Source organism: Notamacropus eugenii, chromosome 5 (assembly GCF_028372415.1).
Source record: "Notamacropus eugenii isolate mMacEug1 chromosome 5, mMacEug1.pri_v2, whole genome shotgun sequence".
NCBI lineage: Eukaryota > Metazoa > Chordata > Mammalia > Diprotodontia > Macropodidae > Notamacropus > Notamacropus eugenii.
In genome coordinates this window covers 3,177,745-3,249,833 of record NC_092876.1, presented here as the reverse complement: position 1 = coordinate 3,249,833, position 72,089 = coordinate 3,177,745, and the positions used below count along the sequence as shown (strand labels likewise).

Below are 72,089 nucleotides of genomic sequence, written 5' to 3'. Positions count from 1 at the left end.
CTCCCCATTTGTCCCCTCCACCCATTCCAAAACACTGAACATTCTAATTGCCCCTATCACCAATCTGCCCTCTCTTCTATCATCCCTCCCTTCCCTTGTCCCCATCTTCTCTTTTGTCCTGTAGGGCCAGATAACTTTCTATACTCCATTATCTGTATTTCTTATTTCCTAGCAGCAGGAACAGTATTCGACAGTTGTTTCTAAAACTTTGAGTTCCAACTTCTCTTCATCCCTCCCTCCCCACCCATTCCTTTTGGGAAGGCAAGCAATTCAATATAGGCCACATCTGTGTAGTTTTGCAAATGACTTCCATAATAGTCGTGTTGTGTAAGACTAACTATATTTCCCTCTATCCTATCCTGCCCCTCATTGCTTCTATTTTCTCTTTTGATGCTGTCCCTCCCCAAGAGTGTTGACTTAAAATTGCTCCCGCCTCCCATCGGATCCCTTCCATCATCCCGCTGACCCTGCTCATCCCCTTCTCCCCCACTTTCCTGTATTGTAAGATAGGTTTTCATACCAAAATGAGTGTGCATTTTATTCCTTCCTTTAGTCGAATGTGATGACAGTAAACTTCATATTTTTCTCTCACCTCCCCTCTTTTTCCCTCCAGTAAAAAGTCTTTTGCTTGCCTCTTTTATGAGACATAACTTGCCCCATTCCATTTCTCCCTTTCTCCTCCCGATATATTTCTCTCTCACTGCTTAATTTCATTTTTTAAAGATATGATCCCATCCTATTCAATTCACTCTGTTCTCTCTGTCTCTCTCTGTGTGTGTGCATGTGTGTGTGTGTGTGTGTGTGTGTGTGTGTGTGTGTGTGTGTGTGTGTAATCCCACCAACTGCCCGGATACTGAAAAGTTTCAAGAGTTACAAATATTGTCTTTCCATGTAGGAATGTAAACAGTTCAACTTTAGTAAGTCCCTTATGACTTCTCTTTGCTGTTTACCTTTTCATGCTTCTCTTTATTCTTGTGTTTGAAAGTCAAATTTTTTTTTCAGCTCTGGTCTTTTCATCAAGAATGCTTGAAAGTCCTCTATTTCATTGAAAGACCATTTTCCCCCTGAAGTATTATACTCAGTTTTTCTGGGTAGGTGATTCTTGGTTTTAGTCCTAGTTCCTTTGACTTCTGGAATATCATATTCCATGCCCTTTGATCCCTTAATGTAGAAGCTGCTAGATCTTGTGTTATCCTGATTGTATTTCCACAATACTTCAATTGTTTCTTTCTGGCTGCTTGTAATATTTTCTCCTTGACCTGGGAACTCTGGAATTTGGCCACAATGTTCCTAGGAGTTTCTCTTTTTGGATCTCTTTCAGGCAGCGATCGGTGGATTCTTTCAATATTTATTTTGCCCTCTGGTTCTAGAATATCAGGACAGTTTTCCTTGATAATTTCCTGAAAGATGATGTCTAGGCTCTTTTTTTGATCATGGCTTTCAGGTAGTCCCATAATTTTTAAATTGTCTCTCCTGGATCTGTTTTCCAGGTCAGTTGTTTTTCCAATGAGATATTTCACATTCTCTTCCATTTTTTCATTCTTTTGGTATTGTTTTGTGATTTCTTGGTTTCTCATAAAGTCATTAGCCTCCATCTGTTCCATTCTAATTTTGAAAGAACTATTTTCTTCAGTGAGCTTTGGAACCTCCTTTTCCATTTGGCTAATTCTGCTTTTTAAAGCATTCTTCTCCTCATTGGCTTTTTGAACCTCTTTTGCCAATTGAGTTAGCCTATTTTTCAAGGTGTTATTTTCTTCAGCATTTTTTGGGGTCTCCTTTAGCAAGGTGTTGACCTGCTTTTCATGCTTTTCTTGCATCTCTCTGATTTCTCTTCCCAGTTTTTCCTCCACCTCTCTAACTTGATTTTCAAAACCCTTTTTGAGCTCTTATATGGCCTGAGCCCACTGAATATTTATTTTGGGTGTTTGGGATACAGAAGCCTTGACTTTTATGTCTTTCCTTGATGGCAAGCCTTGTTCTTCCTCATCAGAAAGGATGGAGGAGACACCTGTTCACCAGGAAAGTAACCTTCTATGATCTTATTTTTTTCCCTTTTCTGGGCATTTTCCCAGCCAGTTACTTGACTTCTGAGTTTCCTTTCCACCCCCACCTCGCCTCCAGATCCGCCCAGCCAGCGCTTGGGGTCTGAGATTCAAATGCTGTTTCCCGGCATTAGGGCTTCAGCAGGACGGGGCTGCTATCCAGTGTGACATTAAGTTCAGCTGCTGGGGTGGGGCAGGGCCACCACACGGGGCTCAGTTCCCTCAGGGGGTGTATGTGGAGACCTTCAACAATGGATCCAAGCTCCTGCCTGCTTTGGGAGCCCCTGTCTGCTGCTGCCTCCACTGCTGCCTCCAGAGGGCAAAATAAGTATTCAAGGTATCCACATATCGCCGCCTGAAAGAGATCTAAAAAAGAGAAACTCCTAGGAATATTGTGGCCAAATTCCAGAGTTCCCAGGTCAAGGAGAAAATATTACAAGCAGCCAGAAAGAAACAATTGAAGTATTGTGGAAATACAATCAGGATAACACAAGATCTAGCAGCTTCTACATTAAGGGATCAAAGGGCATGGAATATGATATTCCAGAAGTCAAAGGAACTAGGACTAAAACCAAGAATCACCTACCCAGAAAAACTGAGTATAAAACTTCAGGGGGAAAAATGGTCTTTCAATGAAATAGAGGACTTTCAAGCATTCTTGATGAAAAGACCAGAGCTGAAAAAAAAATTTGACTTTCAAACACAAGAATAAAGAGAAGCATGAAAAGGTAAACAGCAAAGAGAAGTCATAAGGGACTTACTAAAGTTGAACTGTTTACATTCCTACATGGAAAGACAATATTTGTAACTCTTGAAACTTTTCAGTATCCGGGCAGTTGGTGGGATTACACACACACACACACACACACACACACACACACACACATGCACACACACAGAGAGAGACAGAGAGCACAGAGTGAATTGAATAGGATGGGATCATATCTTTAAAAAATGAAATTAAGCAGTGAGAGAGAAATATATCGGGAGGAGAAAGGGAGAAATGGAATGGGGCAAATTATCTCTCATAAAAAAAGGCAAGCAAAAGACTTTAGTGGAGGGAAAAAGAGGGGAGGTGAGAGAAAAATATGAAGTTTACTGTCATCACATTCGACTAAAGGAAGGAATAAAATGCACACTCATTTTGGTATGAAAACCTATCTTAAAATACAGGAAAGTGGGGGAGAAGGGGATAAGCAGGGTGGGGGGATGATGGAAGGGAGGGCAATGGGAGGAGGGAGCAATCTGAAGTCAACACTCTTGGGGAGGGACAGCATCAAAAGAGAAAATAGAAGCAATGGGGGGCAGGATAGGATTGAGGGAATTATAGTTAGTCTTACACAACACAACTATTATGGAAGTCATTTGCAAAACTTCACAGATGTGGCCTATATTGAATTGTTTGCCTTCCCAAAGGGAATGGGTGGGAAGGGAGGGATGAAGAGAAGTTGGAACTCAAAGTTTTAGGAGCAACTGTTGAGCACTGTTCTTGCTGCTAGGAAATAAGAAATACAAGTAATGGGGTATAGAAAGTTATCTGGCCCTACAGGACAAAGGAGAAGATGAGGACAAGGGAAGGGAGGGATGATAGAAGAGAGGGCAGATTGGTGATAGGGGCAATTAGAATGCTCAGTGTTTTGGAATGGGTGGAGGGGACAAATGGGGAGAAAATTTGGAACCCAAAATTTTGTGAAAATGAATGTTAAAAGTTAAATAAATGAATTAAAAAAATAAAAATTCTATAGGTGCAGTTGGCTACTGTAGCAGGAAGGGAGAAAACAGTTGTTCCTGGGGCAGACTGCATCCTTGGGCTAGGGAGAAACTGCCTGGGATAGTGTTTTGAGGCTAGGGAGAAATGTGATTTTAGAGAAAAACGTGATTTTAGAATTGGTGTCCAAGCACATACACTCAAGCATCCCATCATTCTCCCCTTAAACAGATGGCACTCAAAATCTTTTGAGATAAGAGATGAAGGTCTCAGCTTCTGAAACTGCTTCATGCTGACAGTGGATGTAGAGCTGTCCCTGCGTCACAGGGTCTCAGCATTGGAAGGGTTGAGTATGTAGCCAGTGTGATGCCAGTTCCAGAGGGTGATGGGTCATGGTCTTGGTACCCAGCCCTCACTATCATCTGCAAGTAGAGAGCACTGAACCTAGAAGAAACAAATCTGGCAAAGAGATTAAACAAACAAGTACCAAGGGCAAAATAAATATTGAAAGAATCCACTGATCACCTCTTGAAAGAGATCCCAAAAGAGAAACTCCTAGGAATACTGTGGCCAAATTCCAGAGTTCCCAGGTCAAGGAGAAAATATTGTAAGCAACCAGAAAGAAATAGTTTGACTATTATGGAAATACAATCAGGATAACACAGGACCTGGCAGCTTCTACATTAAGGGATCAAAGGGCTTGAAATATGATATTCTAGAAGTCAAAGGAACTGGGATAAAAACCATGAATCACCTACCCAGAAACATTGAATATAATACTAAAGGGGAAAAAAATGGTGATTCAGTGATATAGAGGACTTTCAAGCATTCATGATGAAAAAACCAGAACTGAATAGAAAATTTGACTTCCTTTATTTATTTATTTATTTTAAGTTTTCAACATTCATTTCCACAAATTTTTGAGTTCCCAGTTTTCTCCCCATTGCTCTCCTCCCCCCACCCAAAAACCCCTTGCATTCTGATTACCCCTTCCACCAATCTGCCCTCCCTTCTAACACCCCTCCGTTCCCTTATCCCTTTCTTCTCTCTTCTCTTGTAAGGCAAGATAAATTTCTATATCCCATTACCTTTATTTCTTATTTCCCAGTTGTACACAAAAACAATTCTAAACATTCATTCCTAAAACTTTGATTTCCAACTTCTCTTCCTTCTCCCATTCCTACTCATCCCCACTGAGAAGGCAAGCAATTCAATATAACCTATATGTGTGTAGTTTTGTAAATGACTTCCATAATAGTCGTTTTGTGCAAGATTAACTATATTTCCCTCCATCCCATCCTCCCTACCATTTCTTCTATTCTCTCTTTTGACCTTGTCCCTCCCCAAGTGTTTACTTCTAAAAAAAAGTGCTTACTTCTAATTGTTCCCTCCTCCCATTTGCCCTTTATTCCATCATCCCCCCCACCCTGCTTATCCCCTTCTCCCCTACTTTGCTGTCAGCACAATGGCTCTGTAGACCTTCAGTGTGGTAGTCAGTCTAATACTTCTTCTCTCCCAAACCTTTCTTTGGAACCTCTCAAACACTGAGTCAGCTCTGGCAATGCATGCATCAACCTCAGTGTCAATGTGTACATCCTTGTAAAGTACACTACCAAGGAAAGTGAACTTATCCACAGCATTTGAAAGTTCTCCATTTGTTGTAATTGATGGTTCCACATATGGATGTTGTGGTGGTGGCTGACGGAGCTTTGGTGTTAATTATTAGGCCAAAATTAGCACAGGCAGGAAGGAATTGATCCATACTTTGTTGCATCTCAGTTTCAGAGGCTGCACTGAGCGCACAATCATCTGCAAACAGAAAATCATGCACCAACACGCCCTCTGCTTTGGTCTTGGTTTGTAACCTTTTCAAATTGAAGAACTTACCATCAGGACAGTAGTTGACCTTGATGCCATGTTCATCTTCAGGCCTGCTCAGGTCCTGCTTCTCCCGGTGCCACATGGCCAAAGCTGGATTGTGCTTGCTCCACATCCAGTGGGAGAGACCTCCCCATTGGCCTTCCAGGTCACCCTGGGCTGGAAATCTCTTTCACTCCATTGTTCTGTGGCTTCTGTTGCTTTTAGAATTTGTTGAGAGTCATTCTTTACATATATTTCATGGGCTGTGGGGGAAGAGCTAGAATATGTGCATTTTTCAAATCCTCCATCTTGGCTCCACCCCTCAGAAAATTTGACTTTCAAACACAGGAATCAAGAGAAGCATGAAAAGGGAAACGGAAAGAGAAAACATAAAGGACTTTCTACAGTTGAACTGTTTACATCCCTACATGGAAAGATAATATTTGTAACTCTTGAGACTTTTTTCAGTACCTGGGTAGTTGGAAGGATTATACACACACACACACACACACACACACACACACACACACACACACACACACACACACACACGGAACACAGGGTGAACTGAATAAGTAGGGGTGATCCCTAAAAAAAATAAAATTAAATTGAGGGGTGAGAGAGAAATATATTGGGAGGAGAAAGGGAGAAATGGAATGGAGTAAATTATCAAGAAGGCAAGAAAAAACTTCTTCAGTGGAGAAGAAAAGGGAGAATGTGAGAGGGAAAAGGGAAGCTTACTCTCTTCACATTTGGCTTGAGGGAATGATATGCCCACTCAGTTTGGTATGAAAGTATGTCTTGCACTACAGAAGGGCAGGCGAGAAGGAGACAAGTGGGATGAGGGGGAGGATAGAAGGGAGAAGGGAGTAATCCAAAGTAAACACTTTTGGGGAGGGACAAGGTCAAAAGAGAGAATAGAATAAATTGGGGGCAGGGTTGTGTGTTCATCCTTCGTTGTCAAAGAAGACCATGCCATCAGAGAAATGATGATAAGACTTGCACTTGACTTTGTTTGAGTGAGAGAGGATTGTACAGATCACCAGCCTCACTTGTCCTCCAGAGCCATCTGAATTCAGTGACCAGATATTCATCAGGATGACTGGAGATGACCCAGGATGAGGCAATTGGGGTTAGGTGACTTGCCCAAGGTCACACAGCTAGTGAGTGTCAAATGTCTGTGGTGAGATTTGAACTCAGGTCCTCCTGACTCCTGCACTGGTTCTCTATCCATTGCACCACCTAACTGTCCCAGGGGCAGGATAGGATAGGATATAGTTAGTCTTACACAACATGACCATTATGGAAGTCTTTTGCAAAACTACACTTACACAGTCTATATTGAATTGCCTGCCTTCTCAGTAGGGATGGGTGGGGAGGGAGGGAGAGGAGTTGGAATTCAAAATATTAGGAATGAATGTTGAGAATTGTTTTTCATACAACTGGGAAATAAGAAATACAGGTAATGGGGTATAGAAACCTATTTTGCCCTACAAGAAATGAGAGAAGAAGGGGATAAGGGAAGGGAGGGGTGTGATAGAAGGGAGGGCATATTGAGGGAAGGGATAATCAGAATGTAAGGCATTATGGGGTGGGAGGAGGAGAGAGATGGGGAGAAAATTTGGTATTCAAAATTTTGTGTAAATACATATTGAAAACTAAAAATAAAATAAACATTAAAAAATAATAATAAAAATTAAAAAATAAAAACTTCATTAAAAAAATCAAAAAGGAAAAAAAAGAAAAGCAAGTGAGAGATGCAGATCTGCCAGTTAAGATGAGAAGGACTCTGGAAAAAGATCCCGTGGTGCCTAGTTCCCTTGTACTGGAGCATTCAAAGCTTTGTCTCTGTGGTTTCTCTTTATCAGATTTTCCCAATTTGCCTTAGTGCCAAATAGTATAACAAGTTCTGACCTATCTTAACTATCCACTTCGAAGTGACACATTTCACTTAAAATATGACTAGAATGCATTAACTACCTTTTGGTTGTGTCCTCTTACACAAACACTTTTTTTAGGGGAGGCAGGAAATGGTTAAATGCTAGTCAATCTGCCTCTCTAATATAAGGAGAAAAGTTTCCCTGCTTTCTTTCTTGTCTTTCTCTCCACCTTTAAAACCTGGCCAGGGTTAAAAGGTAAAAAGAGAGAGAGAATTTTACCAACAACTTTCCATAAATTTCCAAACTTTTTATGCTTTCCTTAAACTTTTGTGCCTTTCCTTCTGGTGCACACACCTTATTTCTTTCTATTTCTGATCTGACACTGCCTTAAGCAATCTTATGAACTAAACAGTAAAAGATTTGTCTCCCTCTTTCTCTCTTCTGTCCATTGGCTCCTCTAATGCTGTAATCAGAGACAGTGGAAGAGGAGGGAAAGAGATAACCACATTCCAAAGTCCAGATCCAGTGGGCTGGCTGCATTAACACACTCTCATTCATACAGACACAGAGAGAACATATACAGACAATGAAAGGAAGAATCCAAAAACTCAGAGAGGATTGTCAGAAATTCTCTGCACAAATCAGACACTTTTACTTGGCCCTCGACATCATAATGCAGACCAGGTAAAATGTTCTTTAAGGTCTTGGAGACCAAGTTTCTTAGGGGAAAATATCAAGGGGATTTGGCCCATCCTTTTGCCTGTGAGTCTTAGAGATAAACATAGAAGGGAAAGGGTACCAATAGCACCTGTAGTCTACCTTGCTTCCTATGGTCCTAAAGAGGGAGAAAGCCACATGAATCCTCAACCAAGGCATCCCTTGTCATGAGGAAATTGTGCCAGAGCCTGTTGAAGGCTCTATGCAAACCCCAATAAACCTTCTTAGGTATTTAAAGGGTAAACCTCAACTACGGGGCAAGGAGAGGGGGGAAGGCTTGGGAAGCTTAAAGGAAAAGAGAATGAGAGGAAGCTTACCCTTACTTGAAGAATGACTGAGATCTCAGACTGTGCCCCATGTTGGGCACCAGAAATATGATGTGGGTTGGAATGGGGGGATACCATGGGCAGGTCACCTGGAATGAATATATGGACTCAAGCATTCTTGAGGTCAAGGTGGTAAAGATTTATTATGATTTTCAGCAGGCAAAAGTTCTTAGGGAATCTGCAACCTTAGAGGGGTATAACTAAAGTTTATATAGAATATTCTACAGTATAACATGTGCTAAGTGTGATGACTAAGTGATTCAGCGTGGGATAATGGAGCGATTAGTTCTCAAAGGAACATGCACAGGTATTTTACTCAGAGTTCATCAGAAAAGAGCTTCAAAGACATCAATGGAGAGTCCTTGACTTCAAGGAGATTACTATCTGATGGAAAAAGATGGTCCCCAAAAGGAAGTTGAAAAGGGAGGGAGGGGGCAGAGGGAGCCACCATACATTAGAACACAGGAATCAGTCAGATGAATCTCAAATGAGGAGAATGAAGAGAATGAGGAGAACGAGGAGATGTGGGAGTCAGAGTCCATGACCCTACCCTTGGATTTGGGGGATGGATGAGAGAGGATTGAGAAGGAAAGAGTTCTGTTAGGATTGGGTTAGACAACAAATTATCAGTCAGTAAAAGGATGGCCTTAGAGTGTGAGGCCACACTCTGAATAAATGATACAATGAAGAATTGTGACTCAAGACTGGGAGGTGATGAGGATATATAGGTAACTGTACCATAAACTTGTAAAACAAAGCAAGGTTTATGCAGTTTGACAGGAGGGTAGGTCTTCCACTCAGGGAGAGTTCACACCATTCAGGGAGGGTGCAGTGTTTTTATGATGCCACAGAGGAGTGGGAGGGAATGGGGTAAATGTTGATTGAACAAGGTCCCTGTGGCTGGGGCTCCAGGTTTATCTGGGGCAACAACTCATTGACCCAGTTTCTGGCATAGGAGTTTTTGCATAACAGATTGGGGGGTAGGACTAGGAGCTGAGGAGGCCTCCTGGGACCCTCTGGAAGAGCTTAGGCCTGCAACCCCTAAATGGAGGTGGTGCCTGGGATCTGATGGGGAAGCAGCTTAGGAACTAAGGGGGGCCAGGCAGGAGCTGTGGTTCCTGCATCCAAAGTGGGGTCCTGGGAGCAGGAATTTCCTTATAGGGGGCCATGTGTGAAGACCTAGACCTGCAGCTGGGTTACAGAGAAAGATCCTCAAGGATCCTCAAGGGGGGGCTGTTCTGACCTTCCTTATCACCATAATAACTTTCTATAGTCAGAAATTTTTTCTGTTATTTGCTCATTTTCCCAGCCTTTGACTTGACTTTTTAGCTCTTTGTTAAGGTGGGCTCTGCTTCCAGTGTGGAGGGCTCACTATCTCAAGCATCATGGATTTTGTGCAGTTGTTTTCAGAGATATTTCTAAGGATGTGTAAGTTTTCAGTTCTTCCAAAGTGGTAAGATCTAAGGAGAGGTGTTTTCTATTTTGCTGGCCTGTGAGTGACCTCAAGCACTCTTTTCTGCCCTGGAACTGTGAGGAAGGTTCCCCCCTCCTCTGTGGCTGCAAGTTCTGCTATGCTAAATGTTCCTCCTCTGCCTGGAACTGATAACCAGGACTGTAACCCAGATCTGAATATAGGCAAAGCAACAGAGTCCTTGCCTCAGAGCTAACAAAGAGACCCTTGCAATTTTCTTCTGACCCCTTACCATCTGTGGGCTTAGAGCCACAGAAGCATCCACTACCCCTACTGTTTCAGTCTCTCCAAAGGCCTGCTGGGGTGAGGTTGTGATGGTGCTGCACTGGACTGTGCTCCACTCCCCTCCCCGTACCACAGATCCTTCCTACTGACCTTCTATGTTATCCCTAGTGTCTGTGAGCTGAGGGGTCCGGAACCTGCCACTGCTGCCAGGGATTCAGTCACCCTGAGGCTGCTCACTGAGGCCTGATCTGCACTGGTTCACCTTGCACTGGACCACATTCCTCTCTCACCCTGCTGCAAGAGACCTTCATTACCAACCTAAGTTGTCTTGGGCTGAAAATTTGTTTCACTCTGTCTTTTAATGGGTTCTGCTGCTCTAGAATCTGTTAATAGTCATTTTAAAAAGTATTTGAAGGGTTTTGGAGGAGAGCTTAGGCAAGTTCTTACCTTTACTCTGCCATCTTGGCTCCTGCCCCCTTTTCTCTCAGAGCCCTCAGGGCCCCTGCCAGTGGGATGAATCCCAGACTGGATTTTGTCTCCCAACCTTAGGCTTCCCCTCATCATTCCCTGATGGCATGATTCAAGAGTCCACCCCATCCCCAACTTTCCCTCCCTCTAATGTCAAGCAATCAATCTATTGTCTAGATATTGCGTATATGTTAGTTAAGGAGAAGGGATGCAGGGAGGGCAGAGGACTAATTGTAGGGAGAACTGTGACTCAGAAGTCATTGAGGCTCTGACTGGTCTCATTCCATCTGATCCCAAAGCCCTGTCTGCTTCTTGGGTCTCTACAGGAGGACAAGGGAGAGAAAGAGGGTCAGAAAAGGAGTAAGAGAGGGTGAGATCATCTTCATTTTTATACCATTTTATCAAAGTAAACTTATTCCCTGCACTCTCTCTCTCTCTACGTGTACTCCTTTTAACTTCCCCAATGGTCAGAAACTCTGAAGGTCTTTGTCTCCCAGATTTTTTTTATTTTTTTGACTAAGTAAAAGAGACCATTTCTTTTTTGCCTTATTTCTTTTATACCCTCAGTCAGAGACCCAGAAAAGACTGTAGCTTTAAAAGGCTAAAGTCTCCCCCTGCATCCAGGATCATCTCCAGTGGTCCTGATCTATATCTTGTCACTTGTCCCAAATGGCTCCAAAGGAAAGTGAGGCTGGTGACTTTGCACCACCCTCCCTCACTTAAATCCAACTCACTTGCAAGTCATGACACCACCTTCTTGATGTCATGGTCCTCTTGGAGAATGAAGGACAAATAAGAATGACCCAATAGTGATACACTTCTTGAGACTTAAAGGTATCACCTTCCTTTGTTGGGAACAGTTTAACCTTATTGAATAACTTAGGTCTTTTTTTAAAAAATTTATTTTTAACATAGTTTATAACAGATAAAGCAATTCAAACTTTTGATCAGGTGATATATCTTTTTAAAGCATTTACAATATGGACCACAAAAGAATTTTTTTTTTAAACATTAACCAACTGAGACACAGATAATATTTATGTTACTAACTTCACAAGCTCTTGACCTAATTGTCTCCAACTTAGGTCTTTTAAAAAAAAATCTTTCCTGTTTATCTTTTTATGCTTCTGTTGAGTCTTTTAATTGAAAATTGAATTTTCTGCTCTGCTCTGGTCCTTTCATCAAAAATGTTTGGAAATTCTCTATTTCGTTGAATATCCATTTCCCCTCCCCCAAAAGATTATGCTCAATTTTGCTGGGTGGTTGATTCTTGCTTGCAGTTCAAGCTCCTTTGCTCTCTGGAATATCACATTTCAAACCCTCTACTCCTTTAACATAGAAGCTGATAAATTCTGTGAAATTCTGAGTGTGACTCCATAATATCTGAATTGTTTCTAGCTGCTTTCAGTATTTTCTTCTTGACCTAGGAATTTTGGAATTTGGCTATAATGTTCCTGGAGTCCTTTATTTTGGGATCTCTTCCAGGAGGTGATCAATGGATTCCTTCAATTTCTATTTTGTCCTCTTGTCCTAGGATATCAGAGCAGTTTTCCTTAACAATCTCATGAAAAATTCTGTCCAGGGTCTTTTTTTTTATCATGGCTTTCAGGTAGTTCAATAATTCTTAAATTATCTCTCCTGGATCTCCTTTCCAGGTCAATTGTTTTTCCAAAGAGGTACTTTACATTTTCTTTTATTTTTTCTTTATTCCTTTGATTTGGTTTTATTGGTTTTTGATGTTTTATAAAGTCATGAGCTTTCACTTGTCCAATTCTCAATGAGTTTTTGTACCACCTTTTCCATTTGGTCAAGTCTTATTTTTAAGGAGCTGTTTTCTTTGGTGGATTTTTGTGCTTCTTTGACCAAACTGTTGACTCTTTTTTCATGATTTTCTTAAAACACTCTCATTTCTTTTTCTGTTTTTTCTTCTACTTCTCTTATTTGATTTTTAAAATCCTTTTTGAGCTCTTTTAGGAAGACTTTTGGGGCTTGAGGCCAATTCATATTTCTCTCTTTCACATGTAGGCATTTTGACACTGTTGTCCTCTTCTGAGTTTGTCTTTGGATCTTCCCTGTCATCACAGTAGCTTTCTATGGTCAGAGCTTTTTTTCTTGTTCATTTTCCAGCCTATATCATGATTTTTATAGTTGAGCTCTGCTCTTGGGATGCAGAAGGCACTGTCCCAAGCTTCTTGCTATATAGTCACTGGCTTGCTGTATCAGAGCCTTGGGGGGATGGTCCCTTGTCTGCTGTCCGTGGGCTCTGGGACTGGCAGCCTGCTGTGCCTAGGTCTTTTCCTAGTTTTGTCTGTTGCACTGTAGCCTCTGTGAGGGGTGGGGTGGCTCACCTGCTGTGCCAGGGACCATAGGGCCTAGAATGCTAATCTATGTTGGGGCCAGGGGCCACCTGCTGTCTTGCCCAGAGAATTCCTGCTTTGAGTTGGGATCTTCTTTTACCCGAGTGAGACAGACCTTTCCTGCAGTGTTTCACCCCATCCTTTTGTAGACTCCAGAATTCATTTAGAGGCTTGATTTAAAGTTGTTTCACAGGAAACTGGAGAAAGCTTAGGCAACTTCCTGTCTTTTCTCTACCATCTTGACTTCATCTAATGCATCATCTTCCTTTTTTAAACATGACCCCACTTGGTGTCTCTCTACCTCCATAGGTTTAATTCTCTTCCCTGAAGGCATGACCAGGCCCTTTGTCATTCCTATGGGACTTCACTTTCCATAAGTCCCTATAGGCCAATGTGCTTCCCAGGAAGAGAAAGGGAAAGACACCTGCCCCTCTGGTATCCTCTTCCCCAGCTTAGCCTGCCCAGGACCAAGGCCTGAACCAAGCAGGGAGCCTGGAGCCAGAGGGAATGGCCCCTGGGAGCTGTAGACTCCCAGTGCAGGTGAGTGCACTCTGTCCTCAGATTTGACCAATATCAAAGAGGCCATTTCCATAGACAAAGAGGATTATCATTGTGGCTCGCCATTTCTCTTACCTGGGGACCAATACTTTACAAAAATGGGCATGAAGTTGAATACAGTAACAACACTGCCTTGAGCTCTCCTTCTGTTTTGAACTGATTCACATCACTTTGGCATCATGTGCACTCCCTCCTCCAACCTTAGTTGCGGCCCTCTCACTTTTGTTTAAGTTCTCCTTCATTATAACTGACTGACAAGGACAAACACTTCAGTCTTTGGGATCACGTCTTTGCTTTCTTTATCCATGTCCAGCACATACTCTCAACCCTCCACTACACACACACACACACACACACACACACACACACACACACACACACCTTCTCCCTCCTTTTTTCTTTCTTTTGCCAAGCTGTCCCTTGTAGCAGCTGACGGCCCAGGAAAACCCTTCACACCTGAGTCTTGTCTGGATGGGCTTGGGGCAGAACCCTGAAGGCTTCCCTAGGTGTTGACCATTGCCATTTGTTGTCAGAGTAGAAACTGTCCTTCAGGTGCTGCTCATGTCCTTCTGCCTTGGGTCACATACAAGTCTTCCCAGATCTCTCTGAATCTCCTTCCTTTACCATTTCTTAGGTCAAGTCAATGAGCATTCAGAAAGGGAAGGGGCTCTGTGGGAGTGTAGAGGATATGCAAATTAGGGAAAAAATCTAGTCCTTGCCCTCAAGGAGTTTACAGTTTAATAAAGGAGAGAACAAGTCAGCAGCTGTGTCTACACAAGCTCTAGTGTAGAGTAGCACACAAGCGGGTCTGATGGGAGGCACTCTGAGAGGGAAGGTTCTAACAGTATGGGGACCAGAAAAATGAATTTTTAAGAAGGTGAGATTTTTAGCAAGGGCTTGAAGGAAGCCAGGAGTCTCAGGTGAGAAGGCACACTCCAAGCATGAGAGAAAGCCATTGGAAAGGCACACAGCAGACGAAGGTTTTCATCAAGGATTGACCAGGAGGTCAAGGTTTCTGGGTCAGAAGTGGGAGTAAAGTGTAAGATGGTAGCAAAGAAGGTCCAGGTTATTTATGTGACACCTATTATGTGAGAAGCACCTCAAAAAGAACATCTCCTTCACTCCTGTTGCAAGAATTATTTATTGTGCGAGCCCAAATAAGACATCACATGATGCAGCCAGGCAGATATATTGAAGTTTGTGTATCACTCAAATGGTGACCTCCCTCCTCCCCCATCCCCCTAACCCTCACCACTAGGGGACAGACAACAGTGTCCTTTATTTCTACAAATGACACATATATTTTCTCCTCCTAAGCAACCTAACCCAGAGAGTCAAAACTGGATTCTTAAAATTCAAAATTGGATGCTAAAAGCCTTAAAAGGCTGTTGGCATGGCTACTTGCATTAGGCCAAAGAAAACTGTATTTTTTTCATCAGTCAGTTGATTAGCATTTGTTAACCACTTAGTACTTGCCTGATTAGATAGGATGGAGAGAAGGGGCTAGTTAATGCAGAAACATTCAAAGTCCTGTTGGTTTTCTTTCCTTATTTGGGGAAGGGAGGTATTTAAGGAGACATTTCATATGTGTCAAAAAATCACCAGGCAAAAAGAAAAATCGAAGAATTATATTAACAGACAAAATGAAGTGAGTTATGTTCTCCCAAAAAATCCCTTTTCAACAATCATCACAACAATCCTGTGAGGTAGGTTCTATTATTAGCTTTATTGCACAGCTGAGGAAATAAAGGCAAAAAGTGTTTAAACTGACTTGCTCTGTATCACACAGCCAAACATGCGCTCTGAATACAATGGGTGAGAAAGATAGGTGACTCCTGCCATATATCCAACTATTCTCAGACCTGGACAATCTCTCCAATATGTGATTCTACATGCCTCTCATTCTCTTCCCTCTTGTTCTCCCAAGAGCCAAAGTTTTAGGGATATGTTTAGATCATTTATCTCCTAAAGAAGTTGGCAATTTCTATCTCATGAATTAGCTCCAATGCCAGGTAATAAAATATTACATTTTAAACGAAAGAATCTTCCTTTTAAATAAATGGAAGAATCCTCATAGTGACTAATTTCTATATGACTATCAAAATTCATGAATATCTGCCAATAAAAGCAATCATATTAAAGCCAAGACATAAAATGCTTTGGCTATGACTGATAACACTCAGAGTTACCTCAAGCTCTCATTCTAACAACAGATATCTCCTTCACTTGGATGGAAACAGTCTCATAACATTCAGTTTAGTCCAAATGGTGATTATGATCACTTAAGAATACTGTTCATATTTCCATCTAGATAATAATGTCAGACTTTTAGGAAATAAACTAGATTATTCTTTTTTCCTTGATTTTCTATTCAGTGATCCTAGGAAACCTTTTATTCCCAGAATACATTACTGAATGGCTTCTCACAAATTTTCCATTGATTTTTCTTAACAAAGTATTTATGTCAATTTTGATTAGGAAGAGGATTTGCTCCTATGCATCTGGTTACACAACCAATCATGTTGCCTAAACCCCTGATGTTACTTACTCTGTTCCACTCTTTATTGTGTGCTCCCCAAAGTCTATAAAAAAGGTGAAGGATCTTTTTGCTCAAGGTCTTTGGCTAGAAAGTGAGGAAGCTGTTGACCCATCTCATTCTCAGGATCATGACTTGTTAATAAAATGTTATGTTGCTCAGAGAAAATTTACTCAGTTTTTTGTTAAAATTTCACTCACTATCCAGCATTACCAATGAAAAAACCAGGTCAGCACACAAACTTTGAAGTGCAAAGATAGAACTGAAGAGATCTATAAAAAGGAAATACAAATAAAAACCATTAAGGAAAAATGAAGGATAAATTGTTCTTGTTCAGTCATTTCAGTCACATTCAAGTATCTGTGACTCCATTTGAGATTTTCTTAGTAAAGATACTGGAGTGGTTTGCCATTTCCTTCTCCAGCTTATTTTACAGATAAGGAAAATGCAGCAAACAGGGATAAGTGGCTTATCCAGCATCAAACAGCCAGTGAGTGTCTGAGGCCAAATCTGAACTCAGAAAGATGAGATTTCCTGACTTCAGGCACAGCACTCTACCACTGCACCATCTAGCTGTCCTTAAGGATAAATTGCTTATATTCTCATATGGGAAGATGATAAACAAATCTCCTTTGAACCATGATCAGGTGAAAAGTATAAGAAGACAAATGCTTAGTGTAGTTTTGAATATCTCAATGTTCTTAAAACATGGGAAGGGAAAGTCAGGAGAATACACTGGGCTGGGGACCAGGAAGATTAGGAAAAATGATGTCACATAATGGAGGTGTCTAAATTCAAATTTCTACAACAGAAGAGGATCTGGAGGGAGGAGAAACTGTCTCTTCTAAACTAGTCAAAAGAGGAACTACAGGGGACAGATGATAGAACACGCTACCTCTCTCCTAATAGATATAAAGGATTCAAAGTGAAGAATGGGACATATATTTTTTGGATAGACAAGGCTGGAATGTTGTTCCTCAATATTCATGTTTGTAACATTTTTTTTTCGTTTCCTTTCTGAATTAGAGGGCAAGCAAGAGAATTAAGGGGAATTTCTATTAATTGAAAAAAATAAAATTGATTTTTTAAAATCATAATAAAACATACTGACAACTTTCACAACTATAGAGAAGAGAATTCCTAATGTAAGATATTTATTTTTACTACATAAAATCTGAACGATTTGGGAAATAAATGAAGATAAAATAAGACAAAAATTATAGCTTAAAGATTTTATCAAATGTTACATCAAAATGGACAAAAAAGGTCAATTTTATCAAAAAATAGAGAAAATGCCTGCAAATTGGCAAAAAATGATAAAAAGGAAACTATCAATACTTTTTTTTATAAAATTCACAACCATGAAATAAAAGGCATGTGTGTCTGCATGTGACACAAACACACACACACACACATACATATAGATGATAGTCTATACCTAGGTTCTGCCAGATTGCTTGGTAGTTTTCCCACCATTTTGTAGTGATTAGTAAATCTAGTTTCAGCAGTTGAAGTCTTTGGATTTGTTCAACATAGGGTTATGAGACAGTTTCTGCTTTATGTAAGTAAACCATGGTATAGATGTTTATGTAAAGCAATTTTTTATGTAAAGTGAATTTGTCAAAGGATGTGGCAGGGAGGAAGGTAGGAAGAAGACTTTGAGCCCATGGAGGCAAGTGGCCTATAGACAATTCAAGGACATGTGAAGGCCTGGGACAAAGAAAGGAGAGCAAGAAGAGGAACATGGAGGCTGGAGTCAACCATGTAGGAATTTGGCTGGAACTGAGAACAACACATAGGGGGTAGACATGGACACAAAGAGGACCAGGGATACATAGGGACTGAGGATAGATATGAATGGATGGAAGACAGACACAAGGACTAGACATGGACTGGGTGGGGCAAAGGTCTCCTCTCTGTGCTAGAGATCTAGAGCCAAGCCCCTGAACCAAGCTGTTGTGGTGGTTTCTCTGAAAATCTATTCTGCTTTCATTTGAAGGGTCTTTTGAGGGTTCATTTTTTTTAGCTCTGTTTTACTCTTTGGTGGTACTGGGAGGCTGTGGATCAAGTCCAGGAACAGAAGCAGAGAGAGTACAGTACTGTAAAGTCAGTATAGGTGTTGTTTTGGAATGCAGATTTCTTTCAGAATTCTTTACGTAGAGTTGAATATGCATAATGAAAAATTACATAAAACAAGGATTGTCTGTCATTTTCTTTTGTATATTACACATGTAACCTGTACATACTCTCTGTTTTGAAGTAGTACAAGATAGTTTTAGTAACTACCACTTTCTATTACAATTTCAGATTTGATTCTGGTAAAGCTCCTTGGAATACTAGAAGAGGTTTCAGAAACAGACAAATGAACATACTTGAAAAAAAAACAACTTTTTTTTGTCTTGTTAAATTTTTATTTCCCAATTACACATAAATTTTTTTAACAATCATTTAAAATTTTTTTGAGTTCCAAATTCATTCCCTTACATCATCACTCCAACTATGAGAAGCCAAGTACTTTCATTTCAATTATACAAGGAGGTCATGCCAAATACCTTCTCATATATGTGGTTGTTTAGTTACTTTAGTTGTGTCCAACTCTTCATGACCTCTTTTGGGGTTTTCTTTGCAGAGTAACTTGCCATTTCCTTCTCCAACTAATTTTACAGATGAGGAAACTGAGGCAAACAAAGTTAAAGAACTTGCCCAGGGTCAAACAGCTAGGAAGTGTCTGAGGCTGGATTTGAACTCAGAAAGGTGAGTCTTTCAGACTCCAAGCCTGGTACTCTATCTATTGTGCTACCTAGCTGCCTGATTTCCATATCAGCCATGTTTTAAAAGAAAATACTAACAATAAAAATAAAGGAAGTGAAGTATTCCTCAACATGCATTTAGAATTCAACAGTCTACTCTCTGGACATGCATAGCATTTTTTTTTTCCATGACAGGTCCTTTGAAATTGTCTTAGATCACTGTCTGGATCAGGGTAGCTAAGTCTTTCACAGTTTCACATCAAAATCCAGCAAGAAGGGATAGAAAAATAAATTGCATTTAAGATCACTGAAGACAATATGAATACTTGGGAGTCTAATTGCCAAGAGAGATGTAAGGATTATATGAACACAATTACAAAACATTTTTCAATCCACACCCAGAGCAAGAACTATGGAATTAGAACACAGAATGAAGCAGAATATTTTCTCTTGTGGTATGCTCTGTTTTGTTTTGTTTTTTTTTTCATGGTTTCTCCCATTCATTTTAATTCTTCCATGCAACATGACTAATGTGAAAATATGTTTAATAAGAATGCATGTGTAGAACCCACATAAGATTGCATACCATCTCGGGAACGGAGGGGAGAGGGAGGGGAAGAAAATCTGAGACTTATGGAAGTGACTGTAGAAAACTGAAACAAATAAATTAATAGGAGGAAAAACAAAACAAAACATTTTCCACACAAATAAAAACATCGAAATAATTGGAGAAATATTAATTTCTCATGGGTAGGCTGAGCCAATATAATAAAAATAACAAATCTACCTAAATTAATCTACCTATTCAATGCCATACCAATCAAACTACCAAAGAATTACAGAGCTAGAAAAAATGGTAAAAGAATTCGTGTGAAAGAACAAAGGTCAAGAATATCAAGGGAATAAATGAAAGAAAAGATCTTAAGGAAGGCAGCCTCACATTTCCAGGTTTCAAACTGTGTTACAAAATAGTCATTATCAAAACAATCTGGTACTGACGAAGGAATAGTGTGGATCAGTGGGATAGATTACACAACACACAGTATTAAATGACCATAGTAATCTAGTGCTTGATAAAAGCAAAAATCTAAGTTTTTGGGATAAGAACTCAACATTTGACAAAAACTGCTGGGAAAGCTAGAAAGCAGTTTGGAGGAAACTAGGTATAGACCAGTATCTCACACTGTATACCAAGATAAGGTCAAAATGGATAAATGATTTAGACATAGTAATATCATAAGTAACTAGGGGAACATGGGGAAAATGTACTTGTCAGATCTATGGACAATGTGAGAGTTTAGAACCAAATAAAAAATAGAGATTACAAGAAGCAAAATAAATTTGGTTACAAGAAATCAAAACAGTATTGCACAAACAAAACCAATGCAGATGAAATCTGAAGGAAAACAAGAAAGAGAAAAACATTTTCTAAATAGTTACTAGTTGAAATAAATGAGATAAACATCTCATTTCTCAAACATATGGGGAACTAAGCCAAGCCTGTAAACACGTGAATGGACTTTGGATGAGAACATAGCTTTCTAGTTGGAAGAGATCACTGAGTCTGATCTCATGTTAGAGATGAGGACATTTCATGAAGCAGAAGTTGCTCCTCACCCAGAGGGAAACAGCTAGAGAACATGTGAAGCAGGATTTGAACCTGTCTCCCCAAACATCATCTGGTTCTCCATCCATTACAACATGCTGCTCTGAATATCAATTTGAATAAAAAGCAAAGTGATTCAACTATCCAGACCTTTGAGCTCACTGACCTTACTATAATACTTATGATCCTAGGGCAGTTGGGTGGTACAGTGGATAGAGCACCAGTGCAGGAGTCAGGAGGACCTGAGTTCAAATCTCACCTCAGAAACTTGTCACTCACTAGCTGAGTGACCTTGGGTAAGTCACTTAACCCCAACTGCCTCATCCTGGGTCATCTCCAGTCATCCTGATGAATATCTGGTCACTGGATTCAGATGGCTCTGGAGGAGAAGGGAGGCTGGTGACCTGCACAGCCCTCCCTCACTCAAAACAAAGTCAAGTGCAAGTCATGTCATCATTTCTCTGATGGCACGGTCTTCTTCAGCAAAGAAGGACGAACACACAACAACCTATGATCCTAGGGGGAAAACAGTGCTAGCTGGCATTTACATAGTGATCTAATGTGTGCAAAACAGCTGACAAATATGGTATCATTTCATCCTTTCATTAACCCTTAAAGGTGGATGCTATTCTTTTCTCCCTTCTACAGATGGGGAAAGTCAGATGGGAAAAGGTTAAGTGACCTTTCCAGGGTCACACAGCTAGAAAGTATCAGACACTAAATCTGAACTCAGATTTTCTGGATTCAGTGACAGCCCTGTGTCCATTGTACCACCAGGAGCTTAAAGAAATAATTACAAAAATAAATGTCCAACAGATACCAAAATATTTACACCAGGACTTTCTTTGCCTGCTAACATGAAAAAAGTGAGCATCAATTAACTGGGGAATGGCTGAAGAAGTTATGGCCTAGGAATGCCGTGGCATATTATAGAAGACTAATAAGAAATGTTGGGATTTCAGAGAAAAATTCATTTTTAGGGCTTTATGCACAGGATGAAATAAGGGATATCTTTAGTCTGAATCAATTTCAACATCGATTATATTAGTAAGGTTTTTCCTTTAATATGGATTATTTGATGTCTAGTAAGGGAAGAAGGTATATTAAAAGTTTTACCACATTCCAGATACTCATAAGGTTTCTCTCCAGTGTGGCTTCTCTTATGTGAAGCAAGAGTGGAGCTATATCTGAAAGCCTTTCCACAGTGATGACATTCATGAGATTTCTTTCCAGTGTGCATTCTATGATGATGAATAAGAAGGTAGTGCTATGTGGAAACTTTTCCGCAGTGCTATGTGGAAGCCTTTCCACACTGATTACATTCATAAGATTTCTCTCCACTGTGGATTCTCTGATGTTTAAGAAGAGTTGACCGTTGTGTGAAGGCCTTTCCACATTGATTACATTCGTGAGGTTTTTCTCCAGTGTGGATTCTCTGATGTAGAGCAAGACTGTTGCTATATCTGAAAATCTTTCCACAATGATTACATTCATAAGGTTTCTCTCCATTGTGGATTCGCTGATGTAGATGAAGATGGGAATTTCTATTGAAAGCCTTTCCACATTGCTTGCATTCATAAGGTTTCTCTCCAGTGTGGATTCTCTGATGATGAGTAAGAGTGGAACTACATCTGAAAGCCTTTCCACATTGCTTGCATTCATAAGGTTTCTCTCCAGTGTGGATTCTCTGATGATGAGTAAGATGGGAGTGCCTTGTGAAAGCCTTTCCACATTGATTACATTCATAAGGTTTCTCCCCAGTGTGGATTCTCTGATGATGAGTAAGACTGGACCTGAGTCTGAAAGATTTTCCACATTGCTTGCATTCATAAGGTTTCTCTCCACTGTGGATTCTCTGATGATATGTAAGACTGGATCGATCAGTGAAAGCTGTTCCACATTGATTACATTCATAAGGTTTCTCTCCACTGTGGATTCTCTGATGATATGTAAGACTGGATCGATCTGTGAAAGCTGTTCCACACTGATCACATTTATAAGGTTTCTCTCCACTGTGGATTCTCCGATGTTTAATAAGGGAAGAGTGAATACTAAAACATTTACCACATTCATGACATTCATGAGGTTTCTCTTCAGTGTGGATTGTGTGATGACCAGTAAGATGGGCCCTCCGTGAGAAAGCCTTTCCACACTGATTACATTCATAAGGTTTCTCTCCAGTGTGGATTCTCTTATGTACCACAAGATTGGAGTTCTTTCTGAAAGTTTTTCCACATTGATTACATTCATAAGGTTTCTCTCCACTGTGGATTTTTTGATGTTTAATAAGGGAAGAGTGTACAGTAAACACTTTACCACATTCATGACATTCATGAGGTTTCTCTTTAATGTGGACTGTGTGATGACTAGTAAGATAGGCCCTCCGTGTGAAAGCTTTTCCACACTGATGACATTCATAAGGTTTCTCTCCGGTATGGATTCTCTTATGTACAGCAAGACTGTTGTTATATTTGAAAGCCTTTCCACATTGACTGCATTCATAAGGTTTCTCTCCACTGTGAATTCTCTGATGTTTATGAAGACTAGAGTTTCTACTGAAAGCCTTTCCACACTGATTACATTCATAAGGTTTCTCTCCAGTGTGTGTTCTCTGATGTTTATTAAGACTGGAGTTGTAACTGTAAGTCTTTCCACATTTATTACATTCATAAGGTTTCTCTCCAGTGTGTGTTCTCTGATGTTTAGTAAGACTGGAGTTGTAGCTGTAAGTCTTTCCACATTTATTACATTCATAAGGTTTCTCTCCAGTGTGTGCTCTCTGATGTTTAGTAAGACTGGAGTTGTATCTAAAAGTTTTTCCACAATGATCACATTCATAAGGTTTCTCTCCAGTGTGGATTCTCTGATGTACAATAAGGGAATAGTGGTCCCTAAAAGCTTTACCACATTCATGACACTCATGAGGTTTCTCTTCATCGTGTATTCTCTTGTCTTTAGCAACACTAGAACTCTTTCTCAAAGCTTTTTCATGTCGATTGCAACCATAATATTCCTTTCCATTTGTAGCAAGACCAGCCCTGCATTCACTAACTTGAGAATAGTTGTTCCATGAGATCATTTTCAGAGTTGCACTAGTCTCCTTCACATCTAGTCTGTTCTCTGTATCTGATGGAAACAAACACACACATACACTATAAACATATCCTCTTCCTTCTGTTGGCAGAACATAAACTGCTTGACACGTAATTTTCCCAGTCAAAAATAAGTCTTTAAACTTAAATAGGTAGAATCAATTATTTGAAAATACTATTAAGTAGAACCAATAAGATGATTTAATGAAGATAATTTAATTAATTAACGAGTTCCACATGCAAACCCACTGGATGCTTGCAACAAACCTGAGACACAGGCATAATGAGCATTCCCATTATACTTTACAATTCAGGCCATGAACTCTGAATGGCGGATAGACCTGACCTAAATCTCAGCAACTGAGACTCCAACAGAAACTTGGTGACTGTGCTTTGTTCATTGCACTAGACAGATGTTTTCCCTATCTTTGTCAATGATTTTTTCAAATTGCATTCTGTGGATTTCAATTTTATTTTGTTGCGTTCCGGTCCTCTTTCTACTGCTCTGTATGTACTAGCTCTGATGCTGTATCACACAGTCATTCTTTGTAAACTCATGCAAACCCGAGAAAAAGATTTACTCTTTTCAGTTATAATAATTTTCTGAGTTATATTCACCTTCTCTTATAATCTATTAAATTCTACAGATATATGCCATTTGCTACAATACTCTAAATATTCACATTATTTCACTATTATAGCTTTTAGTATACTATAATTTTCCTGGTGATCAGGTTTAAAATTATATTTTGCTGCTGTAGCTGAGTCCCCATCATGATTGCCAATCCTGGTTTTAAAATTCATCTGAGGTATATTAAATTCTATTCTGGTCCATCACTTTTTTAGGATAACCATTATCTCTTTATTTTAAAATTTTTATCTTTGAATGCTTCTGTTCCCTAAATAAAAAAAGAAAAAACTAACAGTCTTTCAATAAACACAATTTTAAAAACCTATGCATTTTCCATGTCCAAAAGTAGTATTTCTGAATAGCATACTTCACTATTAGTACTTCAGTAATAATTCCCATTTAGGAAAGAAAGAATCCCTTGGGAATTGGTAATAACTGTCCAAGTGGTTTGAGTTCAAAATTCTTCACATACTTTAAGCTCAATTTTCTTACAAATGCATTTTTTCCTCTGGGAGAACAAGCATGTGTATAACTGTAGCACAAAATATTTTGTTAAAAGAGACAATCAGGGAAAAATATATTTTGCTAAAATGTGCCATATAAAATGACATAGCATCACAATTTTAAAGGAAAAGTTAAATGAATTACAATAGGAAATAAATGGTAAAGATATAAAACATGGGATTTCTACCAGGAATGCATGATTAGGAAAACTATCAGTGGAATTGGCCATATCAACAAAAAGTAAATAAAAAATCATATGCTTATCTCATTGGATACAGACAAATCTTTTGACAAAATACAACATTCATTCCTATTAACAATAGTAGAAAGCAAAGGAATAAATGGAGTTTTCCTTAAAATGATAAATAGTTTCTATCTAAAATCATCAGCAAGCATTATCTGTAACAGACATAAGCTAGAAGGCTTCCCAATAAGATCAGGGGTGAAGTGAGGATTTCCATTATCAACACTCTTATTCAATATTGTATTAGAAATGCTAGCTATAGCAATGAGAAGAAAAAGAAGCTAAAGGAATTACAATATACAATGAGGAAACAAAACTGTCTCTCTGCAGATGATATGATGATATACTTGAAAGAATCCTAGAGAATCAACAGAAAACTATTTGAATAATTAGCAACTTTAGCAAAGTTGCAGCATATAAAATAAACCCACATCAGTCAACAGCACTTCTATATATTACCTCCAAAGTATAACAGGAAGAAACAGAAAGAGAAATTCCATTTAAAGTAACTGAAGACAACATAAAATACCTGCTAAGTCAAACCCAGGAACTATATGAACACAATTATAAAACACTTTTCACACAAATAAAATCAGATGTAAAGAATTGGAGATAAATCAATTTCCTATGGGAATATCGAGCCAATATAATAAAAATAACAATTCTGCCTAATTTACTTATTTGGTTTCATATTGATCAAATTACCAAAAAGCATCTTATAAAAGCTAGAAAAAATAATAAAATTCATCTGGAAGAACACAAAATCAAGACTATTAAAGGAATCAATGAAAAAAATGTGAAGGAAGGTAGCTTAACAGTACTGCAAAGTGGTAATCATCAAAATAATCTGTTATTGGCTAAGAAACAGAGTGGTGTATTAGTAGAATAGATTAGGTACATAATACATGGTAATAAATGATCATAGTAATCTAGTTTGATAAATTCAAAGATCCAAGCTTAAAAGACAAGAAATCATTATTTGAAAACCAGAAAGCAATTTTGGAGAAACCAGGTAGAGACCAATATAATTAAAGCATAATCTTCTTGCTTTTTTCTTCAGTGGTTCCCCAAAATCATGATGAGACATACAAGGCTTTTGATGCTCAAGCAGCAAATAAACAGTTTTCTCAGGTTTCTCTGAAACTCAGTCTTTCCGCATCTCTTCTGAAACAATAAGGTTCTGTTGTCTTCTTCAATCATCATTTCCTCAGTCATTTGCTAACATATGGGCATTAACTTTGTTTCAATTTATTTTTTGCAACAACAAAAAACAGCATTTACGATATTTTGTGCCAATGTGCTTTTTTTCTCTTTCTTTGATCTCTTTAGTTTATAGGTCTACTTGAAGTTATTGTTCATTTAAAGGACATATCATTGAATGACTTTGGGTGCATAATTCCAAACTGCATTAGAGAATGACACTCTTCCATTTTTAATTGTGTGACTCTTTATATCAAAGGTGTTTCATATATATGTATATATATATATATATGTATATATATATATATATACATATATATGTTGGGTTCTCTTTTTTTCTCTTTTAAAAATTTATATTAAACTTAAATATGTAATAAGAAAAAGAAACGTTATAAACTTAAATATTAAAAGGTAAACACAAAACAAGAAAAGGAAAAAAAGCATTGAAATGTGCACAGAATGTAAGAGAGGATTCAAAATATAAAGCATTCCATTTCCATTTCAGGAAAGTCTATAGGATAAACACTGCTCGTGCTCAGAGTTGTCCATCTTTTATTTGTCTCCTTGTAAGGTTTCTTTTGTTCTCTATTGTGCACTTTTTATTTTGTTCTTTTCCTCCCTTTCCTCCATCCCTCCCCCAAGAAGGCTACAATTAATCACACATACACGTAAAAGATATATATGTATATGTATGTATGCATGGATATACATATATACACATACATATGCTTATATATCTATAATCATACTCATATAGAAACATATACATTTATATGCATCTATTTAAGCCATACTCTACTTATTTGTCCTGTTTCTCTGAGGGTGAATAAGCTCTTCCTTCATAAGTCTAAGTCTTTCCATATTTTTCTAAGTCTAGCAACCTGTCAGTAACTAGTCTAGTTATTTTAAATAGTCTAAAACAATACTGATCAATATAGCTAACATATAGTGTAGTTTCCCTGTTTTTCTCTTATGATTAAATCTATTTTAGTTTTAATTTTATCTAAGATCATGATTGCCTACTCTTGCTTTTTATCCCTAATAAATTCTACTCCTGTTCTTTATTTTATATTTATGTATATATCTTATTTTCTATCCCTCCCGACTCCTCTACTTCTACCTACTATCTTGTCCTCTTATTACTTAAGGATACTCCCATCCCCATTAATCTAAACCCCTTCTATTACCCTCCCCTTATCCTATTCCTTCACACTCCCCTCTAAAAATCTCTTATCTTCTCCCCACTCTCTATCCCCTTAGCCTTTTCTTTCTTTCTGAATCTAAAAAGTTTTTATACCCTTCTAGATATGTGTGTGTGCATATACACATACACACATCTATATTTCTATATACGTACATATCTCTGTATTGTTTCCTCTTAAACCCATTCCCGATGAAAGCAGGGCCCTCAAACTACCAGGCCTCCTCCCCCACCTAACTTGTGTGTCACTTCTTTCTCTCCCACCTCCTCTGCACAAGATAATTACTTTTTACTTTTTCCTAAACAGTTTTACTTTTTCGAATCACATCATACGCAGGTCTACCTCAATCTTTCTTCTGAACTATCCAATTGTAACTGTAATTTAAATGAGAAGATCTTTCCCATTCATTAATAGGCCCATGTGACCTGCTTAAATCACATGGAAGCCTAAGCCACATGTGGTGGGAGGAAATTGCTGAATGGGTGGAACAGGAAGAGGCAGAGCTAGAACAGAGCTGTGGGGAAATTGGTCAGAGTCTAGTCGTTGTTGCTGTTTGTCCTTCCTTCTCAAAGAGGACCATGACATCAAGACAATGACATGATTTGCAGTTGACTTGAATTTGAGGGAGGGAGGGCTGTGCAAGGTCACCAATCTCACTTTGTTCTCCTGAGCCATGTGGGTCCAGTGGCCTGATATTCATCAGGATGACTGGAAATGGCCCAGGATGCAACGTGAGAACCTCGTCCTTTTAGGCTAAGGTCTTATCACATTCTTACTTTGAATGAGATACACCCATTCAATGTATAGGCTAAGTTACTCAAGGGATGGCCCCTTTAATAAAAAAAAAAATCAAAATGGGAGGGGGAGAACCTCAGGGTTCTTGGATAAAACAGAAACAGTTACTATTTAGTAATAACATTCACTATGTGTTAGGTGGGTGGGGACTTGCTATCCAGTCTATGAGCTCCAGAGTGAATTGGGTTTAAGGCTTGGTATTTGAGCAAGAAATGTAGCCAGTAAACCCAGAGGGGAAAAAGGCAACTTTTGGCCATGGAATGTACCTTCCATGTACTTATTTGTGTAGAACATGAGAGGATAAGAGAGGGGAGGAGAGGGGAGGGAAGGGGAGGGGAGGAGAGGAGAGGGAAGGGAAGGTGTGGGGAGAGAGAAGGGGGGGAGGGAAAGGGAGGAGAGAGCTGCTACTCACTCACAGATTATGTTTGTCCTTCATTCTTGAAGAGGACCATGGCATCAAGATGATGACATGACTGGCACTTGACTTTGATTTTAGTGAGAGAGGACTGTGCAAGGTCACCAACCTCACTTTCTTCACCCCAGAGTCCAGTCAGAGCTGGGAAGGATGCAGGCAAGCAGGCAGCTGGCTAACCTGAGTGAAACAGCTTGTTGGTGATTTTGTTTAAGGGAGCTGGTTTGCGGGAAGCCTAGCAGGGGGAGGGCTTGGAGATGGAGTTGCCCTCTGCAGTGTAATTGTGTATAGATGTTTGTTACTATGATTGATTTGGCTTTCTGGTGTCTGAATAAATGTTTTAGTTCTGTCTTCCATGTGAACAGTCTGTTGTATTTCATGATTCAGAATTTCCCTGGGATATTCATAGCCACCATAGGTGCTGTGAATATCACACTGGTGCTACACCAATTACTAATAACAATCTTAAAACATACATTTCACATTTCCTAATATAAAAGGTAAAGTGTCTGTCCTTACTGAGTCCCTGTAATTAGTTTTTGATATGTACCATATATTTCTCTTGGATCTTATATGTCAAATCTTCTATTAAGTTCACATTTTTACTTTTTAACAAAATCCTGAAAAGTGTGACAGTTCATTAAATATCTTCTTTTCTTCATTCAAGATTATGCTTAACTTTGCTAGGTATGATATTTTTGGCAGCAACCTCAGTTCTTTTGCTCTTTGACACACACACACACACACACACACACACACACACACACACACATATATATATATATATATATATATATATAACGTTCCAAGACCTACTGTGACCTTTTATTGTTGCTGCTGCTAGGTCTTGTGCGATTCTAATTCTGGCACTGCCATATTTAAATTGGTTTTTTTCCTTGTTTCTCATAATATTTTATCCTTGAGCTGGGGATTTCAAAATTCCCTGGAGGGGATTCCTGTAGGTTTTCCTCAGACTCTCTTTCAGGTGATGACCAGTAGATTTTTTTTTTTTTTTACTTTCCTCTCTTGTTTTAATGATTCAGAACAATTTTCTTCAATTATTTCTGGTATTATTGTATCAAGATTCCTTTTTTTGATTGTAGCTTTCAGGTACTCCAGTTATTCTTATGTTTCCTCTTCTTTATCTGTCCTCCAAATCAGTTGCTTTTCTTATGAGATGTTTCACATTATCTTCTATTTTTTCATTCTCTATATTTTGCTTTTTTATTTCTTGGTGTCTTATAACTTCACTGGTTTCCCCTTGCCCAATTCTAATTTTCAAGGAATCATTTTCTTCCTTAAGATTCTGGATCTCCCTTTCTAATTGGTTGACTTTCTTTTCATAAACTTTTTGGTTTTCTTGAATTCTTAGGTTCTTCTTATTTTTCTTTTTCCTCCATCTAATTTGATTTTTAAAGTCTTTTTAAAGTTCTTCAATGAATTCGTTTGTGGCAGGTGATCAGGTAATGAATGGGGTTTTTTTGGCCTCTGTATCCTCCTCTGAAAATGAACCCCAGTCTTCTCTATTCCCATAGTAGCTTTCTATATAGTTAGATTCTTTCTCCTTTGTCTGTTCTTTTTTTTTTTAAATTTATTTTTTTATAATTATCTCTAGCCTTGGGCTATAGGGAATGGTAGCTCTGGCCTCAGATCCTCCTACAATTCTCCCCTCTACTTTGGAGCCAAACCCAAGACTTCATCCTCCTGTAAGTGTCCACAGCCAGCTGCAACCCCACCCCATTGCTTCTGCACTCACCAGCCACGTGCTGCTTCCTTCCTGCCCAGGGCAGCATAGCTGGGTCCTTATCAGTTCAGGTTCCCTTAGTCTCCCCTACCTCCCCACTCTGTCCTGGAGGTAAAAGTTCCTATGGCTGGGGCAGAGGCTACCTCCCAACCCAGTGAGCCTCAGAGTTGCTCCTTATTATTTCAGGGAACTAGCCTGAAGGTGTTTATACTTCACAGGGACCAAACTTTGGTCCAGGAAGTTTTCTTCAGATCTTCTGCAATTGTCCCAGGAGGACTAACGTTTTACTCCAACTCTTATTCATTTTTACTGCTTTATGTTCATCCTGAGGCATTATTTTATCTTGTTTATGGGAAAAAATCTGGAAAGTTTAGAATTTTCTGACCTAGTTTTTATGAGGGAATTTATTCCTTTTTAATTTATTTATTCCATTTGATTTATTTATAAATTATCTTTTTCTCCATCATCTCCTCTTATCATCTTTCCTCTTCGCCTCTGTTTCCATATTTAGAAGAATAAAAAGTAGGTGGGGGAAGGGAATGGGACCAGCACTAGCCATGTATATAATTCTATCCCAGTCCCAGATGATTAGATACAACGCTACCTTAAGAGCCGCTTATTTTTTTGTCTCATGGCCTAGGTGTCATCCACTCCTCATTATCTCTCATATACCCTCCCTCCCACAATCAATTCAAAGTTGTATTTACTCTACCTTTGTAATGTCTCTCTCCTTTCATGGTTGGGGGGCCCAATGACCTCACATCGGAGGTTTACAAGAACAGGCTTGTTGGCTTCACTCCCTCAAGTCTCTCCCCAGGCCACTCAATCCTCCAACCAGCTGTCAAAGTCATCTTTATAAGCGCTTGCCTGATCATGTTATTCCCACCACTAAAAACTGTGTGGTTCCCTATAGCTGAAATCAAAGATAAAAATCCTCTGCTGGGCTGTTAGCACCCTTCATCTTCTGCTCCTTTTCTACTTTTCTAGTCTTCTTTCACCTTGCTTCCCCTCCTGAGAGTCCATCCCCTCATTAATTATTGACCAATCAGGTTTGATTTTTCATTTGTCAGGGGCACCCCCTTTTCTAAAGTTGTTTAAATATTCAGTGATCTCCATGATTTTGTCTCTGATTACTGAAACACTGATCATTAATTTACTGAATGTTTGCTAGCCTGATAAATAAATTGATTATTAATTACCCAGAAACTCTGTCTTTTAGGCTTTTCATTTATCTCACCCCAAAACTTCAACAAAGACTTATAGTAGGATCACTGATTCATCAGTACAAGGGAACTGGAAGGCTATGGAATCCAAACTCCTCATTTTACAGATGAGGAAACTGAGGCTCAGAGGTTTAGTGACTTGCCCAAGATCTCATTGTGGAAAAGTATCTGAAAAAGAATTCTGAGTTAGGTCTTCCTCCCCCCAAGTCTAGTATTCTCTTTTTTTCAACATAAAGAAGCCTCTTGGGATAATAGACCACATACACTAGCTTTCACCTCACTTACCTGGACAGGAGTTCCTCTGGCCTTCTTGCTTAAAATAGGACATAAAATCTTCTCTGGGAACTGGAAGTCCTGGGCATGGGAAATAAATTAGACATGAGGATGGAGAGAAACTTGTAATTTAATCCTCATTAGGGAAAGGGAGATACAAACAAAGACCAGAAGGTGGTCCAAGGGCTATCCAAAGATGGGTTTCAGAGTATTTACTGCTGGGAAATTTGGGGGCAAAAGGGAAGGAAGATCATGCAATCAATTTGGAATCAGAAAATTCCAACTTTGTCTCTTTCATAGGTGGATGACCACATTCCATTTTTTTTTTTTCCAGAAATTAAAGGCAGCTGGTAGTGTAGAGGAAAAAGCACTGGACCTGGAGTCAGGAAGGCCTGAATTCTGATCTGGCCTCAGACACTTACTGGGTGTGTACCTCTGAAGTAAGTCACTTAATCCCTTATTCCCTGCATCTTTAGGGGCAGCTAGGTGGTGCAGTGGTTAGAGCACCAGTGCAGGACTCAGGAGGACCTGAGTTCAAATCTCACCTCAGACCCTTGACACTCACAAGCCACTTAACCCCAAATGCCTCATCTTGGGTCATCTCTAGTCATTCTGATGAATATCTGGTCACTGGATTCAGATGGCTCTGGAGGAGAAGGGAGGCTGGTGACCTGCACAGCCCTCCCTCACTCAAAACAAAGTCAAGTGCAAGTCACGTCATCATTTCTCTGATGGCATAGGCTTCTTCGGCAACGAAGGATGAACACACCACCACCCTGTATCTCTATTTGGATTTGGGGCACGTATGAAGGAAGAACAAGGATACACTTGGTATCCAAGAATTATAAGAGTAACACCAGGAGCAATGAGCTACAAATTATTCCCCATTAACAACAACAATAAACATTCTAAAGACAAAATGCTTCCCAAAGAGAAAGGGCAGCCTTGGGAAGAAGGGGGTTCCCTTCATTGCCCATGTTTAAGGAAAAGGACAGGTACAGGTTTTTAGAGATTTTGCCAACAAAATTCCCATGCACATAGAGGTTAAACTAGGTAATACCTGAGATTCATCCCAAGTCTCAGATTCAGGACCATTGGCTCTGTCCTTGACCTGAAGCTGCCTTGAGTTAGAAGGAGACAGCTTCTGGAGCCACAAAGGAAACTGTCACCTCCCTAGCCCACAACACAAAGACCTCTCATAGAAAAACCAGGTAACAGGAGGACCTTGTCTCTTGTACACAGAGGCTTTGGCCTTACTCAGAACTGATAAATGTCTAAAATTCTGCACACTAGCGAGGGAATGAAGACACTCCATTTGATGGTACATTCAGAGTTCCCAGAGGGAAGAGTGATTCTCATATCTCACCAGTCTCCGATCCCTTACCCAGGAAAAGCAGGTTCCGAGCATTCTCCAGCATGACCTTCTCATACAGCTTTTTCTGAGCAGGGTCCAATAGACCCCACTCCTCCAGGCTGAAGTCCACAGCCACATCCTTGAATGTCACCAGCTCCTAAAACATCAAGACCCATAGGACTTAGAGTTGAAACACACTCCAGAATTGATCCAGTCCAATGCTGATCAATTTACAGACAAACTGGAGCACAAAGAAGGGATTTGTCCAAAGGTCACACCCTTTATGAGATTCAGAACCAACACTTGGAATCATAGTCATGCAAAGTCAATGGAATATTGAGAAAAGCATTTTATATTTTCAGTTGGAATAAAGTTGAATATATCTTACTGTGAATTACTACTCTCTATGGAATCAGAGAAGTTGAGAAACTGTGTTCTAATAGAGAAATATGAGGAGCTATGGAGGAGAAAGACAGAAGGTAGTGTGAAATTTCTTCCTAATCAATACTGGCATAAATGCTATGTTAAGAAAACTATGAAGAATTTGTGAGAAGCTATCAAGTAATATGTATCCCAGGGAAAAATGTTTCCTATGATCAGTAAGTAGAGAATAAAGAAAAAGGAATAATAAATTTCCTAAAGGGCTTAAATAAATTATCCAGATGGAAATATGAAGAGTTTTCCTAAGGGATACTAATGAGAATCTGGCTTCAAGTGAATGATATGAGACTGTTTCCATCCAAGTGAAGGAGATATCTATTCTTGTAATGAGAACTTGAAGTTGTTCTGAGTATTATGAGTCATAGCCAAAACATTTTAAGTCTTGGCTTTACGATTGCTTTTATTTGTTAATGGCACATATTCATGAATTTTGATTGTCATATAGAAATGACTATTATGGAAAAAGGAAGATTCCTTCATTTATTCAAAATGTAATATTTTGTTACCTGACACTGGAGCTAATTTATGAGATAGAAATTGCCAGTTTCTTTAGGAGAAAAATGATCTAAACATTCCTAGAACTCTGGATCTTCAGAAAACAAAAGGCTTTCTGAATAAAAGGCAGACAGAGGAATCACATACAGAAGAAATCATCCAGATCTGAAAATACTCTGATACATGGCAAGGGTCACCCTTTTTTCCCCACTTGTTATGTGCACAACACATCTGGCCAATGCACGTGGTACTAGATGCTCTTCCATTTCAATCATGGTAATATTCATTTTATCAGAGATCCTACTGCTTTTGAGGACTATTTCTCCATCATCTGCATAAACTCGCCTACTTTTTTTTTATCATGTTGACTTATGCTCTATTTGTAAACAATATTTTATCTTTAACTTCATTTATTTCTATTAACTTCTGAACATTCTTAAATTTAATGAAGACTTCATAACTCATCCTTGGGAATGGTGAGGTTTCCATTAAGTCAACTGGGGAGACATAGTTGGTTTGCCTAGGACATTACTCTCTCTCAGAGAATGAATTCCCATTATAGAGACAGTGAATAAACAGTCTACAATGATGGGATATCTGTGTGAGTCTTTCGAAAGCCAACTGGAGAGACTTCTTGATCTTCTGCAAGGTCTATACTGGAACCCTAACAATCTACCCACTAATATCAGGCTATCGCAGATTTGGAGAATAGAGGCTTCTTTCATCCAGCTCCCCCCCAAAAATATAATAAGGTAGACAAGATGAAACCCCTAGGGACTCTCATTAAAGTGGTAATTGGTATGCTGGGGCAAATTCCACAGGAGCTGAGGTGAACACAGTAGAGTTTAGATTCAATCCCCTCAGTCCAAATGTTACTGAGTCCATTCCAGCTCAAAAACTACACAGGGCCTAAATATAGAGTGGATCAGTAAAGAGAGGGCTAGCAGTTGGGCCAGCAAGTATGACTTCATGTATCAGCTACTGCTTGAGGTATGTCTTAAAGGAGGAGTCCAGGTTGGAGGGAAATAGGAGGGAAGTTCTAGGCAAGGGGTCCAAGGAGTGCACAGACCCTCTGTTTATCACAGTGACCCAGGAAGCCTCCACATCTTTTCTGGACCCAAAGGGGGAATTGTGAGGAAAACTTTGATACACTTATTAATTTAATCAGTACTTATTAACTGTGACTTGATGAGTATCAGTGATTCTATTAGTGAGTTAGCACAACAGAATTAGGTTTATGCTTGTTACATATGAATAAGAGTTATATATGTTAAGACCAAAGAGCCTCTTACATCTCAGTGAATTCTATCATTATGAAAGGGATCACTGTAGGTTATAGGATAAAATCATGCAACTGTCTGTTATAGAAAAGTACATTACATTTAACTCTGAAGCCTGTTGTGTCAGCACCACTCCCTTAACAGCTGGTTTGTTGACCGAAACACTATATGACTGATTTCCTGAGAAAAAAACCTCTACTGAGGTGGCAGGTGGGATGCCTTTTATGAGAAAAACCTGCAGTTCATGACATGGAATGAATGACTTAGAAGCCTGCTGACAAAGTGGTCAGGATTCATGTGCACATCCCTCAGTCAGTCACAGTGTTTTCTGCTCTTCTGTTGTAAACCAATCGTGAAATAATACTGCAGCCTTCTATTTTCCATGTGCTCTCAATCTGTACAAATGATGGTCCCCCTCAAGCTGTAGGCATTCTCAGTCTTGAGGAAGGTCTTGGATCTGGACTGCTCCCTAAATAAGTCAATTATTGTTCATGCCTCAGTTGCCCTTTGCTGCTGATTGGAAATTTTGTGGCCCACATGACATTTGTGCCTGATGCCTTTTTGACAAGTATGGAATGTCTCCTTCAGGACTTTCTTTCCTCAAATTAGAAAAGAAAACCGGTATGACTTGGAAAATTTCTGTATTAAGTTGCCCCCTTCTCTTTATCCTAACTAGTAAGATAATAAACCAAAAAGAAGAAACTAATAATGTGCTTAACACATGCCAATTAACTAAATGACCAATGAAAAAGATGCAGTTTCCTTTAGCCCAGTGAAAATAGCTATGTGAAAGGCCCTTTAAGGCTTTAAGCATCCAATTTTGAAAAAAAAAATCTATTTTGTAACTATTTGTGCCAAAGGGTCCAACCTGATCTTACCCCAAACTGCTTTTGACTCTCTCTGGGTTTCAGGTAGCTCAGGAGGAGAAAATATACATGACTGTTGGGGATGGAAGCTCAATTCCATGTGGACAGTCTCGGGTGGGTAAAGGTGGGAACTTCTAAATCTTAGAGTTCTCATGAGGCCCCCCATGAGACACCAGGGAATCGAGGAGTGAGACCGAGCTATCTCGTGGATTTCCGCCTCTTCCCGTGAGAAACGTGATGGGAGAGAGCTCTCCCCGCCCTCGAGACTGTCCCGGATCTGGGCACACCTATTGTTATCTAACAGACACAGTATTCAGGTGCAAACTACATGGCCGGAGAGCTTAATTAGGGTCAGGAAAGCCTGAAGGCGCTCTTAGCGCTGAGGGGCCCTGACAGGACAGAAGGCTCTGTTTTTCCTCTCTTCGCTCTCCCCTCCCCCTCTCTCCCCACTTACACTTCTGCTTCCAATCTCTTACTGTAAGATCTTTGCCTCCTTGGGAGATTTCTCTCTCCCTCCTAAGGAAGAGCTCCCCCTGCACATGTAACCAGGACCCTGAATAAAGCCTAACCCTTGTTTGACTCCGGAAAGTCTCTTCTCTCATACGTTTATCCGGTTTGGCCAACCGAAGACCTGGGACAGGTAAGGTAAGACTTGGGTAGCCCTCAGGCCTCTAGGCCTGGCACATGACATCTGTGGAAATAAGGGACACTGGTGTCCATCCTCCACTGATGGTGTGAGCCACCCTTTGAGTGGATACGAAAACGGCGGAGTGCCTGCTGGCTGCATCCTGGGCTGCGTTCTTCAGGCTAAGGAATCAGATCATTCTTGCAACAGGAGCAAAGGAGATGGTGCTTCTAAGGCACCTGGCATATCGTTGGTGCCATGGAACCAGTCCAGACCATCTTTCCAGTCTTCTCTGATACAATGATTGCCAAAGTAAGTGAACTAATTCACAGCATTTGAAATCTGAATGCACTCACCTGGTGGTTAGAACAAGAGATACAAGGACATTCTCAAGGTCTCTCTCAAGAACTCTGGAATTGATTGTGTGACATGGGAAGACTAGCACAGGACTACTGAGCATGGCACGCCCACATCAGAGAAGGCGCTGTGCTCTATGAGCAAAGCAGAACTAAAACAGCTCAAAAGAGATGCAAGATGCACAGATTTGGAGAATCCACCCCAACTGTTCACAGACTATCTGTGTCCAGTCTGTGGTAGAGCCTTATGAGCTCACACTGGTCTGATCGGTCACAGTCAGACACACTGTACCTCGACTCTGACCTAGTGATGCCATTTTGAGCATGAAGAAGGACAACCAATGTTTCCACGTAGCACCTTCCCTTACAAAATGCTTGTTGACTTGATCTAAAAGATGGCAATGGGGAGAGACTGAAAGAGACCTGGGAAGACTGGTGTGACCTGAAGAGGAAAGAAATGAGCAGGAGGAGGCCAATATCAGCCCTGAGACAATACTGCCACAGTCCACAGCTGGGGAAGCCTTCAGGGCTCTGCTGCAGACCTGTCCAGACAAGACTCATTGTGAAGGGGTTTCCAGGATCTGCAGCTAGTACACAGGAGAGCTCGGCTACAAGAAACCAAAAGGAGGGGGAGAAGTGTGTGTGTGTGTGTGTCTGTCTGTGAGTGTGTGTCTGTGTGTGTATGTGTGTGTGAGTGTGTGTGTGTCTGTGTGTGTGTCTGTGTGTGCATGTGTATGTGTGTGTGTGAGTGTGTATGTGTCTGTGAGTGTGTGTGTCTGTGTGTGTGTGAGTGTGTGTGTGTGTATGTGTGTGTATGTGCATGTGTATGTGTGTGTGTGAGTGTGTGCGTGTGCGTGTGTGTGCGTGTGTTGGGGGGCAGGTCAGACCAGGCATGCACAAAGTCAGCAAACACACAGCGTCTATGGAATAAAAACTAATAAGTGAAGTGCTTGTCCTCCTCAGTCAGTGGTAATGAGACAGAACTTAAAAAAATAAAGGATGGCGCTGGAGATGCCAACATGCAAATGCACTCTGTAAAGAAACATCCATAAGGCAATGCCAGCTACACAAGCCATCTCGTCCTACGGAAATGGCCTTGAATGTGGATGAAGGATGGACGGCACTCACCTGGGCTGGGGCTCTGGGGCTCCCAGGGGCCATTCCCTCAGGCTCCAGGCTCCCTGCCTGGGTCAGGCCTTGGTGCTCTGCAGGCTGATCTGGGGAGAAGGATCCCAGAGGGGCAGGGGTCCTTCCTTCCTCTTCCTGGGCAGGAGGCTGGCCTGCACGGAGTCAGAGGGTGAGGTCCCACGGGAGTCACAAAGGCCCTGTGGCCTGAGGAGAGTCTACAGCCAACACCGGGGGAGGCACCCGGGAGGTCAGGCTGGGGAATGAAGATGGCCGTCCCTCTTACTCCCGTCTCATCCTGCTACAAATACCCAGGGTCAGAAGGGGCTGGGGATCCGGGGGGTGAGCCCCGTCAGCGCCTCAGGATCACAGACCTCCCCCCAGCTGCTCCCCCGTCCTCCCTGCACCCCCTCTCCCCAGCTAACACACACAGTATCCAGACAAGACTGACTGCTGGATCTAGGGAGGAGGAAGCTCGGGAAGGTGGGGGTGGGGAGGGCTCTGGGATCCGCCCCCCCCCCCCGAGGGCTCAGGCCGGGAACCCCCCAGGGAGACCGGGCAGGGGGAGCCAGAGGCGGGGAGCCCCAATTCAGCCCCTGAGGGCTCTGCCAGAAGAGGGGGCAGGGCAGCAGGAGGCCTGGGGCAGGGTCTGGCAGGAGGACATTCTAGCCCGGCTCCTGGCATGCACGTCAGGGGCACTGCGGGGACCGAGGGGCTCCGGGGGGGGGCACTGAGCCTGGGGGAGCAGGGGGCCGGGGTCCTGGGTCTGACTCTGGGACCCCCCGGGAGGGCGGCCCGGGGGCGCAGGGGGCCGGGCACGAGCCCTCGCGGAGGCTGCAGGCGGGGCTCCGGGGCCCCTCGGGAAAGGGGGTCCCGAGGTCATCCCGGGGGGAAGGGCGGGGGAGGGGGTGGCCCTAGCCCCGCCCACAGCCTCCGACCCAGCCTCCCTCAGAGCCCCGCAGCTCCTGCCACACGGGGGCACACGCCCACCCTCACGCCCCGCCCCCACGGCTCACCTAACAGAGTCCCCCAGGCCAAGGGCCAGCCGGGCCCACGGGGAAACTGCGCATGCTCAAGCAGGCCAGCGACCAGACGAGCCAGGAGGGAGCTTCCCCAAGGCCGGGCACAAGACCAAGGGGCGGGGCCGCTCCCTGAGTTGCCTGGAAGGACCGCTTCCGGTTGGAACGATTGGCCTTCTGGGAAATGTAGTCCAGGATGGCGCCCTGGCTAGCGTTCTCGGCGAACGGGCGGGGCGACACGCACGTGATGTCGGCTTCCGATTCCAATTGGCTGAGCCCAAGGCGGGACCTGGACTTTCACATCAAGAAGCCTGAACCATCTTCACCACTAAATATGAGGGCGAGGCCAAGGATGGGGCGGGGCGAGGGAGGCAGAGTGGGCGGGGAGAGGGCGGGACCTGGGGGCGGGGCGGGTCCAAGAGTCCTGGTTGGCCTTGGCTCAGTGCCCGGCCCCGCCCCCGATCTTGCAGACATCTATTCCCCGCCCCCTCCCCAAAGAGAGGGTTAGGGCTTTATTTTCACCACGTTCCTTCCACCTTGGCACCCCCGGATCCACTGGTGAAAGCTCAGGGGGCTCCCCCGACGGGGCATAAAAAGAGCCTGAAGGTCCCCCACAACTCACGTGAGAGTTCCCCTCGAGGGGCTCTTTTGAAGGCCTGGAAAGGCTTTCCACATGTTTGCTCCTCAAAACCGAGCCATGAAATGGGTGCTGCCGTTATACCCACTTTACAGAGGAGGAAACTGAGGCCGAGGGGGCTCAGTGTTCTGGATCCGGCTCCTGCCAGCCTGGGAGAGCCGGTGGTTAAATGTTCAGTGTGAACATGTACACCTCAGTATCAGCAAAGCTCCAAAGCAGCTCTTGATTTAGGGTTTGGTCAGTTGTCTAGGGGCAGCCAGGCTGACCAGGGGACTGCAGTGAGGACGATCTGAGTTCAAATTCCACCTCACACACTTAATGGCTGTGTGACAAGTCACTTCAGCTCCGTTGGCCTCAGTTTCCTCATCCGTGAAAAGGGAAAATAATAGCACCTACCTACCTTTACTATAGAATATTCTATGTAAACTTTACCTGTAGCCCCTTCAAACTGCAGACTCGCTAAGAACTCTTGCATGCTGTAAAGCTTAACAATAAATCTTTACCACCTTGACTTCAAGAATGCTTGAATCCACGAATTCATTACAGTCAACCTTCCCCGTACTCCTATCTTTGGGGGAGGGGAGTGTCTCTGAATTCCCCTCCCCGCCTTTTCAAGCCTCATTACTTGCTTTGGACCATTCTCAGAAAGAACTGTTCAAGGAGGTCATGCTGGAGAATGTCCAGAACCTTCCCTCCCTGGGTAAGGACCACTTATTCTAGTAACTCTGAGTCCATCATCAAAGGAATGTCTTCATTTCCTTCCTAGGGAGCAGAATTGGAGTATTTACCAACTACTCAGAAGACAAAAGGGCTGGTCCCTCCACAGGGTACTCCTGCTCGCTGGTTTTCCTACAAAAGGTCTACAAATTTTTTGATGGAAAGCCGGGACTTTCCTTTGTTGCTTCAACATTCTCTTCTATTTTATGTAGTTTCAGATAAAATAATCAAACCATTGTTGTAGAATTTCAGACTTGGAACTAGTCTTAGACATTCTATCTAGTCCAACTTCTACCTGGCCATGAATTTTGTCTGCAGAATCTCTAGAAGGTGCTTAGGCAGCCTTTCCTCAAGGTTGGGCAGGGAAGGTTGTCTCTTTGGGATGAGTACTCTTTAGAACAGTGTTCTTTTTTTTAATTTAACATTTTATTTTTCCCCATTTACAGGTAAAAAAACAATTTTCAACGTTCATTTTTAAAACAGTTTCAAATTTTTTCCTTCCCTCCCCATGCTCCTCATTTAGAAGTCAGGCAACCCTACACAGGTTGTACATGTATAGTCATTCAAAACATATTTCAGTATTAGGCAGTTGTAAAAGAAAACATAAACCAAAATAAAACCCCAAGAAAATGGAGAAAGTTTAAAAAGTATGCTCCAATTTGTATTCAGATCCCATCAGTTCTCCCTCTGGGGATGGTTAGTATTTTTTTCATCATAAGTCCTTCATAATGGTCTTGGACTGCTGCATGGCTGAGAATACCTAAGTCATTCAAGTTGATCATCTTACAATATTTCTGTTACAGTGAATAGTGTTCTCCTGGTTCTACTCATTTCACTTTGCCTCAGTTCATGTAAGTCTTTTCTAGGTTTTTCTGAGAGCATCCAGCTCAGGAGTGGGGAATCTGCTGCGTCTGGGCCACATGTGGCTTTCTAGGTCATTAAGTGACTGAATCCAAACCTCACTGAACAAATCCCCTTAATAAAAGGATCCTTTTATCCACATATGGCCTCGAGGACAGAGGTTCCCTACCCCTGACTAGCTCATCATTTCTTATAGCACAATAGTTGGTTGGTTGTTGTCCTTCATTCTCAAAGAAGACCACAATGACATCACTACGTTAAAGTCAAATTTCAGTGTGTCGACAGTGGCTGATCAGATCAATAAGAGCTCGGAATGCTCTACCACAGATTGGGCACCCAAAGTCCATGCGAAGATTTGGGGTAGATACTCTAAATTTGTGTCTTGTATTTCCTTTGAGCTGTTTCAATTCTGCTTTGCTCATAGAGCACAGCACCTTCTCTCATGTGAGCACATCATGCTGAGAGGTCCTGTGCCAGTGTCTCCCATGTCACACAATCGATTCCAAAGTTCTTGAGAGAGAGTTTGTATCACTTCTGACCACCATTTTAATGCTTTCCCTGTATGAGTTCTCCATAAAATAGCCTTTTTGGCAAGTGTACATTTTGCATTTGAACAATGTGGCCAGCCCACCAGAGCTGCACTCTCTGAAACAGAATTTGAATGTTTGGCAGCTCAGCTTGAGAAAGGAGCTCAATGTTGGAATGATAATTTAAATGGGAAGATCATTCCCATTCATTAATAGGCCCATGTGACCTTCCTGGGTCACATGGAAGTATGAGTCACATGGAGCCTGTGGTGGAAGGAGTTTGATGAATGGGTGAAACAGGAAGAGGTAGAGCTGGAGCAGAGCTGAGAGGAAGTTAGTCATAGGAGTAGTCAGAACTAGGAAGGATGCAGGCAGCTGGCAGGTGGCTAGTGTGAGTAAAAGAGCTTGTTTGTGATTTGTTTAATGGAACTGGTTTGTGGGAAGCCTAGCAGGGGGAAGGCTTGGGGCTGGTGTTGTCCTCTGCATTGTTATTGTATATAGATTTTTGTTACTATGATGGATTTGGTTTTCTGATGTCTGAAGAAATGCTTTGGTTCTGTCTTCCATGTGGAAAGTCTGTTTTATGTCATGATTCAGAATTACACCAGGATATTCGTGGCCGCTCTAGGCGCTGTGAATATTGTTCTGGTGCTACAAGCATCTTGTACCTTTTCCTACCAGGTGATTTTTGGACAATTCAAATGGAAATGATTCAGTTTCCTGGCATGGTGATGATTAACTAGGGCCACCTCCTCCGCTGATTGGGGATTTATATGATATATATGACAATAATTTGTCTTTGATCACTTCTCATTTCAATTTTTAAAGAACACACTTATTTTTAAAAATCAATAATTTTCAAATAAAACAGTATGTTTTACAACATACATTGCAGTTAGTTGAAGAAAATGAATTTCCTCTTTGGAATTGAGAAATGTCAGTAAATTTACCTTGGGACTTGAGACTCACTCTCTCTCCGACTGTGTTTCTTTTCCTGTCTCCCTCTGTCTTTTTAAGTTAAGCGATCCATATGCTTCACACAACTGATGTTACTATGAGAGTGATGATCCAAGGAATGATAGTCCTAAAAATCGCTAGTATTCCCAAACTTTTAATTCTGTTTAATTTATTTAATTTTTTATTTTTATGTTTTCATTTATTTATTTCATGTTTGCAAAGCATTTAACAAATATTGTTTAATTAAGTCCTCAGCTCAACTCCAAGAGGTAGCTACCCTTACTATCCCTATTCTATAGACGAGCAAACTCAGGCAGGATGAGGTGACATGACTGGCCCAGGGACATACAAGTAAAAAGTACCAGAGGCTGAATGGGAATTGTGGTTCCAAGCACAGCACTTCATGCACTTCATGCACCGTGTCACCTAGCCCCCTAAAAAAAGCATTACAGAAATCAGTGTCCAACTGGTACCAAAGCATTTAAGAAGCAAACAACAGTGAGTAGCAATCGATGGGGAAATGGCTGAAGAAATGACGGTCTGTGAACGCCATGAAATGTTGGGGAGGGATGACAGACATTAGGATTTCAGTGAAAAAACGTTACGTCTCAGGTTTTATGAACGGGGTAAAATTTGGGTATATTTAATGAGGTCTCTTGTTGAGAGGTCTAATGAGTCTGTGCTGCCATAGGAGGCCTTCCCTTGGTAATTAGGTTCCAAAGCTTTGTCGTTAACATGATTTCTCCAAAGTGCAGACAAGTAGGAGCTCTAGGGGAAGCTCTACCCACATCCATTGCCCTTATCCACCTTTATTCCAGTAGAAACAAGGTTATCTACTGATCACCCTCCTCCAGAAAAAAGCACAGACCCCTGAAGCACATTTCTCAGGCTTCTCTCCTTGGTGAATCCCATGATAGAAACCAAGAGATGATCTCTAGCTGAAAGCCTTCCCACACTGATTACATTCAAAAAGTTTCTCTCCACTGTAGATTCTCTGATGTGCAGCAAGACAGGAGCTCTTTCTGAAAGTTTTTCCATTCTAATTACATTCAAAAGGTTTCTCTCCAGTGTGGATTCTCTGATGGTTAATAAGGAGAGATCTGTAGCAGACAGTCTTCCCATATTCATGACATTCATAAAACTTCTCCCCAGCATGAAACTTATGAGATCTATCAAGGCCTTCCCACACTGAGGACATGCATATCTTTTCATTCCAGGGTGAAATTTAGGTTGGTAAGGAAGAGCTGAGTGATGGGATGAGGTTGTTTCACATTCATTATATTTATCAGGCTCCTTCCTAATGGGAATTTGGGAACTACAGTTCTGACTCAAGGTCTTCCCATCTTTATTACTCACACAAAGCTTTTCTCCAGTATCACTTTTCTGATGTCTCATAAGATCTGAACTACAGTTCCAGGCCATTTCCCGTTGACTACCTGGATACATTGGCATTTTAGGAGCCTTCTCATAGGACTGAAAAAGCTCTACATGTTCAATAAAACATTTGCTATATTCACTATCCTGAAGAGAGTTATTCCCAGAGGTCATGTTTTTACACTGATTTAGGATAGAAAGCTGTCTGAATCTCTTTCCAATTTCATCAAATTCACAGTTACTCTTTGGATTTTTACCTAACTTGATATTAGAGTCAAAGATTTCTCTCCCCTTGAAGTTCCAAGGACCATTACTCATAAATCTTTGCAGGTCACATTTTCCCAGAAAAATTCCAAGATTTCTAGTCACCTCATCTACTTTGAACCTGCTCTCTAAATCTGAAGAAAATAAAAAATCAAACATATATACACCAAAAGCTATACACACATAAGTATATGCAATGGCAATGGTTATTTGAGACTTATGTGGCTCATGACCTACTCATCACCAACCTAAATGCAACAAAACTTTGTGCCCTTCTGGAGCAGGAATTGGCAACAAATACACTGTATCATTCTAAGAAGAGACAGGCTGTGAAAGTGACAAAGGAAGTATATACCACATAGTGCTGGACCAATGAAAGACTCATTCATTCCAAGCTAAACATTCACATGCAACAAAAACCACAAGGTAAGATGGCTACCAGCCTTAATGTCAACAGATTACAGTGATTCTCCATGGGAGAATGGTTTGTTACTTACTTGGAGAGAAAGCTGAGCCAACTCAGGGTTTGTAGCATTCCAGCAGAAAAGAAGTGAGGAGCTGTGAGAATTGTTGTGCAGCACCACACTTACTCATCTGGGCCAGAACACTTATAAACATCCAGACTGGTTTGATGAAAATGATGGGGAAATGCAAAACCTAATAAAGAAAAAATGAAAACTCTACAGGACCTACCAGTCCCTGGGTTTGTTTTCATAGTTGTACCCCCAGGAATTGTATACCCTCTAGAATTATTTTAAATGGGGTATCTCTTACTATCTCTTTCTGCATGGTTTTATTGGTGATTTATAGGAATGCTGATGGTTTATAGGTCTTTCAGGTCTACTGGATATTGTATTGTCTATTAGTGTGCGCACGTTCCATGTGCTGATGGTGAGTGGAATCATCTTTGCAGATGTTTTTGTATATTTTGTATATTTTTTTATGTTTCGATCACATAGTGGGACTCCCCACCTGCTGTGGTAATCAGGCCAGGGTTGGGTAAGCAGACAATGTTTAGGGCACCTTTTCTAGCCCCCTTCCTCACACCAGGAGGTGAGCAGTGCGATCCTTAAAATGCTGCTCAAATAACTCAGGGGGCTACTGAGTCCCACTGCTGCTTCTAGTGAGAAACAACCTATGACCTGGGCTGCCTGTGTGCAGGGCTGTGACTACAGCTCCCAGTGTGTCCGCACCTGGTGCTTCATCACTTGCCTGTCACCACAGGACTTTGAGGCATAATAGTGAAATGGTATGGGTGATGTCTTTTGATTTGTGCATAAATTGGATTTAAATGAGGCAGAGTTGCATGAAGTCGTCAGTGTCACTCTCTCCTCCAGTGTCATCATAGTCCAGTAGCAGGACAGAATCAAGACGGCTGGTGATAGCTCAGCATGCTGTGGATGACCTTGGCATCTTTGGTGTCTAACCAAGCTCTAAGCGCTCCTCATTGCCTGCTTGATCTGCCTTCATGGTGGTTGGAACAAATTGTTGTCACTCACCCATTCTACCTGAGAAAGTCTTCACATGCTCGGGGTAGACACCCCTCTAACTCACCAATGGGTTTGAGACCCCTTGATTACCCTCAATCTGGTTTGGCCCATCTGCCAAAATGGTTTACCGGAGTGTGGCCACTACACATTCTCCAGCTTCTTGAAGCCACAGGTGAGAGTTGGGTGGAACAGGTGGGCAACAAAGACAGAAGGAGCCCTGAAAAGGGCTTGGCAGCCATCACACCAAAGGTACTGGTCCTCCCTGAACACACCCTACACCCTAGAGTGGGGGGAGAGATCCATTGGAAAGGACAGTGAGCAGAACCCAGAAACTGTGTGGCCCAGGGATGACCTTCCTGGGTCCTGCACCAGCAGAGTTGGCTTCCACAAGGCTGAGGTATCTCAGCTCCAAAGGAAGGCAGAGTGAGCTATGGCCCAGGGGAAGAAAGCAGAGACATAGCACCTCCAGGGGAAGGAGGTTTTACAAGTTTGGTTATAAGTTTGTGTCTAATATAGAAGTGATTTTTATCTGATAGACTATCTATTGGTTCACTGATTATGAAAAGTATAAAATCTCAACGGGAACACTATATTGAACTGACATCTTTGAGTCATCTTAGTCTCAAAAAACCTGAACTTTGACTCCCCATTGGCCTCCTTCTTTGACAAGAGCTGATTTTAGTAGATCTTGAGGGGCAGAAAATAAGAGATTGCTTCACATTTTCTTGAACTGGGAATTTGATGATGTTAATTCAAAAAGCATTCACACATCAATCAATAAACATTTTTACTACTATATGCCAGTTGTTATGCTAACTGCTGAGGATACAAAGAAAAATTAAACAATCCCTCCCAGTTGTATTTCTTTACAAGACTGCTGTTACTGTCTTCATTGTTCTACTGGTTCTGTTCACTTCACTTTGCATCAGTTCACACAGGTCTTCCCAGGTAATTTTTAAACTCCCTTTGTCATTTCTTACAGCATAATAACATGCTGTCACATTCTCATACTATAACATAGCTATTCCCCAATTGTTTGGTGTCTCCTCCATTTCCAGTTCTCTCCCACCACAAGAAGAGCTGGTAGAAACACATCTGTACATCTAGAGTATTTTTCCTTTTCCTATTATTTCCATGAGAGCCAGTGTAGCTTCAGCAAGGGCTGAGGAACAGTTGATATGGTGTTTGCTGCCCAACAAATCCAGGAGAAATGCTAAGATCAGAAAAGAGGTCTGTCCACAACATTTGTAGATGTGACCAAGGCCTTTGACACTGTAAGTCACAAGGGCTTATGGAAAGTTATGTCAAAATGTGGTTGCCTAGAGAAGTTCATCAGCATTGTATGTCAATTATATGTTAGCATGCTTGCCTGGGTTCTGGATAGTGGACAATGCTCTTGTGCCTTCTCAGTCACCAATGGAGTAAAACAGGGCTGTGTACTTGCTCCCATGCTTTTTAGCACGATGTTTTCAGCCATGTTGTCAAATGCTTTCAATGAGGATGATCGCAGCATCAAGGTCAACTACCGTACTGATGGTAAATTCAATTTGAAAAGACTACAAGCCAAGACCAAAGTGGAGGGAGAGTTGGTGCATGACTGTGCACTCAGTGCAGCCTCTGAAGCTGAGATGCAACAAAGTATGGATCAATTCTCCGTTGCCTGTGATAATTTTGGCTTAATAATTAACACCAAGAAAACACTGGTGTTCCATCACACCACCACACCATCCATTCATGGAACAATCGGTTACAACAAATGGAGAAGTTTTGAATGCTGTGGATAAGTTCATTTACCTTGCTACTTCACTTTCCAGGGATGTACATATTGACAAGCAGATTGATGCACCCATTGCCAGAGCTAGCTCAGTGTTTGGGTGGGTCCAAAGAAAAGTTTGGGAGAGGAGAGGTATTAGATTGACTACCAAACTGAAGATCTACAGAGCTGTTGTGCTGACCTCATTGTTGTATGCTTGTGAAACATGGACAGTCTACCAGCGCCATGCCAGGAAACTGAACTGCTTCCATTTGAACTGTCTTAGGAAGATTCTGAGGATCACCTGCCAGGATAAAGGTACCAGACACTGACATCCTTACTTGGACTAAACTGCCAAGCATTCAAACTATGCTTCAGAGTGTGGAATTCCGATGGGCTGGCCACGTTGTTTGAATGCAAAATGTACACTTGCCAAAAACAACTATTTTATGGAGAATTTGCATGGGGCAGGTGATCACATGATGGTTATAAAAGGCGATATAAGGACACTCTCAAGGTCTCTCTTCAGAACTCTGGATTTGACTGTGCAATATGGGAGATACTGGCACAGGACCGCTCAGCATGGCATGCCCACATCAGAAAAGGTGATGTGCTCTATGAGCAAAGCAGAATTGAGACAGCACAAAGGAAAGGTAGGATGTGCAAATTTGGAGTATTAATTCCAAATGTTCATATGGACTATCTGTGATAGAGCATTTCGAGCTCATCGTGGTCTGATCAGCCACAGTTGGACACTCTGAAACTTGAGTTTATCATGGTATTGACATTTGGGTCCTCTTCAAGCACAAAAGACAACAACCAACCAGTCATCTCCATTGAGAAAATCCCACAAAACAGTCTTGCTGGTCACAGGGCATGCAAAGTTACATAGCCCTTGGGAGAAAGTCACATTCTGCTCCAGATTGGATGGACTAGTTCACAACTCCACCAACAGGGCATTTCTGTAGCTGCTTTCCAGTATCCCCCCCAGAATTTGTCATTTTCCTTTTCTCTCATCTTACCCTATCTCCTGGATTGGAAGAGCAATTCCAGTTGTTCTTCATTTACATCTCTCTGTTAGTGATATAGACAATTTCTTCACATGACTATTACTATCTTAGATTTCTTCCTTCAAAAAATCCCTCTTTGTATATTTTGACCATTTATCAACTAGGGAATATATAAATTAGACTCAGGTCTCTACATTTTTGAGAAATGAGACCTTCTCAGAGAAACTTTAAAAACTAAAAATTCCAGCCCCCCAGTTTCCTGATTTTATTTTGATTTTGGCGGCATTTTATTTTGTTTGCATTCAACCTTCTACATTTTATGCAATCAAAATGACCTGTCTTGTCTTCTGCAAACCTCAGTCTTTTGTTTGATCAAGGACTCTTCTACTCATTTCCTTAAAGTCAGAAATAAAGTTATCTACATGAAAACAGGAAGATGATTCTTACTCAATACACAATCTCAACTGAACTGAGTGGTATGAAACTGTTTCCATGCAAGTGAAGAAGACATTTGTTGTAATTGAGTTGTTTCTGTCACAGTCAACACTTCCTTACCCCATTTGGGGTTTCCTTGGCAAAGGTACTGGAGTGGTTTGTCATATCTTTCTTTAGCTTACTTTACAGATGAGGAAACTGAGGAAAACAGATGTAAGTGACCAGCCCAGGGTCACCCAGCTAGTAAATATCTGAGGTTGTAATAAAAAACTCAGGTCTTCTTGCATCCAGGCCTGTTTTTTCCACTGAGTCACCTAAATGCCACTGAGGCAGGGACATCTGTTAATATCCTGAGGGCTTAATGAGACTGTGGTTATGATGTGTTAGAGACAAAATACCTTATGTTCTGGCTAACAATTGCTTTCATTTGTTAATGACATATATTCATTAATTTTGTTGTTTATTTATATAGAAATGAGTGATTTCCATGGGGAAAGTAGAGTTCCTTCACTTAGCAAAAATTTAATATGAAAGAAATGGGGTTGGAATTGGAACTAATTCATGAAACACACTGCAAGGTTCTTTATGAGAAAAAAATGATAACACAGCCCTCAGAACTCTTAGAACATTGGAGAACAAAGGTCAAGAGAACAAGTTTAGAAATAGGGATGATGGGAGACAACACGGTGGAGAGCTTGGCCAGGTCTGAAAAGATCTTGATCCTTTCCAGGGATCATCGATTTTTTCAATCTGCTACAAGCAGAACACACTTTTGGCCAATGTGCTTGGTCTTTGATGCTTTTCCATTTCATTTTCTGCCATTTCCTTGATAGTAATATCATTGACTTGTTCTGGACTTCTATTATTTGGGAGCAATTCTTTGTCATGGATATAAAATTATTCTCCATTTTTCCTCATTTTTATTTCTTCTTTGTTCAGTCTTTTCAATCTTGTCTGACTCTCTGAGACAATATTTGGAGATTCCTTGGTAACAGTAGTTGTGTGGTTTGCCATTTCCTTCTCCAGCTTATTTCACAGATGAGGAAACTGAGGCAAAAAGGATTAAGTGATGTGCCCAGGGTAACACAGCTTGTATGTTTCTGAGGCCAGATTTAAACTCAGGAGAAGCAGTCTTCCTGACTCAAGGCCAGGCACTCTATCCACTGCGCAACTAGCTCCTCTGTTACCATCTAGGTGCCCTGATTTCTTCTTGAAAACACCTGATTTATGCTCTATTTGGAAACCATATTTCATCTGTAACCTTTTTTTTCTGTTAATTAACTTCTGAACAGGTAATGAATGTATTGATTCTTTCCCATTTTGGGGGATTCCCTAGAATTTATCAACTTTTTCTTTATATTAGGGTCTCTTGGATAGTATTTATTCATAGCATGGTCTCTCAATATAGGGGGACACTCACTCCTTTTTATTGATTAATAACTAATTCCAAATTGATGTCTCTAAGAAATCACTCACAAGAGAAGCTATTCCAAATCTCTTTCCTTCCCTGTCTTTCTACATATATCATTTACCACCCTGGGGCTGTGCTATGAACTCCCAACCTCCATTTAAGGAGGAAGCTTATCTCAGATATCTCTTCATTTCTGACCTGGCTCAATCACTTTGGGACCTTCTCAGAGTCACTTTTCTCCCTTGCCTTCATATTGGGTACCTTCTCCCTTTCCCATTTCCTGCTTTTTTGTAGGATGTTATCTTTCACCATTAGATGGCCAGTTCCTTGAGGTTAGACACTATTTGTATTTATTCAGATTTGTTTGACTAGTCCTTAGTACAGAGCTTAGCTCACAGTAGCCATTTAAGCAATGTTAATTCATCATTCCACAAAATCACTCTCATCTGGGTACCTTGTGTCTTACTTTAAAGGTTGAGCTCATTCAAGCTGGGCCCCTTCTGCTCCCAACTGCCTCCCAACTAGATAACTAATTTGAGAGGTCTCAAAATCAGCAAGTATGAAATTGAATTCATTTTCTTTCTCCTTCTCTGCCATATTCTTGTCAAGGGCCACACCATCCTTCCAGTCCCTCAGGCTCACAACCAAGGCCTCCTCTATGACTCCTCTCTCATCCAATCTTATCCACTTTCACCTTTGCAACATCTGTGAAATACAACCCCTCCCCCACTGATGCTCCAGCCTTCTTGATGCAGACCCTTATCACCTCACCCTTGGATTTCTACAATAGCCTGCTGATTGGTTGGTTGGCCTGGTTCAAGACTGTCCCACTCCAATGCATGCTCCAATTTGCCAGCACAGTGATTTTCCTAAATCAAGGATCCTATCTTGTCCCTCGCCTATTCCATGGTCTCCAGTGATTCTCTACAACCTCCCAGATCAAATACAACATCCTTTGGCATTGATAATTGTTTGTGAGCTCAGCACCACTTCCTTTTTCATTCCTCTTACACCTTACTTGTATTGCATCTGATGACACTGGCTTCCTTACTATTCCAGGAAGACAATTCTCCTTCTCTCAGCTCCAGGAAATTTCTCTGCCATCCTCCATGGCCAATAGACCTCTTCTCCTCATGTCTGCCTCCAGTTATCTTCAAGTCCCTAATAAAATCTCTCTTTGCACAAGGAGCCTTTCCCAACCACTCTTCTGCCAGTGTCTTTCCTTAGTTTTATTCTGTCTAGAGCTTGTTGGCAAGTTGTTTGTTTGCTTGTTTTTTCCCTCATTATTAGGGGTGCTCCTTGAGGGCTCAGGCTTGTTTACATTTTTTTTTTTTTAATCCTCAGCCCTAAGCATAGTGCTAGGCATGTTGTAGGCACTTATGAAAGGTTTATTGAATGGTTACATACTCCCATTCTCTCCATATCCAAACCCTTCCATGTGATGTGGTAGCTTCCTTCCCTCCTCTCAGGAGGCTTCCCTTCTCTCTCTGCCTAGGCCAGCCCTCTATATGGGCATTGGATCTTCACTCTTCTCAATTTCTCAAACTTTCACCCCTGCTCTCCCAGCTGGGTCCTTTCCTGCTGCCTTCAAATACACCTGCCTCCTCCATCCATAAGGAACCGTCTCCAGCCCTCAGTCTATCTTTCTCTCTTACCTCTTTTTCTTAGTCAAATTTCTTGACAAATCAGTCTAAACTGGCTGCTCTCTCCCTCACTCCTATAAAATTGTTCTCTCTAAGGTTATCAATGAACTCTAAATGGCCCAGACTGGTGGCCCTTTCTCTGTACTGGACAGTGTTGACTACTCTCTTCTCCTGGGTGCTTACTCTGGGGGTTTCCCCTACTGCTTTACCTCCTGCTTGTCTGACCACACTTTCCCAGTCTTCTTTGATGGACCATGGACCACATTCCACACAAACAGTGCACATTCCCCAACCCTGAGGGCCCATCTCTGGATCCTTAGCTTTTCTCCCTCTTGGATTGACTTAATGATCACCTCTATACTCATGACTCTGTGATCTAGGAACTTCAATCCCTCCTCTGTGCTTCAGTCCCATTTCCCATTGCCTTTTGGAAATTTCCAACTCACTGTCTCAAAGACTGCTTAACACTAACCTGCTCAAACCTGAACACAGATTTTTGACTCTGCACCTCCCCTGTCTTACTAACTTCCTTCTTTCCTTGGAAGGCACTGCCATCTTCCTGTCTCCCAGTTTCTCAGGGCTGTCACTGTCCTACACTGCTGTCTTTCATACCACATACCCAGTCAGCTGCCAAATCTCATCTTGGCTACCTTCACTCTCTCTCATTATGAGACTTTTGGGATTTATTTATGATACTTAAAGACAATGATACCAAACTAGTTCTGAAAAATGCTTATTTTAGGGATTTATTTTTGACTTATGGTTGAATAACAGATATCTGTAAGTTTAGATGACGCCTGCCAAATATATGGCCCAAAGGCTGCCTGCAGCTGGCCCAAGTGGTCCAGGGGCCCGGATGTTCTGAAGTCATGTTTTATATCATCTGCATTGCTCACAGGCTGCCTGTAAGCCCTTGGAGGGCCCAGAAGGGCCCCATGTTGGGTAGGCCTGCCCTAAAGCAACTTTGTGTGCTCAGTTTTGTGGAGGGATTTGCATTTTTGCAGACCAGACCACAAGCAGCACACAGACTGTAAGTGGCCCACTATGTTGTGCAGGCTTGGTTTATATGTTTCCAACTGATTTACTTTGTGGAAGCTTAGTGATTACATTTTAAACATCAGGATATGTTTTAAGCTGTTTTTTAAGGCAGAAATATTTTTAGGAAGGAATGTTTAAGTAAAAAAAAACTTACATGTTTAAGGAAGATCTTTTGTGTGACTTTTAGAAGGCCTGGTAAACTTTACTTGTAAGTCAATTAACTGCAGTTATTTGATGGGATTGGTAACAATTGTGGCTCAGGAGAAAGTTTCCGGGAAACCTGAATTGTTCTTTTTGAGTTTTATTCTTGGGTCTGTTGTGTCCTTGGACCCACCTTAATTGGGTGTTTAAAGAAAAATCTCAGTAGTCACCAGCTCTATCGAAGCAACATCTGAGATCTAAGACTAATGAATGATCTATCCCTGGGAACCAGGTAGGGAGGTTGCCTTGGGAAGGCTAAGTTCAATCGGCTTCTTTCTGATTCATTTTCCCACATACAAGAAATCTAGGATGCTTATAGTGGAGGAGGCCTTAAGGACCAGTTCTGATGCTGCTACAGTCGTGTCCCTGCTCTTAAGCCTCATAGGAGATTTCTATTATCAGGGCAGGCAAACAGTGAAAGTTGCTGTTGCAATACCAGATCTATCCATCAGTCACTGGATTAGATCTATGGCATCTGGATAACCGTAATAAGATGATTAAAGGGTGAAAGAGCTTGCTCTCTGGGTCTGAATTTGTAGCCATTCCATGTCCTAAGCAAGAGTTAATTAGTGCTTGAATTTGTCATATGTATAAGATTCAGTACCTAAAGTATCTCATTCTTTCGCTATGATATAAGCAAAATTAGATAAAGGTAGAGAAACTTAAGAAACAAAAATATAGTTGTGAGGTTAAAATCAGGAATCTCTTTTGTTTATGCTTTAAAGAATAGGATTTTAGTATGGTCAGTTATCTTAATGAAGAGGAGTCACTTCTGAACTATTTTGTTTAACTTAACAAGAAACCTGATTTTACTCATATTTGTTATTTGACCTAGAATTAGAATCGGTGAGTAGAGCATGTCCTGAAGGGCATGCAGCCTCAAAGATGTTCCCATTTTTAATGGATTCTTGGGGCAGTAGTCTACGTTCATATCCATTTGGACATGGCTAATAACCAAACTTGTTATACTGTAGACAACTTTTCTAATAAGCTGTTCTTGGCACACAACTTGGGAGTGTTCTATTTATATACACCATGCCAAGTGTTTTGTTGCTTGTAAAGAAGCATCTTAAAGCAAAGTCACTTGTGTAATGTTGACCCCAGGGATGAAAAAGCATCTATTTACCATGAGTACTAGTTATATCCTAAGTTGTGATTTTTCATGATGAATCTCTTACTGTTGCCCATGTGTAATTACAGTCAGTACTTGTTAAGTATATGTGATCCCTGAGAGCTGAATCCACCTGAAGCTAATTGTGGGAACTTGCTCTTTAAGACCTTATGAGACTGTAACTGATATTCTTCTGAATCTGACTCTAGGAACACTCATCAAAGAATTCTATTAAACCCATAATCCATGATGTAACCTTATGAGACTGAAATCCATGAACTGTTGGTGGACTTCTCATGGGAAAAATTCAGAGAAATTCACAACATGAGGTGAGAAAGAATTCCTCTGACTCAGTTTCTCCAGTATGACATTTCTTCTTGAATGGAAAATATTCCATCTGGCTAACTTTAAGCCTGGCTCAATGCAATTTGCCAGGAATTGAGATGAATTTAGGGAACCATTATCCCCTTACTGTGAAGCTATGTCCCTGATTCTTCTTTTATGGCAAATTTATATAATCATGTTAGGTACTAGGCATAAACAGAACTAAATAGATTTTTTACTTTTTTACTGGACTTTATCTGAGTTGTTTCTTGTCACACAATTCTCCATCTCCTAACTCAGCATTTTCAGATTCCCACCTCTTCCCCCCAAGTCTTGAATGCTGTCCCTCCTTGTCTCAGCTTCTTGGTTTCACTGACTGCCTTCAAGTCTCCACCAAAATCCCATCTTCTGCAAGAAGGTTTCCTTGGTTGACTATCTCGGTTTTTTTTCTTCATTTTACTTTGTATATAGTTTGTATGCAGGAAAAAAGGAAACAAACATTTTTAAATGCCTGCTTTGTGCCAGGCACAAGCACTTTACAAATATTATCTCATCAGATCAGAACCACAACCCCATTACTTAGGTCCTGTTACCTCTGTTTTACAGTACCGAAAACAGAGGCAAATTAACTAGGGTCTGAGGTCAGATCTGAGCTCAGGTTTCCTGATTCCAGGTCCAGCACTCTGTCTACTATATCTCCTAGTGATTATGTATGTATGTATGTATATATGTATATATATGTGTGTGTTTGTGTAAACGTGTGTAGTTGTTTGCAAATTCTCTCCTACTTTCTTTTTGAATCTGGCAGAATCTGTTGAGCTTGAGTTGGTTCAAAGGTGTAACTGCCATACATAATACTTGAGATGGATTTTCATAATTTCCATAATCATAGGTCAGACAAATTCTCATAAAACTTGGATATTATAAGCAAAGTTATAAAATTCCCTCTCTCCAAATCCTCCTTTGGCTCTTAGAGGTCTTAATTACTCAGTAAAGCACTGCATTACTCTAGAATTGGACAACCTCTTCTTTCCCAGGGCTGCTAAGTGTTGACCTTGGTTGACTCTGCCCAAAGAGAAGGTACCAAAGCATTTGGTTCATTCACAAAGAAGGAGAATTTTCAAGTCTTTTCTACTTTTCCCAAACCGTTAATATTATTACTTCTAAAGCCAAATATATACAATTAAATATTTAGCAATTTTTAAACACTAGAGCCACATTTCTTTAACAGTTTGACTTAAAACAAAAGCTTGCTGCCAATCAAATGACATCAATTCAGTTGAATATGTTTTTCAAATTATTTAAAAGGAAAATCATTTTGTTCAGTTATGATTGTAAAACTCTAGACTGACTACAGTCAGTTACCAAAATATTTACACCAGAACTTTCTGTGCCAGCAATGAACAAGAAACAAAGTGAGTACCCATCAATTACTGAAAAGCTAAAGAAATCACAGTATATGAATTCAAAGGAATGTGATTGAAGAGTAATGAGAAATCAGGATCTCAGGGGGTAAAGCCACGACATTTATAGGAGTTTAAGGAGGTCTCTTATACTGGGAAATCTAATGAGGTCTTGAAGAAGAGACCTAACTTTGCTAATTAGATCCATAAGTTTTATCTCTAGCAAAATTTTTCTACTGTATAATCAAGTACTGTTCAAATACAAGGCAAACATTCAACATCACAGTAACAAGTCTATCTTCCAACCACTGATTCTAAAGGGTCCTAAGTCACTCAGTTCTATAAAAATCTAAAACATTTTCTAGGGAAAAAAAAGGCAGATGTGGAGAGGTTCTATACAATCAGTTAAAACTAGACCTGGAGCTCACAGGCTCAGATCATGAGCTCCTTATTGCAAAATTCAGATTCAAATGGAAAAAATAGGGGAAAACATCAGACCTTCATGTATGACCTAAATAACATTGCTTATGAATATGAAGTAGAAGTAATGAATAGATTTAGGAGATTACACCTGGTAGACAGAGTGCCTGAAGTACCATGGACAGAGGTTCTTAATATTGTACAGGAGGCAGCAACTAAATACATTCTGAAGAAAAAGAGCAGAAAAACAAAATGGCACCTGAGGAGTTCTTACCAATAGATGAAGAAAGAAGGGAAAGGCAAAAGAGAAAGGGAGAAGATTTCCCCAAATGAATGCAGAGTTCCAGAGAAGAGCAAGGAGAGACAAGATTTTCTTCAAAAAGAATGTGGAGAAATAGAAGAAAACAATGAAACACTGATTACAATAAAAATTTTTTTCTCCAGTATGGATTCTCTGAAGTAGAGCAAGATGCCACCTCTGTCTGAAAGTATTTCCATAAAAATGGGTCACCTGCTGGAAAGCCATTGCACACCTATTGCATGGATAAGGTTTCTTTCCAGTGTGGCTTCTCTGATTTGCCACAAGACTGGTGCTGCAACTAAAAGCCTTTACACATTTATCCCATTTATAGGGTTTCTAATCAGTGTGGCTTCTCTGATGTACTGCAAGACTGGAGCTGAACGTGAAAATTTTCCCGCATTGCTTACATTCATAAGGTTTCTCCCCAGTGTGGCTTCTCTGATGATAAGTCAAATGGGACCTCTGTTTAAATGCCTTCCCACATTGCTTACATTCGTAAGGTTTCTCTCCAGTGTGGATTCTCTGATGTGCGGCAAGACTGGAGCTGTAATAGAGAACCTTTCCACATTGGTTACATTCATAAGGTTTCTCTCCAGTGTGAATTCTCTGATGTAGAGTAAGTTTGGAGCTGCTTGTGAAAGCTTTTCCACATTTATCACATTCATAAGGTTTCTCTCCAGTGTGGATTCTCTGATGTAGAGCAAGTTTGGAGCTCTGTGTAAAAGCTTTTCCACATTGATGACATTCATAAGGTTTCTCTCCAGTGTGGATTCTCTGATGTACAGCAAAACTGAAGCAGTAACTGAAAGCCTTTCCACATTTATCACATTTATAAGGTTTCTCTCCAGTGTGGATTCTCTGATGTACAGCAAGTTTGGAGCTCTGTGTGAAAGCTTTTCCACATTGATGACATTCATAAGGTTTCTCTCCCGTATGGATTCTCTGATGTACAGCAAGTTTGGAGCTGTTTGTGAAAGTTTTTCCACATTTATCACATTCATAAGGTTTCTGTCCAGTGTGGTTTTTCTGATGTTCAGCAAGACTGGAGCTGCCACTGAAAGCCTTTCCACAATGACTACATTCAAAAGGTTTCTCTCCAGTGTGGCTTCTCTGATGATAAGTAAAATGGGACCTCTGTTTAAATGCCTTTCCACATTGATTACATTCATAAGGTTTCTCTCCAGTGTGGATTCTCTCATGTACAACAAGACCGGACTTCTTTCTGAAAGACTTACCACACTGATTACATTCATAAGGTTTCTCTCCAGTGTGGATTTTCTGATGTACATCAAGTTCAGAGGTGCTTTTCAAAGCCTTTCCACATTGATTACATTTATAAGGTTTCTCTACAGGGTGAATTCTCTGATGTTTAGTTAGAGAGGAGTTCTGTGTGAAAGCCTTTCCACACTGATTACATTCATAAGGTTTCTCTCCAGTATGGATTCTCTGATGTGCAGCAAGATAAAAGCTGTATCTGAAAGCCTTTCCACATTTATCACAATCATAAGGTTTTTCTCCAGTATGGATTCTTTGATGTACAACAAAACTGGAACTCCCACGAAAAGCCTTTCCACAGTGATTACATTCAAAACGTTTCTCTCCTGCGTGGATCTTATGAGGTACATTACAGATCTGTCTCCCATTGAAGTCACAAGGACCAACCTGTATTAAACCTTCCTTATTAGTTTCTTTCACAGAATTGCTTAATTTGTTAGTAATCTCTTTCATTTTGATTCTAAGGTCTCCTTCTGCAAGAAAAACAAGACAATAAAATTTATATACAGATACTTGTATACATATATAAAATTATAAGCCCTTCCCTCCATTGCCAGAAAGTAAACTAAATGATCTATATTCCCCAGGCTAAGTGTAAAGTCTGCAAAGTTCAATGGACAGAATGCATCATTTGAAAATTCCATTAGCTCACACCCGTAGGATAACTTGATTTACAAAGAGCTTCTCACACAATCACATTGAATCCTCAGGCAGACCTAGAAATTCTCATTACAGTCTCAGCTCAGACCATGAGCTCAGAATGGCTCAGTGACCTGTCCAACATCCCTGAAGCTGAGAATAGAACTCCAACCCTGAAAGTGAGCATGCTCTGTCCACAGTACTAGACAATGGCTCTCCATTGTACTTTCTTTTCTTTTGTTTTCTTAAGAAAAAATACTTCAAAATTCCCAGTGGTCTCTGAAGGCAAAATGCCTTCCACATCCAGAGAAAGAGCTATGGAATGCAATCTCAGAATGTAGCAGATCATTTTCTTTTGTATTATGTTTTGGTTTGTTTTATGATTTCTCCCATTCATTTTAATTCCTCTAGGCAACATGACTAACGTGAAAGTGTACTTAATAGGAATGCATGTGTAGAACCTATATAAAATTGTATGCCATTTCAGGAAGGGAGGGAGTACAGAGGAGGAGGTAGGGAAAAAAATCTAAGTTATATGGAAGTGATTGTAGAACACTCAAAACAAATAAAATAATAAGGAAAAATACTTCATTAATGCAAGTTGAATGTTCTCTCCCTCCCTTTGCATTTTCCTGTTTCCTGAAATGCAGCAATTAGACCAATGAATGACCTTCAATGGGGCTTTAAATTCAAGGAAAAAGAAGAGTCAATAAATGTGGCAAAGTTCCAATTGCCCCAGCCACGGCCAGCCTTGAGCAAGCAGAACCCTGATGAGTCAGCAGCCCTCAACACTGGGCCAGAGCAGCTCCCACACACACGATGATGATTCTCTGAAGCCACTGATGACAACTTTTATCAGCAGGAAAATATTTTAAAATATAATTATGTAAAATTTTTACATATACAATATTGTACTGCACATGTGATGGACAATAGGACTGTAAACATAACTTTTCTACACAGTGAGAAACCAAAAAATTCAGGTTACTCACTGGATTGCAATATTTGCTTTGTTTGCTGCTGTGCTCTGCAACAGAACTCACGATACCTCTGAGCTGCGCCTGAAATTTCTGCCATTCTTGTTTGGATTTTGACTCTTTGCTCCCTAATTGTCTGCTCCTTCTTAAACTATTAGTAGTCTCACTCTTTTGAGTTCTCATATATTCCACTGAACTACATTTCACTCTCCTTTCACTGGAGCAGCTAACACTGAAGTTCCTAAGTTTTGGTTTTTTCTCAAACATCTCCATGTTTCTGTGCCACACTGGGAGCTCTCTGACAGCTGGGACTGACTTATCTTTTCCAGAAGTTTAACAAGGTGCCAAGAAAACTGGAGGTACTTAATCCATGCATATTGACTGACAGGGCCCAGGGCTGACATCAGGCCCCAGGCTCCACCTCAGGCCCTGCACTCTGATCTCTGTCTTAGTTGGAAAATGCAGGTTCTGGTCTCAGTCGTGTGTCTGGCTCTTTCCTGCACCTTATCTCTTACAGTCAGTGACCTTCATCTAGTTCTAACTCTGATGGGAACTGACCAGATGCATAATGGAGATCACAAACACTTTTTTCTAGGCTCCTGAAACTTCTCAGACTAAGGATACCTGGAGTTTCCCCCTCCCAGTTCCCCAACTAAGAGTGGCTGTCAACTCAATGAATCTGGCCAAGATTGTCCAAGAACATGCCAAAGACTGAGCCTCAGAGATCAGGGCAAGGGCACAGGTTGATGATTTCTATAAAGCAGAGCCTTGGATTAATGCTAAGTAAGGTAGCAGCGTTTCCTACTACTTAGATGCTGCTGAATGGCAAGAAAATCATAAAACCGGGCTACCTGGGACCACTACACATCTGGGCTACATATTCTCAGTGTGGCCCTCACTGTGGCAAGGCTATCCTTTGACATCTCCCTAAGTGACTCCTTTGGGTTACTTAGATGGTTCAGTGGATAAAGAACTGATCTGGAAGACTCGAGTTCAAATCCAGCCTCAGGTACTTACTAGCTGTGTGACCCTGGTCAAGTCACTGAGGCCTCTTGGCCTCATCTACAAAATGAGCCTGAAAAGGAAATAGCAAACCACTCCAGTGTCTTCGCCAAGAAAACCCCAGATGGGATTGTGAAGGGTCAGAAACAAGTGAAATGAGTGAAAACCACATAACTGGCTCTCGATCCCATTCACCATAGCACCTTTTCCCAGTCTTTTCATTCTTCTCACACTGTCTACTGCCCACTCACATCCTCAGCAGAGAAATTTGCCTCATTCTTCATTGAAAATAATTGGATACTTAACAAGAGCTATCTGATCCTCTTCCCCTCCCATAGATCAGGTGCCTTCTTTTCCTTTTTGACACCACTATCAGATGACAAGGTCCTCCCTCTGCAAGCTAAAGCAAACTCTTTTTGCTTTGTGTAAAATCATTCCATTCCAGCATGTCATCTTCCTCTGTATACTGCCTCTCCCATGTTTCCATTATTTCCCTACTCTTCAGTCTCTCCTGCTCTAAGGATTCCTTCCCCATTGCCACAAATCAACACATTGCCACAAATCAAACCATCTCTCTCTAATGCTCAAAACAAAATCACTTGATCAATTCAACCAGAGAAATATTTCCCTACACCTTTCTTTCATTTCATAGCTAAATAATTAGTGATGCCCATTTACAACTAGTGTCTCCCCCTCCTTTGGTTTCTCTGAAATTCCCTGCAGTGTAGTTCCCAGTTTCATTGTTCAATGGAAACTCCTCTCCCCCAAATCACCAAATGTCTCAAAGCTGATAAATCCACTGCCCTTAGGGCCTTCCCTCACTCAATGAACTCCAATTTGTCCTGTCCATGACAGGTTTGTACACTGTTGTTGGCATGTTGTCTGCCCCCAGTTTGTGAGCTCCAGGACAGCAGGTGATGTCCTTTGCATCTTGTATACTCCTGGTGTTTAGCAGAGGGTCTGACACATAGCAGACCCTTAATAAATGTTCATTGACTTGAAGAATGTCTATGAAAGAACCCAATCTGGAAAGTTTAACCCCTTTTGCATGTTCAGGGGAGTTTCTGCCCCAAAATTCCAAACATTGCCTCTTTATAGGATCAGAGATTTATCACTGGAAGAGAGCTTCAAGACCATGATGCCCAACTCCCTGTTTTTACAAATGGAAAAACTGAGGCTCAGTGGTTCAGTGACTCATTGAGGTTGCCACTGATAAAACATGTCTCAAAAAGAATTCCAAGTCGGGTCTTCCTGTACCCAAATCTAGCACTTTTTTTTACCCCCACACCTAGCAGCCTCTTGTAACCATACCTCTCATATCTGGTTTCCCCTCACTCACCTGGATGGCAGCTTCTGGAGCCTTTTTGCTCCACCAGCCATGGTGCTTCCCTTCCCTCCAAATAAGAGAGCAGATCTTCTTTGGGAACTGGCAGCCCTGGACATGGGGAATCAGGAATGAGGATGGAGAGAAAACTTTGTAATTCAGTTCTCTTTAGGGAAAAGAGTGTGCATGCAAAACTTGAGAATCACTCCATCATGTTCACTCACATCTGGCTTATTCTCCCATTAATGCTTGTAATGCAAGTAACCCAGAATAGGACATGCCAGATCAGCCTTGGGCTCCAGCCAAAGGGACCTTGATGAGTCAGCTTTCGCCCTGGCCCCTCCCCTGCTCCTCACTCCCTGAAACCTATAGAAACCTTAGTCCTGTTCCTTCAGGGAGTCTTTGTCTCTGCTGGTGACATTCTCCTGCTGAGGAACTCAATGAACCTCAGTCAAATTCTGATTCTGGGCCAGTCTGCTATTTCTGCCAGTGACAAGAGCTGGTAAGCAAGGTCACAGGATGGTTCCCAGAACTCCTCAAGCAAGTTTTCAATAGCATTGATTTTGAGAGTGTTGGGGAGAAGATCATGGAACCAGTTTGAAGTAAGAAAATTTGGTCTTGGTGCCCCTTCTTCATAAGAGGATGGACCCATTGCACAGCTTCCATCATCAAAAAATTAAGAGGCAGCTGGAAGAGCAGTGGACAGAGCCCTGGGCTTGGAGTCAGGAAGGTCAGAGTTTAAATCCAGCCTTAGAGAGTAACTGTGTGCTCCTGGAAAAGTCATGTACCCTCTGTTTGCTTCCATTTTCTCAAACATGAAATGGGGATAATAATATCACCTAATGACATCATATTGTAAATAAAGTACTGAGCACAACAGCTGGGGAACAGCAGCTGAACAGCAATGCTGATGCCCTTCCTTCCTTTCCCACCATCTGGGCTGGAATTGGGGGCAATGGAAAGGAAGAGGAAGGAGAAACATGCCCTACTAGGTACAGCTGGGAGCTGGGAGCTACAAACTGAGGCTTCTCACTTGGCCCCTTCCAAAGAGGAAGGGGGTACAGGGCAAAGCCACCTGAGCAGTGTGTAGATATTGAGCAAACATAATTCATGACCAGGGAGAGGCTGGACTGACTGATGGGGGATGACTTCCACACCTGAGATGCTTCAACACGGATGTGATCTTGGACCTCAACCTCCCTAGAACTGGCAAGAGACAGGAGCAACCAGGAAACCTCCCATGTTCTATTCACACAATGTATTGACCCTTTATAGGAAACCCAGGCAGCAGGAGGCCCCTGTTTCTAGGCCACAGGAGACCAGCACTCTTCCCTTTCTAGAAAGTGATAAATGCTGCAAAGCCAGCACACTCAGAAATGGACTTATTCCCTCTTATAGCAGACTCAGAGAGGTCAGGGGAAGTGTCCTTACCCAGGGAGAGTAGGTTCCCAGCATTCTCCAGCATGACCTCCTTGTATAACTCCTTCTGAGGATGGTCCAAGAGGCCCCACTCCTCTGGGGTGAAGTCCACAGTCACATCCTTGAAAGTCACAGACTCCTAAATAATCAAAATCAGAAGACTTAGAGCTGAAAGAGATCCAGAATTTGTGTAGTCTGACCCTTATCAAGGGAGAGGAGGAAACAGAAGCAGAGAAAGGGGATTGACCCAGAGGTCATACCCCTGCTGAGTGTCAGTCAACACTTGACACCACAGTCATCAAGAGCCCAGTGGAATATTGAGAAAAGGGTTTGATGTGGCCAGATGGAATAAAGTTGGGAAAGGTCTTACTATGGAATGTGCCTCCCTATGGAATCTGAGACAAAGTGTGTGTTTTATCTGTGAGGTCAGAGGACCATGTGGAAGAGAAAGAGGGAAAATGTGAAATTTGTGTCTTCTCAGAACTGATAGAAGTGATGTGTTATAAAGCAAACTGTGTGAGGAATGTGTGAGAAGGTTGCAAGGACAGTGTGTTCTGGGGATCTGGGGGATTTATGCAGGACTGTAGAAGAGGAAAGAAAAAGAAAAGATCTAGTTTATTTCCTGAGGTGAAAAAAAGTCTTCTCTAGATAAAACATGAAATGGATTCATAAGACACAGGAATTACAATCTGGACTGAACTGAGGGATATGAGACTTTCCAGCCAAGTGAAGGAGAGTTAACTTGTTATTTTCATTGCTTAAGGCTACCCTGGGGATGACGTGTCATGGCCAAAACATCTCATGCCTTTGATTTATGATTCCTTCATTCATCAATACTATGTATGTCTTTATTTTAATACATGGTTCCCATAGTTGGTCATTTTCTAGTTCTTTTTGATCAGAGTGAACCAAAATGATGTCACTATGTCAGGGTCAAGGTATGTCTGACCATGGATGATCACACTAACGGGACCCAGAAGGCTCCACCACAGGTCAGGCACAAATAGTCCATGTGAGTATCTGAGGTGGAGATGGCTCTAATTTTGCACATCTCTTCAATCTTTTGAGCTACTTCAATTCTCCTTTGCTTACACAGCACAGTACATTCTTTGATGTGGACATGCCATGCTGGGTGGTCCTTTGCCAGTGTCTCCCATGTCTCACAAATGATTACAAAGTTCTTCAGAGACACCTTGGGAATGTCCTTGTATCCTTTCTTCTGACCACAGTATGAGCACCTTCTTTGCATGAGTTCTCCATGAAAGAGTCTTTTAGGCAAACATGCTTTTGGCATTTGAACAACATGGCCAGTTTATCAGAGTTCTGCTCTCTGCAGTAGAAGGGGAATGCCTGGCAGTCTAACTTGAGGAAGGACCTCAGTGTCCAGTACATTATCTTGTCAGGTGAACTTCAGAATCTTCCTAAGATAATTCAAATGGAAGGGATTCAGTGTATTGCCAAGGCAATATTCACAGCACTGGTGGTGACTGTGAATATACCAGCGTAGTTTTCAACAACAAAATGTAAAAGAGTCTCTATATAGAAGGCAGAAGAAAAACATTTATTTAGACACTAGAAAGCCAAAACCCAGAACCAAAAAGCAAAATCTGTCACAGCGACCAAAAAGTTAATAAACATGATCACTGCAGGCGGCAAAGTCATTCCCAGGCCTCCCCTTCTCAGCCTGGGCCTTCTCACAAGCAAACACTCATGAGCCTGAGCCTTGCTGCATGCCTGCCCATGTCCTCTCCTCTCTGATCAGACTGCAGTCATTCACTTCCTCGGGGTTCTGCTCTACCTTTTCTGTTCCACCCTTTCAGGAAGCTCCTCTACCACATTTGACTTAGGCTTCCAGGTGATATAAGTAAATCGTATGGGTCTAATAATGAATGACAAAGATCTTTCCATTTAAATTACTATTACATTCAGTTTCCCGGCATAGCACTGGAAGACTGTTCAGCGCTCCCAGGCATACAACAATGAGATCAGCATAACAGCTTTGGAGACCTTCATTTTGGTAGTCAATCTTCTGTCCAATACTTTTCTTGGCAGCCTTTCAAGCACTGAACTATCTCTGGCAAAGCAGGCATCAACTGTTAAAATGAGTTATCTGAAATAGAAAACAATCTGAGGCACAAAATTTGCTAGTAGATAACGATTTAATTGTAAGAGTTGACAGGTTACCTTTAAGTAAGGTCGACTAAGGAATTCCTCAGTAACTGGTGACAAAGGAGAGCTTATTTTTATAACAAGAGGAAGAAAACATTACAACCATCTTTGGAGACATGTTTTGAAAATAAAGAAATTGGATGAGTTAAGTCAGTGGCTACTGAATCCTCCAGGGTTTTCATCACCCAGATTCATCCTTGTCTGTGAACCTGTCTGTCAAAATGAGATTTCCCCAGAGGTCCTTGCTCTGCAGCTGATGAGTTTTGCAACCAAAAGTAATGCTGTAAAGGAATCTATAGTTTGAAGAAAGACTGAAAAAGAGGAGCTTGTGATTTCTGACGAGCAGTCACACCCCATCCTGGAGCTGTGACAAAGGGAAACCCAACCTTAGAAGACTCCACTACTCAAGGTAGACTTAACCCCCAGCTGAAGAAAAAATGAAAAGGAGCCAATCGCTAAGACTGGAAAGAGAAACTCAGCCTTCTCTCAATGCCCTTTCTGCAGCAGCCAGAAAGGGGAATTTAGCTTTTGAAAAGAGCCTTAGAATCCCATGACTATTTTACTCCTACAAAGAATTATGTTTTAATATAAATTATCTACTACTAAATGACAGTCTTATCAATCTGTGTATCCACTAAATCTATAGGCAACCTAGACTGAGGAGAACGTCAATGTTAGCCTGGCTTAACTGTGAAGGCAAACTTTTCCTAAAAAAGGAACTTAAACCTACAAGGAAACTAAAAATAAATCAAAGTAATTAAATACTAACTGATTTAAAAGCTATTCTTTTCACAACTTCATCAACTGGAGGAAAATACTGCCAGGTACATACTGGAAAATACACTGTCAAGGTAAAGGAACTTATTCAGAGGATTCAAAATTTCTCAAATTGCTGTAATCAATGCATGGTGGAGTGTTGAATGGTGAACTTCTATTTGCTTTTTTTCCTCACATTTAAAAAAAAATCTTTTATTTTCCCCCCAATTTCATATTAAAATTTTTTTAGTATTTGCTGTTTATTCTCAGGTTTTCAGTTCCAAATTCTATCCCTTCTTCCCTCACTCCCCCACCCCCCAGTATAAGGTATAGGTTACATGTGTGCAATAATGTAAAACATTTCCATCTTAGTCATTTTGTACAGGCAAATTAAAAAAAAAGGAATGAAAGAAAGTGAAAATAGCTGCTTCAGTCTGTATGCAAACAATATCTGTTCTTTCTCTGGAGGTGGATAGTGGGCTTCCTCATCAGTCTTTTGGGATTTTCTTCAATCATCACATTACTGGTAACAGCTAAGGACATTAGGATTAGACCAGCATCTTACAGCACACTCTACAAGACATTCTATATGGATGTTATGTTGTTCAGTCATGTCTGATCCTCCATGAGCCCATTTGGTCTTTTCTGGGCAAAGAAATTATCAGGGAAAAAAGCTCTGATATCTCAGAGCCAGAGGGTAAAGTAGAAATTGGAAGAATCCACCAATCACCTCCTGGAAAAGATCCCAAAATGAAAACTCCCAGGACCATTACAGCCAAATCTCAGAGCTCCCAGGTCAAGGAGAACAGAGTATAAGCAGCCAGACAGAAGCAATTAAAGGTCATGGAGCCAGAGTCAGGCTAACACAGAAATGAGTAGTTTTTACATTGAAAAATCAGAGAATGTGGAATCATATTCTGTAAGACAAGGAACTAGGATGAAGGCTAAGCATCACTTACCCAGAAACACTGAGTAAAATCCTTCAGGGGAAAATGGACATTCAATAAATAGAGGACAATCAAACATTCCTAACAAAAAGACCAGGGCTGAACGAAAAGCTGACCTTTACCTACAAGACCCAAGAGAAGCATCAAAATGTAAAGAGGAAAAAGAAAACAGAAGATATTCAGTGAGGTCAAATTGTTCATATTCCTGCATGGAAAGAGGACGCCTTAAACTCTTAGGACATTTATGACCATTGAGGCAATTAGAAGGAATATACATTGAGAGTGTGTGGACTGTGAAGGGATGATATTCAAAAAAAGAAAATTAAAGGGTGAGAAAGAGAATTACATTCCAAGAAGAGGGAAAGGAGAGGAAGAAGGGGGTGAATTATCTCACACAAGAGCAGTAAAGAAGAGTTATTACACTGAAGGCAAGGAGGGGGGAGGTGGGAAGGGAGGACCTGAACCTTACTCTTATGAAAATTGGCTGAAAGAGGGAATAACAAACATGCTCAGTTCCATATAGAAATCTATCTCATCCTATAGGGAATTAAAAAGGGACAGGAATAAAAGGGGATCAGGATTGATAGAAGGAAGGGCAGGCTGGGGGAGGCAATGGTCAGAAGCAAAGCACCACTGAGGGGAGAGAGGGTGAAAGGTGAGAAAGAGAGAGAGAGGATAGAGGGAAAATAAGATGGAGAGAAATTCACAGTTATCATAACTGTAAATATGAATGAAATGAACTCATGTATAAACTGCATTACTGTATGTAAAATGGATAATTTCAAATGTATTAAATTAACAAGGTTTTTTTGCATAAACAAAATTAATGAAAGATTAGAAGGAAAATTGACAACTGGGAAAAAAAATTTACAGCAAGTATCTAATAAAGGCCCCATTTCTCAAATATGTAGAACTAAGTCAAATTTATAAAAATACAAGTCATGACCCAGATGATAAATGGTCAAAGGATATGAACAGACAGTTTTCAGACAAAGAAATCAAAGCTATTTGTAGTCATATAAAAATGCTATAAATGCCTATTGATTAGAGAAATGCAAATTAAAACAACTCTAGGTTATCTCCTCACCTATTAAATTGCGTAATAATACAGAAATGGAAAATGTTATAACTCTTGGAGGGAAGTAGGAAAACAGGGATACTAATGCACTGTTGGTGGACTTGTGAACTGATCCAACCATTCTGGACAGCAATTTGGAATTATCCTCAAAGGGCTATGAAACAGTGCATAGGCTTTCATCCAGCAATAACACTGGTAAGTCAGTATACACAAAGGTTTCTTAAAAAGAGAGAGAGGAAAGGGACTATTTAGAGAAGGGTATTTATAATAGCTCTTTCTGTGTTGACAAAGAATTGGAAATTGAGGAGATGCCTATTAATTGGGGAACACCTTAACAAGTTGGAGTATTGACAAGGCAGGATCTCAGGAACACTCAGAGAGACTTACATGAACTGATGCAGTAAAGTCAGCAGAACCAGGAGGAGGATGTACACAGTAAAAGCTACACTGTATAGTGAACAGCACTGAATAACTGAGTTATTCTCAGGGATACCTGGATCTAAGCCAACCCCAAAGGGCTCATGATGAGCAATGCTGTCCCTCTCTATAGGAAGAACTGAGTCTGAATACAGCCCTAAACATAGTGTTTTTCACTTTCTTTCTCTTGCTTCTACTTTTCTTTCACAAAATGAGTAATATGGAAATGCTTTACAGGACTGAATATGTATAACCTATTTATGATTGCATCCCATCTAAGGAAGGGGTAAGAGGAAGGTGGATGGTTGAGAATTAACTGGGAACTCAAAACAGGAATAAAAAATGTTTTTCTATGTCATTGGGGAGGGGTGCTAGGCATGGATAAAGGCAGCAGAGACAAGATCCCTACAGGACAGAGAGGAATGAGTAAAGTGGTCGTTCTTATGACTCCAGGATCTTGAGGGAAACCTTACACATGGGAGGGCAGCCATTGGGATGGGGGGAGTTAGTGCTTATGATGCCAAGTGTCTTGGATCAGTTCAAGAAGCAGCAGAGAGCAGGGCAGTGTTGTTACTACTGTTCTCAATTTTCTGCCTATTTTGGTAAACACTCCATAGGGAGGGGATTGCAGCTTCCGAGACAATCCCTCTTTGTCTATGGAAATGGCTTCTTCAGTTGATGTTGGTCAAGTCTGCGGACAGAGCACACTCACCTGGGCTGGGGTGCTGGAGCTTCCAGGGGCCATTCCCTCTGGCTCCAGACTCCCTGCTTGGGCCAGGTCTTGATGCTCTTGCAAGCTGAGCTGGAGAGGGAGGATCCTAGAGGGGCAGAGTCTTTCCCTTTTCTTCCAAGGCAGCAGGCTGGGCTATAGGGATTGACAGAGGGTCAAGCCCCACCCTCAGGATAGAGACACTAACCTACAGGAATGGTAGATGATCCCAGCCTCTTCTCCTCCTCTTTTGTCCCCTTCCCCTCCCTCATTCTCCTTCAGAGATTCAGAAGGGGCTTGGGATCCCAGGGGGGACGAGAACAGACAGAATCTCAGTGGCTTCTAAATGAGAGATCTCCCTCCAGCTGGTCCTCTGCCCTCTCTGCACCCCCTCTCCCCAACCAATACATACATATTATCTACACAATAGATTTGACCTAGAGAGAAGGGTACCTTAGGAAAGTGGGGGAGGGGGAGGGCTCTGGGATGGAGCCCCCAGGGAATGTCCAGGGGAAGCCTGAGGCTGGGAGATCCAGCTCAGAACCTGAGGGCTCTGAAAGAAGAGGGGCAGGGAAGCAGGAGGCCTGGGGCAGGGGAGCCCAGGCAGGGTCTGGCAGGAAGACATTCCACCTCAGCTCAAGGTAGGGAGCTCAGGGACACTGCAGGGACAGAAGGGCTCCAGGGGGACACTGAGCCTGGGAGAGCAGGAGAACTGTGTCCTGGAGTCTAAGTAGGAGGTGATGAGGACTCCTGGGACCCTCTGGGAGAGCTCAGGCCTGGAGCCTCTTAAGGGAGACCAGACCCTGGGAGCCAGTGGCTGGGGTCTGATAGGGAAGAGCCCAACAGCTGCAGGTCCAGGTAAGGGGGACCAGGAGGTTCCAGCATCCAAAGTGGGGTCCCCAGGTAAGAACTGACTAGATTTTCGTTCCACAGGATGCTTAAGGCTAACTTAATCGCAAAAGAAAGCTGTGGGGGATTAACATATCTAAACAGGATTCCCCTTTTCTTTGTTCTCTCTGTAAAAAAACAAAACTGCCAGACCAGGTGAAGCTCCATTTAAGAAAGAGGTCTGTTAAGTCCAGGTCACCTCGGACAGCGGCACCTTTGTTGTGGACACTGAGCTAAATCCTCAGCTCCCACTGGTTGACAATCGTCTTTTGCCAGAAAACAACCTTTTCAACCTCCTTCCTCCCCAATCTACTGGGCCATCAGGGGCGGGATTTGCGTTGGGGAAAGGGAGTAAAAAGCTGTATTTTCCCCTGGCCAGGTGTGCCAGTTACTTATAGACACCAGGATCCGAAAATCCAATTCCTGTCCTGACTTCACTGGTTTGTCATCGGAATTCTGGATAAGATCTTTAATACTTACTCTCAGGGCAGGCAGAACTTTGGATCCTTCCAGGGGCTAGGTCTGAAGGAAGAACCACTGAGTTCCGAACAGAAAATGGGGGCAGGGAGACAGGATTCCTGGGTCCAGGTGCCTAAGGTTTGAATTTGGGGAAAGGGTGACCCCATCTTAAGCCTGGGGAGGCTGCCCCTGCTCATTTGGCAGGTGATTGGGAGTCTGGAAAGCGTTGGCAGAGGGAAGCTTGTCCTGCAGCCAGGCCTGGGCGGGGGAATCGGACCAGGGGGGCACAGACAGACCATGTGATCAGAGGAGGAGCCCCAGTGGTAGGGACAGCCAGCAGAAACCAGCAAGGCTGGGAGGGCCGGGCTCGGACCTACCTGTGACCTGCACCCACACAGCTGGCGTCCAGAAGGCAGAGATCTCAGGTCCTGGAGAAGGCGGCTAGATCTCGACTATGGGGGAGAGATCTAGGCTCCCAGGAAAGGAAGAAGGCGGAGCCACCTCAGCACAAGTTCCTGTTCTCAGCCAGCCCCATGGGGAGGGTCCTCCCACCCTCTGCCCGCCCCCGAAGCCCCAGGGTGGGCCGTTTCCTCCAATCACACCCAGGGTCAGGCACTCAGAACCCCGCCTGCCTCTCCGCCCCAAGACCTACCCTCCATCACATCAATTACCTTCCTCGGTGGCATGAGCCCTCCCCTGCCCCAGACCCCTCCCAGGCCTCCAAACTCCTCCCCCGGGCTCTGATTCCATCTGGATCGCAACCAGGCT

General features: G+C 41.5%; 2 protein-coding genes and 1 pseudogene across 2 annotated transcripts; all 3 read right to left on the bottom strand.

Annotated features, from left to right (window-relative positions):
• Positions 1-18,520: 18,520 nt before the first annotated feature.
• LOC140508155 (uncharacterized) lies at positions 18,521-39,535 on the bottom strand. The gene is made up of 5 exons (XM_072615923.1): positions 39,383-39,535; positions 38,370-38,521; positions 33,209-33,335; positions 31,837-31,905; positions 18,521-23,630 (listed from the first exon to the last, which is right to left on the bottom strand). The coding sequence occupies exons 2-5, from the start codon at positions 38,400-38,402 to the stop codon at positions 21,796-21,798; spliced, it is 2,064 nt and encodes a 687-aa protein (XP_072472024.1). The 5' UTR covers positions 38,403-38,521; positions 39,383-39,535; the 3' UTR covers positions 18,521-21,795.
• A 4,483-nt stretch (positions 39,536-44,018) lies between these two features.
• Positions 44,019-46,888, bottom strand: LOC140508178 (uncharacterized; annotated as a pseudogene).
• A 9,377-nt stretch (positions 46,889-56,265) lies between these two features.
• LOC140508166 (uncharacterized) lies at positions 56,266-71,839 on the bottom strand. Its single transcript, XM_072615940.1, has 5 exons — positions 71,699-71,839; positions 69,978-70,130; positions 63,911-64,037; positions 62,495-62,590; positions 56,266-59,010 (listed from the first exon to the last, which is right to left on the bottom strand). Exons 2-5 carry the CDS (start codon positions 70,008-70,010, stop codon positions 57,599-57,601), a joined length of 1,668 nt encoding a protein of 555 aa, XP_072472041.1. The 5' UTR covers positions 70,011-70,130; positions 71,699-71,839; the 3' UTR covers positions 56,266-57,598.
• Between the last annotated feature and the right edge of the window lie 250 nt (positions 71,840-72,089).

What these genes read in the sequence shown, in the direction of transcription:
- LOC140508155 (XM_072615923.1), bottom strand. Translation starts at nt 38,402, where the DNA reads ATGGCCCCTGGGAGCCCCAGAGCCCCAGCCCAG. An exon ending in GCCCCAGAGCCCCAGCCCAG is followed by an intron (nt 33,336 to 38,369) that starts GTGAGTGCCGTC and finishes TTGATGTTTTAG; the next exon opens with GAGCTGGTGACATTCAAGGA. An exon ending in CCAGAGGAACTCCTGTCCAG is followed by an intron (nt 23,631 to 31,836) that starts GTAAGTGAGGTG and finishes TGTTTCCATCAG; the next exon opens with ATACAGAGAACAGACTAGAT.
- LOC140508166 (XM_072615940.1), bottom strand. Translation starts at nt 70,010, where the DNA reads ATGGCCCCTGGAAGCTCCAGCACCCCAGCCCAG. An exon ending in GCTCCAGCACCCCAGCCCAG is followed by an intron (nt 64,038 to 69,977) that starts GTGAGTGTGCTC and finishes TTGATTATTTAG; the next exon opens with GAGTCTGTGACTTTCAAGGA. An exon ending in TGGGAACCTACTCTCCCTGG is followed by an intron (nt 62,591 to 63,910) that starts GTAAGGACACTT and finishes CCCCATGTCCAG; the next exon opens with GGCTGCCAGTTCCCAAAGAA.